Source organism: Pseudorca crassidens, chromosome 6, assembly GCF_039906515.1.
Source record: "Pseudorca crassidens isolate mPseCra1 chromosome 6, mPseCra1.hap1, whole genome shotgun sequence".
Lineage (NCBI taxonomy): Eukaryota > Metazoa > Chordata > Mammalia > Artiodactyla > Delphinidae > Pseudorca > Pseudorca crassidens.
In genome coordinates this window covers 35,672,724-35,744,812 of record NC_090301.1, presented here as the reverse complement: position 1 = coordinate 35,744,812, position 72,089 = coordinate 35,672,724, and the positions used below count along the sequence as shown (strand labels likewise).

General features: G+C 40.4%; 1 long non-coding RNA gene across 1 annotated transcript; it reads right to left on the bottom strand.

Moving 5' to 3' along the window:
• Positions 1 to 32,230: 32,230 nt before the first annotated feature.
• Positions 32,231 to 71,007, bottom strand: LOC137225803 (uncharacterized). Its single transcript, XR_010944031.1, has 7 exons — positions 70,867 to 71,007; positions 56,202 to 56,417; positions 55,069 to 55,515; positions 53,813 to 53,942; positions 52,007 to 52,097; positions 46,195 to 46,282; positions 32,231 to 32,433 (listed from the first exon to the last, which is right to left on the bottom strand). It is a non-coding gene; the product is annotated as an uncharacterized lncRNA (long non-coding RNA).
• Between the last annotated feature and the right edge of the window lie 1,082 nt (positions 71,008 to 72,089).

The window sequence follows — 72,089 nt, the reverse complement described above, 5'->3', positions numbered from 1 at the left end:
ATTATCAAAGCCACCAGACACTATATTTGCTTCCTAATTATAGACCCTGAGCTAACAGTTACTTTTCCTTCCCTATAATAACAACAACACTTTGTATTTATCTAGCGCCTTTCTTCCAACAAGCTCAAAATGCTTTGCAGACATTAACTCCTGAATCCCAGGCCTCCGGCAAGTGGCACCCGGGTGTTTCTTGGGATTGTGTACGTCTGGTGGATTGGTCATGGGGTAGTCGAACAGCTGGATTTCCATGAGCGCATTTTTCTTGACTTTATCAACTGTAAGAATACAGGCAATGTGCAGAAATGAACCTTTACTGGGCTGGTATGTGCTAGTCTCTACAATTTGTTTTTGAGGAAAACAAGGCACAGAGCAGCCAAGGACTTAGAGAGTGACCCTGAAGGAGCTGAACTCTTGCGCCTACAAGCCAACAACAAAAATGCTGTCTCCATTGTTTGCTTTTACTTGGTCAAGTCCTACTCTGGACTTGCAACAAACCCGGAGAATTCTTGGGTCTGATGAAGCTTCCATTTTGGACATTCTTCTTTCTACCTTTGCTTCCTTATTATCACTTGTAAACATCTTTAGACACTTGTTTACTAATTCCAATCTTGAGTTTAGCTGTAAGCATCTTGATCACATCGATGATCTTACCCTATCACAAGCAACCCCAGGGGTGCTTAGGGCCCCCAGAACCAAGAAACAAAACATAGGTTAGGGGTTGCCTTTCAAACAATTTAGTTGTAGACTGCAGATTTTTACCTTACACTGTTACTGAAAGTTTCCAAATGGATTTCCTCAGTGGGTTCCTTTAAAACTTAACTGAAAACATAGTATAGGATTGCAGAATCTTGGAGTTAGTTAGAAAAAACTTGGAGGTCTTCTAGAATTCCGTCTCCAATATTGCTGACATACCATCATTCAACTGTTCCTTGAACATTTCCAGTTTTCAAGAAACTCAGACAACAGCCCATTTATTTTTTTAATAATTCCCATTGATAGAAATGTCTTCATTATACAGGGCTGAAGTCATCTACCCTATAACTTCATCTCATTCAAGCTAGCTTTGCCCTTGAAAGAACCCAGCTTACATCAATCAGTCTTCCACACAACTCTGCAAAACTTTAAGAAAACAATAATGTTCCCTTTAAGCTTTTTCTCTGCTAGGTTAAACACTCCGTGTTTTTAGTAGTTCCTCACGTGAAATGTTTTCCAGATCCTTCGCCTCCCTAGGTGCCATCCTCTGAGCTTCACCCATCAGTAGTATCCTTGAAACCCAGTTGTGTTCTGACCAGTACAGATCACTACGGAACTCTGTCTTCTATTATATGGTCCTCTGTGCCTCTAGTAATGCAGCTTAGGGTTTCATCATATTTTGCTAGTCATAACATTCCCCTGGCCACTATTCATTTGGAATTCAACTAAACTCCTAGGTCTTTTTCATCTTAACTAAAAGTAATGCAGGCCTCTCTCATTCTGTTCTTGCAAAGTTGGATTTTGAACCATTGGTCCCCACTAAAACTAATTTGGTTAGTTTCATGTCTAGCATATTGAAATCTTTCTGGTTTTTATGTTGTCATGCTGGAACTGCTCTCTCCATGTTTGAATCCTGACTCATATGATAAATCTTTTTTTGGTGCTTTCAGTTGTTCACTAATACACAAAGATCCACTATGTAGCTGGTATTATTCTAGATGAGAGGAATACAAAAATAAATAAGATTACTTGTCCTCAAAGCATTCACTGTCTAGAGAGATCAGAGATGGGGAGAATGAGATGTCAAGTTGAGAGGTAGGTTGGAGTCAGCGAGATGGCCATCATTTACTAAGGAGATTGAACTTGGCCCTCTGGGCCCTAGGAAATTTTCAAGCAGGGGAATAACCTGATCAGATGTATGTGTTGGGAGAACACAGCAGCTAGGATGATGGGTTGAAGGAAAAACTACTGGAGCCAGAGAGGCCTGTTAGGATGTTATTGCAAATTTTCAGGTAAGAGTTAGTAAGAGTTGAAATACTGCAGGGGCAATGGGAGAGAACAGGAGGGGACAGAAATGAGACTTTTCAGGAGGTGGAATCAGTAAGATTATGAGACTGGTAAATAAAAAGAATAAGGAAGAGGAAGAGGTCAAGGGTACTCTCAGGAGTTCAGTTTCAGTACATGGTGTTATTTGCAGAGGTTAGAAAGCTTAAGACAAGCAGAAACTACTCGAAGGAGAAATGACTGTAATTGGAAGCTATAGGTTTGCAATTTTCTCCAGTATTTTTCCGTACCCTGGGATCATAAGGGAAGAAAAGAGAGGACTGAATTATTCCAAAGGTGGGATATTGGTAGGTTGGAAGTAACAGGAGAGCAAAGGACTGAGCTGCAGTGCATGTAAATGCCACCCCAATCACTGGGTCCAGTGGAGGAAGAAGCTGATATATTGTTGTGACAGGGAAGGGCTGGGCCACTGGAAGTGGGAAAGCAGTTGTGGTGGAAATTCAGGAATGGGAAAGGCCAGGGTTAGGAGATTGTTCTAGCCGTCTAGGTCACTGAAGAAAATGAAGTTCTCAGTAGTAAATTCCCCAAAACCTCCTCTTGGGGTTGACCTCAGTCCATTAATCGATGCCAGCTCTAACTGTACTTTACAATCAACAAAGGGACATTTCCTTGTCTTCTCCACAAGGCAATCATGTGTGGCTTTATCAGACACCTTACTGATGATGTTCACTACATTGAGAACATTTCACCCAATAACCCAATAAAAAAATGAAAAGTTCTGGGCTTCCCTGGTGGCGCAGTGGTTGAGAGTTCGCCTGCTGATGCAGGGGACGCGGGTTCATGCCCTGGTCTGGGAAGATCCCACATGCCGCGGAGCGGCTGGTCCCGTGAGCCATGGCCGCTGAGCCTGCGCATCCGGAGCCTGTGCTCCGCAACAGGAGAGGCCACAACAGTGAGAGGCCCGCACACCGCAAAAAAAAAAAAAAAAAGAAAGAAAAGTTCTTTATCATGAAGGTTCTTAGTTATACTATGTTAGCACCGAGCAATCACTCCATTCTTTTCTAAGTATTTGTCTCTTTGATTACCCACTCTTAAAACTTGGAAGCAATTAACAATCAAATTTACCATTCTACATTTTTCCCATTTCTGAAAATCAAGGACACGTTTTGCCAGCTACATTCTTTAAGCAATCTCTGCCCCTCTTTCTTCGTGATTTCTTAAAAATCCACAGGTGTTTATGAGATCACACCACAAAATGTTACTTAAAGTTCTGGGCTGTGCCTTGCCTGGGCCTTGTGTTGAAGACACACCAAAAATGATAAATTCTGTGCCAGGACACACCACCTCCTCTATTTTCTTAAGCAAGCTTGCTCTACTCTTTCTAGTTTGAGGAGATTATTTTCCTTAATAGACCAGATGATGTCAATACAGGAGTTGAGGAGTTCTGCTTCTTACACATCACTTTTTTACATTATAAACTTTCCTAGATTTTCCTTGTTTCTTTTCCTTTTGCAAACATAGCTTGTATGGCTTTTGTTTGGTTTTTTGTTGTTGTTGTTATTGTTATTGTTTTTGCAAGTCTCAGTTCCAGAAGGATTTTAGCTTTCCTGGATCTATTATTCTAATTCCTGCTACTCTATTGTGTATATATGTCATTGGGAAGTGTCTTAAGACAGGCTTTCTCAGAATCAGACCCTGAGACAAGAATGTATATGCAAGGGATTTCTTAATGAAGTAAACCCAGGCAAATCCAGTGAGGGAGGGAAGGAAGAAAGACAACAAAGGGAAAGAAACCAAGCAAGGATATAATTCAAGCAGAGGCCCAGCTTCAGCCTGACCTTGCAGTGTTTGTCCCCAGCTGAAGCAAGGGAACTGGGCTTTCATAATCCTGTGCCAGTCAGTCACTTGTTAGGGGGCTACAGGGCAGGGAGAGGGGTAGAAGGTGAGTGTGTGGGGGGTATAAACTGCTAGGTCCCTCTGGCTCTCTGCTTGGGAATATATGTGTGTGTGTGTGTGTGTGTGTGTGTGTGTGTGTGTGTGTGTGTGCACGCCTAGTAGTTCAAGGGCAATCTTCTGAAGATAGTTGCAGGTACCACCTGGTAGAAGCAAAGGCACACAGAAACTGAACAGGGAATCTGAGGGAATTTGTGTTCAATATTGACAGTGTTCGTATATTGTCAATGTATGCCAAGACTCGTATTACCGTGTTCAAGAGGTCAAATATTCTATTTTTATCTTTTTGATCCTTCTCTTTGAAATCTGAGGCCATCAAAGGCTTCTTTGTTCAATCAAGTTGGTTTCCAAGGTGTCTCTCTTTCCTGTGACAGGATCATCTGTATCTGTATTGTCACAATTCCACTTTTGGAACCCACTGGTTTCCTGAGTTGTCTTCTCCTGTACAGCCTGGAGTACCCCGCCCCCCTGAGCTGCTCACACCAGGTGTCATTCCTGAGTCCTCTCCTCTCTATCAGGACCCCAACCTTACACATTCACAGTTACTCAAAAGTTACCCATCCCTGTCCTGCCTCCCTCCAAACTATGTCTCATATCCATCTACCTCCTTCCATTCTTACTGCCTGTGTAAGTTATGATCACCTCCTGCTTATATTCTCCCCTAATCTTTCTAATTGTTCTCTAGACTTTCACATCTGTGCCCTGTAATCTATTTTCTGCATGGTACCTGGAATGATCTTCTTAAAACACCAGGCAGGCTATGTCACCCTATGCTTAAAGATTCCAAGGCACTTACCATGAAAGTCCACTCCCCCCTGTGGTTTCCAAGCTGCTGCCTGATACTCCAGCCTCATCCTGAGCCTCTTGCCCCCTTGCTCACTGCACTTCTGCCACAGATTACCATACTTCTGTCCCTCCTCCTGACCTCAGTGATTTTCTCCATGGCGTTTCTCAGTCTGCAGTGTTCTCCCTTCCACTCATCACTTGGCTACTTCCTGTGGATCCTTCAGCTCTCAGTGCCTTTTCCTGACCTAGGTAAAGTCAGTCCCCCATGCTGTTACTCTCTCTCACAATACGCCCAGCACAATGGGAAGACAAGCTATGGCAAGGCTGCTATTTTCCTAGATGGTATTTATCACAGTTTATAATTAAATATTCATTTATGTCTTACTTCCTTAGTATCTGTCTCTCCTGTTAGACTATAAGATTCATTCCTGTGATAAGCCATAATGTCCTGTGATAAACCATAATGGAAAAGAGTATTAAAAGAAAGAATGTCTGTATGTATAGAACTGAGTCACTTTGCTGCACAGCAGAGATTGGCACAGCATTGTAAATCACCTATACTTCAATAAAAGAATAAAATATAAAACAATTTCATAAGGGAAGGAATGCATCTATTTTATTCCTTGATGTATAGTCAATAACAGTTGTTGAATAATGAGTAAACTCTTATTTGTAAAAATAGTTTTGAAATCTATCATCCTATACTGAGGATACAGACTTGAGTTGCAAAAAGCAGCTTCTGTTTACAAAACAGCCATCAGAATGTGAAGAAAAGCTATGATAAGGTGACAATTAGACCCTCATGGTGAGCTGGACCCAGATCTTTTCATTTGTGAACTTCTCAAAGAAGTTCTTGGGACTTAAAAGCCCCCCAAAAGAGCAATAGCATAGAATAGGTGCATTATGGGCTGAATTGTTGAATTCATGTGTTGAAGTCCTAACCTCCAGCACCTCAGAATATGACTGCATTTGGAGACAGGGTCTTCACAGAGGTAATTAAGTAAAAATGAGAGCATTAGGGTGGGTCCTAATCCAATATGATGTCCTTATAAGAAAAGGAGATTAGGACACAGACACATGTGAAGGGAAGACCATGTGAACACACAGGGAGAAGACGGCCATCTGCAAGCCAAGGAGAGAGGCCTCAAAAGACACCAAGCCTGCTGATATGTTGATCTCAAACTTCTAGCCTCCAAAACTGAGAAAATATGTTTCTGTTGTTTAAGCCACCCAATCTCTGGTACTTTGTTAGAGCATCCCTAACTAACTGAGGCACTTGAGGAAGTCATATCTAAGATGAAAAAAGCATTTTTCCTGACGTAGCTGAGGGCCCGATAAGTATGGGTTCACGCTACACCAGAGCTAACTGTAAGTTCCAGGATTTGCTCCCTTCTTGGGGGGTGAGGTGGAGCCATAGCCCAAAGGACTCCCTCCTACCTACACCACAGGAAACGTGCAGGTGGATCTGAGGCCTCACTGCAGGTCCACTGAAGAGCAGCTCTTACCACCCCACAGGGTCACTTCAATAACTAAGACAATGTGACAATCATAGAGTTCTAATTTGGGAGGTAAAAAGTGTGTTTCACCTCCCCACTCACACTTCAGCCTCTTCTCACTATGCCCACTAAAATAAGTTAATTTCTGAGCACTAATCACTATAGGGAATCACCACTTACAGTGAATTAGAGATTCACTATAGGAGTCTCCAATTATTCCACTTATAGGTAATCTCCAGTTTTCACTCATCTGAGTATGTCTGCAACCAACAAGAGAGTGGATATGTCCACCACACTGACCCCAAAGATTTTCCAGATCTGGGATCCTCAGAGACTTTTAGTTTAAAATCTGACTTGTTTGTCTATTACTTTGCAGTATTGCCCCTAAAGATGCATTGCATTAACACATTTTCTGCCTTTTAAGTGCTATAACTCCTAGGAGGTGGGGTGTGTGTGTGTGTGTGTGTGTGTGTGTGTGTGTGTGTATCTATATCTGGTCAAACTCTTAGTTTGTCATTTTAGGATAAAAATTCTCTTCTAATCTTTTCAACATACCTATATGATTAAGTGAGCTTAATATTTCATAGATTTTTGACTCAAGTTTAAGAAAATCTTTGTAAGTATTTCTTTAGCTCAGACTTTTACACCAGCATATTCTAATCATTCACTAAAATGGTAGCAAAGTTTTAAGGGAAAGCCGTTGGGTATAAAAAAGAGAAGTGGGAGGAAATTGAGCAAAAAAAAATATAGAATGTATAGTGGGTGAAAATCGACTTAAAAAGAGAAAGTTGGATCATAGTGAACATTGAGTTTGGTAGAATATTAGAGAACCCCGTTTATTCAAGAGCTTGGGGGGAGGAGCTTCAAGATGGCGGAAGAGTAAGACACGGAGATCACCTTCCTCCCCACAAATACATCAGAAATACATCTACATGTGGAACAACTCCTACAGAACACCTACTGAACGCTGGCAGAAGACCTCAGACTTCCCAAAAGGCAAGAAACACCCCACGTACCTGGGTAGGGAAAAGAAAAAAGAATAGGGACAGGACCTGCACCAGTGGGAGGGAGCTGTGAAGAAGGAAAGGTTTCCACACACTAGTAAGTCCCTTAGTGGGAGGAGACTGCGGGTGGTGGAGTGGGGGAGCTTCAGAGCCACAGAGGAGAGCGCAGCAACAGGGGTGCGGAGGGCAAAGTGGAGAGATTCCCAGAGGATCAGGCCGAACAGCACTCACCAGCTCGAAAGGCTTGTCTGCTCACCCGCCGGGGTGGGCGGGGCTGGGAGCTGAGGCTCGGGCTTCGGTCGGATCCCAGGGAGAGGACTGGGGTTGGCGGCGTGAACACAGCCTGAAGAGGGCTAGTGCGTCACGGCTAGCCGGGAGGGAGTCCGGGGAAAAGTCTGGAGCTGCCGAAGAGGCAAGAGACTTTTTCTTGCCTCTTATTGTTTCCTGGTGCGTGAGGAGAGGGGATTAAGAGCGCTGCTTAAAGGAGCTCCAGAGACGGGCGCGAGCCACGGCTATCAGCGCGGACCCCAGAGACGGGCATGAGACGCTAAGGCTGCTGCTGCCGCCACCAAGAAGCCTGTGTGCGAGCACAGGTCACTATCCACACCTCCCCTCCCGAGAGCCTGTGCAGCCCACCACTGCCAGGGTCCCAGGATCCAAGGACAACTTCCCCACGAGAACACACGCCTCAGGCTGGTGCAACGTCACACCGGCCTCTGCCGCTGCAGGCTCGCCCCGCACTCCGTGCCCCTCCCTCCCCCCGGCCTGAGTGAGCCAGAGCCCCCGAATCAGCTGCTCCTTTAACCCCGTCCTGTCTGAGCGAAAAACAGACGCCTTCAGGCGACCTACACGCAGAGGCGGGGCCAAATCCAAAGCTGAGCTCCGGGAGCTGTGAAAGAAGAGAAAGGGAAATCTCTCACAGCAGCCTCAGGAGCAGCGGATTAAATCTCCACAACCAACTTGATGTACCCGGCATCGCTGGAATACCCGAAGAGACAACGAATCATCCCAAATTGAGGAGGTGGACATTGGGAGCAATGATATATATATTTTTTTCCCTTTTTCTCTTTTTGTGAGTGTGTATGTGTATGCTTCTGTGTGTGATTTTGATTTTGTCTGTATAGCTTTGCTTTTGCCATTTGTCCTAAGATTCTGTCTGTCCGTGTTTTTCTCTTTTTTAGTATAGTTTTTAGCACTTGTTACCATTGGTGGATTTGTTTTTTGGTTTGGTTGCTCTCTTCTTTCTTTCTCTTTTTTATTACTTAAAATATTTTTAATATTTTAATATTTTAATTTTATAACTTTTTTATTTTAATAACTTTTTATTTGATTTTATTTTTTATTTTTATTTTAATAACTTTTTTATTTTAATAACTTTTTATTTGATTTGATTTTATCTTAATTTTATTTTAATAACTTTTTTATTTTAATAACTTTTTATTTGATTTGATTTTATCTTCTTCTTTCTTTCTTTCTTTTTTTTCCTCCCTTTTATTCTGAGCCGTGTGGATGACAGGCTCTTGGTGCTGCAGCCAGGCATCAGGGATGTGCCTCTAAGGTGGGAGAGCCAAGTTCAGGACATTGGTCCACAAGAGACCTCCCAGCTCCAATGTAATATCAAATGGCAAAAATCTCCCAGAGATCTCCATCTCAACATCAAGACCCAGCTCCACTCAATGACCAGTAAGCTACAGTGCTGGACACCCTATGCCAAACAACTAGCAAGACAGGATCACAACCCCATCCATTAGCACAGAGGCTGCCTAAAGTCATAAGGCCACAGACACTCCAAAACACACCACCACACATGGACCTGCCCACCAGAAAGACAAGATGCAGCCTCATCCACCTGAACACAGGCACTAGTCCCCTCCACCAGGAAGCCTACACAACCCACCAAACCAACCTTAGCCACTGGGGGCAGACACCAAAAACAACAGGAACTACGAAACTACAGCCTGCGAAAGGAGACCCCAAACACAGTAAGTTAAGCAAAATGAGAAGACAGAGAAACAAACAGCACATGAAGGAGCAAGGTAAAAACCCACCAGACCAGTGTTTCCCTGGTGGCGCAGTGATTAAGAGTCTGCCTGCCGATGCAGGGGACACGGGTTCGTGCTCCGGTCTGGGAAGATCCCAAATGCCACGGAGCGGCTAGGCCTGTGAGCCATGGCCGCTGAGCCTGCACGTCTGGAGCCTGTGCTCTGCAATGGGAGAGGCCGCAACAGTGAGAGGCCCGTGCACTGCAAAAAAAAAAAACAAAACAAAAAACCACCAGACCTAACAAATGAAGAGGAAATAGGCAGTCTACCTGAAAAAGAATTCAGAATAATGATAGTAAAGATGATCCAAAATCTTGGAAATAGAATGGATAAAATACAAAAAACGTTTACCAAGGACCTAGAAGAACTAAAGAGAAAAAAAACAGTGATGAACAACACAATAAGTGAAATTTAAAATTCTCTAGAAGGGATCAATAGCAGAATAAATGAGGCAGAAGAACGGATAAGTGACCTGGAAGATAAAGTACTGGTAATAAGTACTGCAGAGCAGAATAAAGAAAAAAAAATGAAAAGAATTGAGGAAAACTCAGAGACCTCTGGGACAACATTAAACACACCAACATTCAAATTATAGGGGTCCCAGAAGAAGAAAAGAAAAAGAAAGGGACTGAGAAAATATTTGAAGAGATGAGAGTTGAAAACTTCCCTAATATGGGTAAGGAAAGAGTCAATTAAGTCCAGGAAGTGCAGAGAGTCCCATACAGGATAAATCCAATGAGAAACATGCCAAGACATATATTAATCAAACTATCAAAAAATTAATACAAGGAAAAAATATTAAAAGCAGCAAGGGAAAAACAACAAATAATATACAAGGGAATAACAATAAGGTTAACAGCTGATCTTTCAGCAGAAACTCTGCAAGCCAGAAGGGAGTGGTAGGACATATTTAAAGTGATGAAGGGGAAAAACCTACAACCAAGATTACTCTGCCCAGCAAGGATCTCATTCAGATTCGAAGGAGAAATTAAAACCTTTACAGACAAGCAAAAGCTAAGAGAGTTCAGCACCACCAAACCAGCTCTATAACAAATGCTAAAGGAATTTCTCTAGGCAGGAAACACAAGAGAAGGAAAAGACCTACAATAACAAACCCAAAACAATTAAGAAAATGGTAATGGGAACATACATATCAATAATTACCTTAAATGTAAATGGATTAAATGCTCCAACCAAAAGACATAGACTGGCTGAATGGATACAAAAACAAGACCCGTATATATGCTGTCTACAAGAGACCCACTTCAGACCTAGGGACACATACAGACTGAAAGTGAGGGGATAGAAAAAGATATTCCAGGCAAATGGACATCAAAAGAAAGCTGGACTAGCAGTTCTCCTATCAGACAAAACAGACTTTAAAACAAAGACTATACGAGAGACAAAGAAGGTCACTACATAATGATCAAGGGATCAAACCAAGAAGAAGATATAACTATTGTAAATATTTATGCACCCAACATAGGAGCACCTCAATACATAAGGCAAATATTAACATCCATAAAAGGTGAAATCGACAGTAACACAACCATAGGAGGGGACTTTAACACCCCACTTTCACCAATGGATAGATCATCCAAAATGAAAATAAATAAAGAAACAGAAGCTTTAAATGATACATTAAACAAGATGGACTTAATTGATATTTATAGGACATTCCATCCAAAAACAACAGAATACACTTTCTTCTCAAGTGCTTATGGAACATTCTCCAGGATACATCATGTCTTGGGTCACAAACCATGCCTTCGTAAACTTAAGAAAATTGAAATCGTATCAAGTATCTTTTCTGACCACAACGTTATGAGACTAGATATCAATTACAGGAAAAAAACTGTAAAAAACACAAACACATGGAGGCTAAACAATACACTACTTAATAACCAACCAAGAAGTCACTGAAGAAATCAAAGAGGAAATAAAAAAGTACCTAGAAACAAATGACAATGAAAACATGATGACCCAAAACCTATGAGATGCAGCAATAGCAGTTCTAAGAGGGAAGTTTATAGCAATACAATCCTACCTCAAGAAACAAGAAACATCTCAAATAAACAACCGAACCTTACACCTAAAGCAATTAGAGAAAGAAGAACAAAAAAACCCCAAAGTTAAAAGAAGGAAAGAAATCAGAAAATTCAGATCAGAAATAAATGAAGGAAATGATAGCAAAGATCAATAAAACTAAGAGCTGGTTCTTTGAGAAGATAAACAAAATTGATAAACCATTAGCCAGACTCATCAAGAAAAAAAGGGAGAAGACTCAAATCAATAGAATTAGAAATGAAAAAGGAGAAGTAACAACTGACACTGCAGAAATACAGAGGATCATAAGAGATTACTACAAGCAACGATATGCCAATAAAATGGACAACCTGGAAGAAATGGACAAATACTTAGAAATGTACAGCCTACCTAGTTAGAACCAGGAAGAAATAGAAAATATGAACAGACCAATCACAAGCACTGAAATTGAAACTGTGATTAAAAATCTTCCAACAAACAAAAGCCCAGGACCAGATGGCTTCACAGGCGAATTCTATCAAACATGTAGAGAAGAGCTAACATGTATCCTTCCCAAACTCTTCCAAAATATAGCAGAGGGAGGAACACTCCCAAACTCATTCTATGAGGCCACCATCACTCTGATACCAAAACAAGACAAAGATGTCACAAAGAAAGAAAACTACAGACCAATATCACTGATAAACATAGATGCAAAAATCCTCAACAAAATACTAGCAAACAGAATCCAACAGCACATTAAAAGGATCATACACCATGATCAAGTGGGGTTTATTCCAGGAATGCAAGGATTCTTCAATATACGCAAATCAATCAACGTGATACACCATATTAACAAATTGAAGGACAAAAACAATATGATCATCTCAATAGATGCAGAGAAAGCTTTTGACAAAATTCAACACCCATTTATGATCACCCTGCAGAAAGTAGGCATAGAGGGAACTTTCCTCAACATTATAAAGGCCATATATGACAAACGCACAGCCAACACCGTCCTCAATGGTGAAAAATTGAAACCATTTCCACTAAGATCAGGAACAAGACAAGGTTGCCCACTCTCACCACTCTTATTCAACATAGTTTTGGAAGTTTTAGCTACAGCAATCAGAGAAGAAAAAGATATAAAATGAATCCAAATCAGAAAAGAAGGAAAGCTGTCACTGTTTGCAGATGACATGATACTATACATAGAGGATCCAAAAGATGCTACCAGAAAACTACTAGAGCTAATCAGTGAATTTTGTAAAGTAGCGGGATACAAAATTAATGCACAGAAATCTGTTGCATTCCTATACACTAATGATGAAAAATCTGAAAGTGAAATTAAGAAAACACTCCCATTTACCATTGCAACAAAAAGAATAAAATATCTAGGAATAAACCAATCTAAGGAGACAAAAGACCTGTATGCAGAAAACTATAAGACACTGATGAAAGAAATTAAAGATGATATAAACAAATGGAGAGATATACCATGTTCTTGGATTAGAAGAATCAACATTGTGAAAATGACTATACTACCCAAAGCAATCTACAGATTCAATGCAATCCCTATCAAACTACCACTGACATTTTTCACAGAACTAGAACAAAAAATTTCACAATTTGTATGGAAACACAAAAGACCCCGAATAGCCAAAGCAATCTTGAGAAAGAAAAACGGAGCTGGAGGAATCAGGCTCCCTCACTTCAGACTATACTACAAAGCTACAGTAATCAAGACAATATAGTACTGGCACGAAAACAGAAATATAGATCAATAGAACAGGATAGAAAGCCCAGAGATAAACCCACGCACATATGGTCACCCTATCTTTGATAAAGGAGGCAAGAATATACAGTGGAGAAAAGACAGCCTCTTCAATAAGTAGTGCTGGGAAAACTGGACAGGTACATGTAAAAGTATGAAATTAGAACACTCCCTAACACCAGACACAAAAATAAACTCAAAATGGATTAAAGATCTAAATGTAAGGCCAGACACTATCAGATTCTTACAGGAAAACATAGGCAGAACACTCTATGACATAAATCACAGCAAGATCCTTTTCGACCCACCTCCTAGAGAAATGGAAATAAAAACAAAAATAAACAAATGGGACCTAATGAAACTTAAAAGCTTTTGCACAGCAAAGGAAACCATAAATAAGACCAAAAGACAACCCTCAGAATGCAAGAAAATATTTGCAAATGAAGCAATTGACAGAGGATTAATCTCCAAAATTTACAAGCAGCTCATGCAGCTCAATAACAAAAAAACAAACAACCCAATCCAAAAATGGGCAGAAGACCTAAATAGACATTTCTACAAAGAATATATACAGATTGCCAACAAACACATGAAGGAATGCTCAACATCAGTAGCCATTAGAGAAATGCAAATCAAATCTACAATGAGATATCATCTCACACTGGTCAGAATGGCCATCATCATCACAAAATCTAGAAACAATAAATGCTGGAGAGGGTGTGGAGAAAAGAGAACCCTCTTGCACTGTTAGTGGGAATGTAAACTGATACAGCCACTATGGAGAACAGTATGGAGGTTCCTTAAAAAACTAAAAATAGAACTACCATATGACCCAGCAATCCCACTACTGGGCATATACCCTGAGAAAACCATAATTCAAAAAGAGTCATGTACCAAAATGTTCACTGCAGTTCTATTTACAATAGCCAGGACATGGAAGCAACCTAAGTGTCCATCAACAGATGAATGGATAAAGAAGATGTGGCGTATATATACAATGGAATATTACTCAGCCATGTAAAGAAACAAAATTGAGTTATTTGTAGTGAGGTGGATGGACCTAGAGTCTGTCATACAGAGTGAAGTAAGTCAGAAAGAGAAAAACAAATACCGTATGCTAACACATATATATGGAATCTAAAAAAAAAAAAATTATCATGAAGAACCTGGGGCAAGACACGAATAAAGACACAGACCTACTAGAGAGTGGACTTGAGGACACGGGGAGGGGGAAGGGTAAGTTGGGACAAAGTGAAAGAGTGGCATGGACATAGAAACACTACCAAATGTAAAATAGATAGCTAGTGGGAAGCAGTCGCATAGCACAGGGAGATCAGCTTGGTGCTTTGTGACCAGCTAGAAGGGTGGGATAGGGAGGGTGGGAGGGAGGGAGATGTAAGACAGAAGAGATATGGGGATATATATATATATATATATATGTATAATTCATTCACTTTGTTGTAAAGCAGTAAGTAACACAACATTGTAAAGCAATTATACTCCAATAAAAATGTAAAAAAAAATGTTAAAAAAAATTGGTATTAAAATGAGTTGTTACACTCACTACCCTTTTTGCGTGTTTTAGAAACATGTATATTCTCAAATGCTTAGAGAATTTGGAACAACAGTGAAAACACATTTTTATACCTAATCCTATTATTTAAAATCTAGGTTTCTGTAATAAAACCTGTTTTGCACTTATAACATATTAAAAGTTGTGTCTTGAAACCTGGTCCCTGTGCACGCACAGCAGCCGTTATGAGTGACCTGGTGCAGCCGGCTGCATTGGTAGATAGAATAGAAAGACTCCTATTTTGCTTGCTTCCAAGCTTTCCAGGTCTTCACAAACATCAATTTTCCCGTGTCCTGTGCTGAAACCAAAAATGCTGCTGGTAGAGATGAATCCCCAAGGAGACGGACTCTGAGATTTATGTTCCGTGGGGACAGCCCTCAGGAACAAGAGCAGGAAGGAGGCAGGACCGGGCAGTGGGAGAAGGTAAAGTGTGATGAAGTTTCAACAGCAGACTCAGGTGACCCTGCAGGGATCTCCTGATGAGCAGAGCTCTTCAAAACTGTCCTGCACTGAGACTAAGGGGCAGATGTCTATACCCCAACACTAACCAGTCACTGGATACAGACCGGTCCCCTCCCATGGAAGGGACACAGCCCTGGAAGAGGCCACAGCTCCCTTCATGTGAGAGCAAGCCTGGGAGAACTCAGCTGAAGCCATCCCCAGCACTAATGTAAGCAGCTGGGAGAATAAGAGGCCTCCTGAAGGGGAGGGGTTTGGCAGTGCACAACACCCACTGCATGCACCCCCGAGCCACTCGGATGCACTTACTTCACACTTACTTCGTATGTAAGTACACACCACCTGGAAACAGCTCCTCTGTGATTCTGGTTTGTCTCTCTTCCTGGGAAAACTGACAGTGGGAGGGTTACTGCATGAAATACAACCACCTCGCCACTGCAACTGGTCCTGAGGCTGCAACTGACACTCGTCTCATCTCCCTATCCTACTACATGTTCTAGATTCTCTTCACCCCTAGCATCTCTGCCAGTCTAAGTGGCTTACATGATAAAGTGACCCAGACACTCTTTCCTGAGTGGATCTGAGCTCCTGGACCCTATGCCCTTCTCTGGCTATGGCTGTTGCACGTGACCATTTATAGTCAAAATTGGGGAACTGAGTATCAAGAGATGAGATGACTCAATGGATCACCTGGGTCCCATATGAATTCTTCCCTATTGTGTAGCAGCTTCTCCATTTCTACTGATGATTAAATTATACCTGTCAGACAGTGACTTCCTTCTTTGCCTTTGACATATGTAGCCTAAAGTGGCCAGGTAGCAGCTGTAACTTAGAGGTTAAAGGAACTCTAGCTGTAAATCCCATTGGAGGAATTTCCCTTCTGGGAACCAGGGTCTCTGGATCCCCAAAGCCTGGAATTACAGAGATGAGAATGACCAATGTTGGTCCATGTTGCCTGTGTCCTACAGCCCCTTCAGTGCCTAGTCTCTTTCCACCCTTAGCAGGTCCAGCATAGCCTTGATCAGGTTATGTTATGGTGTGCTCCTAATTATTGGTTAGCAGACAAGAGTGGAGTTGGGAGTAAAACCTAAGGGTTTTCTTACAAGGCAGAGGACTCTGCACCATGTTCAAACAAGAGGGAGTGCTTTAGTAGGAAAGAGTGGGCTTTTTTTTTTTTTTTTTTGCATTGTGCCAAGGTTCCAGGGCATAAAAGTTCTTTAGTGCACACACCCAGCTATTCCCATCCCAGGTCACAGGGTCCATCCCTTCCCAGCCAGGGCTCTGACCGTGGCATAGCTGACTTGCTGTAGGGCTGACAATTCAAAGTTCTCTGGTGCTCAGCTACCCTTGTAATTAAAGTCTGGGGACTGATCCTCAGCATTTTCTGCTCTCTGGCTGCAGGAGATGATTGTTCTTCCATGTGCTTCTGAGAAAGCCCTCTGAACTTACAGTTTGCCTGAAATTGGTGATTAATCACCCTAACCTTTTCATTATCTTTCTCCATTGTATTGAGTACACTCCACAAGAGCAACCTAATTCCACTGTCTTTATAATTACTTCTTCTCCTGAATCTCTGAGATGTTGCACCTGCCAGTTGGCAGATGACCTAGTTGATAAATCCCATTTTAGAGATGACTTTCTGGGACTGGCACCAAGGTCTTAAGTTGAGTTCCCAAGGAAGCAGACTCTGTGATGGAGATTCGCATGCAGGGATTCCACTGGATGTATTCTTAGGAACAATATGTACGGGGGAGAGAGAGAATAGGATCCAGCAGAGGGAAAAATTGAACTGCAATGAAGTTGCAACAGAGGCCCCAGCTGATACCCTGGGCGATCTCTGGTCTGGAATGGCCTTTCAGAGTTGTTTGAACTGAGGTGAGGGAGAGGGGCCTTTGTTGCTCCTTTATTGACCATGTTGTTTTTGGATATGGGCAGTCCTTGGAGTGGAAACGTAGACTTGTGTGAGGCAGCTCCCTTCAACAAAGGGCAATTCCTGGGGCATGACTTACTGTGAGCCATTGGCAGGCAATAGTCCTAATAGCTGGCAGAATAAAAACCTCAGTCCTGCAGGTGAGGGTGGGGAGAGAAACCTGGGACGTAACTTGCCACTATATGTACCAGTGCAGTTCTGAAATTTTAATAAGATCATGAATGTAGAAGGGCTTTAAATTTGTCAACACTTTATAAATCCAGGTTATTTTCACTACTTCACAATTTTGACACGGGTTGGCCCCAGCACAGGATCAACTGCCATGGTCAGTAGGACAAGATCTCTTTAAGTCAGACTGTTCCATGTTTTAGTCAAGTCATTGGCCTTCCAACAGTCTGTCATCTTATTCCAAGACTACAAATTCTTGGTAGATTTTAGACAAATCTCTCCAGTATCCTGTAAAAATGAGGGGTTCACATTTGACTTCATTTTTTCCATTCAAGATTTTTTCTTTGGTGAGCAGTTTAGAATATGTGAAGGGTTAAATACTAGTATCATGGCAAAGTTGAAACAGAACCATAAGTTTAATATTATTTTAAAGTTAAAATGATTTAACATGACACCAAGCTTGAGTTAACATTCTACATGGTTGTGGAGATATTAGGGTTTAAACAGATGTCAGCAATTTTTTTACAAAACGGAAATTGAGTTCTACAGATGGTGGAGACTGAGGAGTTCAAAGTGTTGTATAAAAAATGTACACTCAAGTAAAAAGTAATCATCTTTATATTTCAAGTTTGAAGACACCCTTTTGGTGATGAGGATAATTTTCAAGCCGATCAGACAGAAATCTATTTACCTTTCTCTTCCATATCATACTTTTTTTTCTCTGCTACAATTTCTGATTATGGAAGGTATTTGTGCAGTAATATAGGACTTCTCTTTTTCCAATTCCCACCCCTATTCTACCTCATTTTTCTATTAGCATAATATTGTTCAGCTTGCCTTATCATATTTTCCATAGCAACAGGCCACGGTGTCATAAAAATCATCTTCTTCCAGATTTTTATTATTTTCCATATGTGGTTGGACTTCTTTTAGAAAGTTGTAATTTTCATGCATTTATTTGATGAAGATGCTCTTACCAGTTGAGGAAAGGTTTTAAGGTTATAAGAAAATATTCAGGTATGTGAGTTTTGTCCATCATCACCAGTTCTTTTAGTTGTATAATTTGTGCTCAAAAGTGCAAAATTTTCCGTAAATGATGAAACAAAATTCATATTTTTAAATGAGAGAATGTAAAAATACATTATCTACAAAATTATCACTTCCTGTTTTCACCCAAACAGCCAGATTTTTTTCAAATGTACAATCAATTTTTTGTACTTGAAACCCTGACTGCCAGAGTAGTTAGAGAAAATGCATTGCAAAATTTCATTCAAACAGGGAGGAGAATTGTGGACTGGAAAGAGGATGAGGGACCTTCTGCAATGCATTTTGGACAATAGGTGGGATACAGGAGCCCTCCATTCAGATATAGGTTGGTTTCTAGCCTTGATGCCTAAGACCTCAGGGAAAAGGGTGTTCCAGTGACAAACTGCAGACCCTGGAGAATATCTGCCCTAGTTCCAACAAGACGAGTACTGAAGAATATCTACTCTACTTCTAAGAAGAGGAATTTGGGATCTGAAAGATCCATACATAAAGACTGCCACTGACTTCCGAATCTTCTTACCCTCAGATACTACAGTTCTCATTTACAGTTGCCCACTGCTATGCCCAGTATCCTCTTTTGAGTAGGTTCCAGAAGGACTTTCAGAGTCATGGAGGAGTTGAGGTCATCTTTGGTGAATCCCAGGGGGAACCCATCTCACTCTACCAGTGTCTATCTGGAGAGTTCTATCACCTTGAGTCTTCTCTCTCCGGCTTGGTGCTGTCTCACTGCCTCTAGAGAATACTGTTGGCTGCTTCCTATCAGTGATCTTCCCTCAACCATGGAAAACAAGTAGCCTTGCTTCCCTCCTCCCATCTTCTTTTGAAAATCACCAGACGTGAATCCTATTCTTCAAAAAGTGAGGACTAGACTCTTTATTGCTAACTGTTCTCCTTTACCATTGTCATCCCAACAATGACACCAGCCACCTTTTATTTACCTCACTCCAGTATCTCTATACCTTATGGTGACCCTACAAAGTTGAGTTTTATCTCAACTTTCTGATGAGAAAAATGAGACTCAGAAAGATTAAATAACTTGCCCAATGCCACAGAGCTAATAAATGGCAGCACTTAGACTAGATTTTACACGTCTCCCAGCACTACACTGTTCCCCTCATAGCATACTGTCTTCCGAAATAAAGAGGTGATTCTTACCTGTTACAGAGATGGCTGTCATGAAAGGCTGTGAACAAGGTGGCAGGCATTCATCCCAACCACGTTTCTAACATAACCGTAATGTGGCCACATCAGGCCAGGTAGAAAAAGAGGACAGAGTGACTGCAGACCAGTGAAATCAGAGATTTCCAAGGAGCTGTGGGGAGAGTAGAATTTCTCAAATAATATCACTGCTACTAATGTCCCCCAAACCTAGGGCTGTGATTTACCAGACCAATAAGTAAGTTTACCCAAGAACAGACCAGAGTTCTCCTGTCTGTCCTGGATGAGTCTCTGGATGGTGGTCAGTCACTTTGGCCTGAAAGATGAAGTGAGATTCCAGAACCTATCAATGTTGCAGCACTATTAATCCTCTTAACAATAGGATTAAAAGATAATAGATCACTAAAATGTCTGGACTTCCCATTTAGATGCCGTTAGGACAGAATTAGCTATTAGGATCTATTATTTTTTTCAATCCTATTGTTACTAGGATCAGCAGTGCCTGAACATTGAGAGGTTCTGAAACCTTATTCCACTCAGGTCACTAAGCGGCAGATATCTGTTCTATATATGAATATCTTACTGCTGCTTTAGCCTTTATATTAAACCTATTTTGAAAGCATAGCCCAAAGCCATTCGTGCCATTGTCTTCTTTCTCTTTGCTCTTTCTTTGAGTTATGAACTGAGCACATCAATAGCTGCTCTGAAAGCTTTGATGTTTCTTTGGCAATGACTTCAGTCCTGCTGCATTTACCACAGAACTGCAGTGACTGTCTTATGTGGAGAAGCATATTTGTGGTTGATAAAATGCTAGTTCAATGGGGGAAAAAGTGAATTGATTATATTGAGCATTTTTATAACTGTCACTTTTCTACAAGACAAAGAGAATAATTTTGGTTTCTTCATCTATTCCACATATACACTGATTTTTAATTACAATCAAACATTATTAAAGGAAATCCAAGTGAAACCAGGGGGAAAATTATAACTATGGTTTAGTACATAGGATTCCATTTGGTCTGGGGTGGAGGGAGTCGGCGGGCACTTCCAAGCTTTTCGATTTGTACAATATTTGATTATATATACAATTAGTAAAAAGGTATTCTAGGGCTTCCCTGGTGGCGCAGTGGTTGAGAGTTTGCCTGCTGATGCAGAGAACACGGGTTCGTGCCCCGGTCTGGGAAGATCCCACATGCCGCGGAGCGGCTGGGCCCGTGAGCCATGGCCGCTGGGCCTGCGCGTCCGGAGCCTGTGCTCCGCAACGGGAGAGGCCACAACAGTGAGAGGCCCGCGTAACGCAAAAAAAAAAAAAAGTATTCTACTCAGTATAATTACCTGGAGAATAATACATGGTATGTAAGGTACTGCAACCCCCTTCTATAGTTGGAATTCTGAGAAGTGAGAATCCCACTGCCCTCTATCTGAAAGCATGGTTTAAGTCTATCATAGCCTATTTTCTTACCCCAAAGATTTTTCTAGGGGAATAAGTTTGCATTTGTAACTCACCATCCTTCTTCCAAGAGAGGCAGCACGATAGTGGTTATGTTCAGGGACTCAGAGACAAACAAAACTTGTTTCAAATCGAGGCTTAATCACTTAGGAGCCTTATTAGCCTATGTGGCTAGTTGTTTAATCTATCTCAATTTCCACACCTGTGAAATGGGCACCATGTAAAACGAGGATCCTCATTACGTAAAATGAAGATCAAATGCCATACTGAGTACCAAGTTATTGGCACACAGTAAACAGCAAAAGTTAGTTGACATTATTACCAGGGTCATGAAAGTCCTTAGTGGAACTGTGGGGACAGGTCACACATGTTTGAGGAGGCTCATCTGCCACGTGAGAAGCAGTGTAATGGATGTTAGAAAAATCCTTAAAGATGTGGAGTCTGCTTCTGGAAACGGTTTCTGCTTCTTCTGAATGACCAAGATGGTTCCAGACCCTCCAAGTCCTGGCAGGACAAATTGAGGCCATGTTCCTTTGACTGACTGTATAAATGATCACTTTCACTTTTACATTATCATTCTTTCTTTCGGGATGATATATCCTTCTGGGGACTCCTCTAGTGATAATAGCAGCTGCTTTCAAGAAATACCTTTGAAAAATGGAATAATCTTATGAGGTCGGAGGTGGTTGGGGAAGAAGGGGAGACCTGCTTGAGAATGGGATTTGCAGTTGGTCCAGAGCTCTGATATTGCTTCTCTATTAATGAGCTTGTAATTTGATTACTTCATCTAGACCACTGTTTCTAGATGGTTGGTCCTCTGAATCACCTGTGGCAGGGTGCTTGTCAAACATGCTGTTGCCTGAGCCCCACCCCAGACTTTCAGGGTCGAAATCTCTGGGGCTGGAGATAGGCAGTCTGCACACGCAAGTGTGAGAACTTCCAATACAGGCTACAGCAGAAAATATTAATGTCACTACTGACATTATTTCAGCTCCAAGCACTTCTCACTTGGTTTTTAGCAGGGAGAAAGAGATGATTAATACTTACGATTATGTATTCATTCCTGGGCTCCAAGACTTCCACTTTCACTTTTCTGTAAAATGGGAGTTAATAAGAGCTACCAAACTCTTTTTAATGTAAGAATGAATAAATGTTTAGTAAGTGTTTGGGGCTGTCTGCGAAAAGGTAGTATAAATATGCCAAGCATTATTATAGGAGAAATATGTAGATGGGTTTGACTTATATATGCCCCAAATTCCCATTTGCCATAATTTAAGAAAATAGGTACCGAAATGGTGCCAGTGGATCTTATAGCTAAGTTACTGTTTTGGCTCTGTAAAGGATGGGCATGCTTAACCCAAGGGAGCTATAAAGCATCAGCTGAGTATTGATGGAGTTTGGAGTCAAATAGAAGCCTGTTCTGCTGTGAAAACATGCACATGTGTGGAATTGCATTGCTATAATCAGGACACAACCAAATTCACAGATGTGCCCAATTTTCTGTTTCCTCTATATTTTACCAGTTTCACGGCACAGTGACAAATGAGGAAAGCACTAAACTGATTTTGTATAGCATCTCATGGAAGCCGCTCACAAATCTCACTGCGGGGAATGAACCTCACAAATGTTAATAGTTAAGCACTACATCTGTCTAATCCATCTCTGGGATACACTAAGGTCTCTGTTACTTTGCATATAGCAAATTGAAGAAACCCCATTTATTCTAAGTCAAGTTTCCAAAAAAAAAAAAAGATTTCCTTAAAAAAAAAATCCCTTCTCTCCCCAAAGATTTTTCTTCTATTTTTCCCATTTTCAAGTGCACACGGTGGATAGTTAGAAAATGGAATCAGAAAAGAATATCTGACTGAGGCGATCTGAAATGAGGAAAGAGCAGCCTGTTACACTTACCTTTCCCACTATATATGTTTCTCACCATTTTTAGCTCCTAAAATACCAGGAGGCTCTTAAAACTTTAAAACTCCTCTACCAACATCCAAAAAAAGGAAGGTAGGATTTTCATAGTTTGGAAAAGAGAGAAAACACATTGTAGTGGACAATCGTTTTCTCCCATCATTAGCATTCACCCCTCTTTTTTTCCTTTGTGGGAAGTCACCTGGCTGCATTAAGTGCCGTCTTAATGTTTTGGCAATTAAGACGTCCCCTCTTCCCAAGCCAACGAGTAAGTGCCTGACTCAAAGTGGACCAATCAGACACGCTCTCCCGAGTTTTGACTCCTCAGCCCAGCACAGCAAGGACAGGGGAGTGCTCACTGCTAGTGGCAGTGCCTTGCCAAGACTGTCCGTTAGTTCCTGCTGCCCAGATCCCCAGGGCTGCCCTGAGTCCTGAACTGTTCTCCATATGAATTTTCAGTCTTACCTTTGCTTCTTTAGCTCCTCCATATCTTTCCCACAAATTCCTCTTTTTCTTAACCTAGGCAAGGTTCTTTACTGTTGCTTACAATCAGAGGTGTCAATTAAAATCTTTATCAGCTGGCTTACCTGTGGGAGAAGGCAAAAAAGGAATGCATGCTGGTCAAGGTGCCCACCAGGGGGTTCCTAACAAAAAGCTTTTACTGAAGATATTAGATCTCACTGTTCTGCTCATTTTAGGAATAGTGGCATTTTCACCTGAGCTAAGCTTTACCTATAGTCATGCGATAGATATAAAAGATAACAATGTTAGTAAGAGAGGGGGAATACTGTATGCTAACACATATATATGGAATCTAAGAAAAAAAAATGTCATGAAGAACCTAGGGGTAAGACGGGAATGAAGACACAGACCTACTAGGCAATGGACTTGAGGATATGGGGAGGGGGAAGTGTAAGCTGTGACAAAGCGAGAGAGAGGCATGGGCATATATACACTACCAAACGTAAAATACATAGTTAGTGGGAAGCAGCCGCATAGCACAGGGAGATCAGCTCGGTGCTTTGTGACCGCCTGGAGGGGTGGGATAGGGAGGGTGGGAGGGAGATGCAAGAGGGAGGAGATATGGAGGTATACGTATATGTATAGCTGATTCACTTTGTTATAAAGCAGAAACTAACACACCATTGTAAAGCAATTATACTCTAATAAAGATGTAAAAAAAAAAAGAAAGAAAAAGAAAAGGCTCAATGGTTACAAAGCACATCTGAGAAGATTTCTCCATGTGTGTTCCCCCTCTGTCTTGAATGCCGGCTCCATCGGGGCACCTGACACACAGTTCTGTATGTGTGTCACCCCCGCAATAAAGGGGAAACACTTTGAGAGGAGAAACTGCTTCTTATTCACTCCTGTAACTTCAATGACCGGCAAAGTATTGGTAAATGATAGAGGCCTAGGACATTTTTATTGAAGAAACGAAAGAAGAAATGTTCATACATGGTACCCAGTGTAAGGTTTTGCACATAAATAGCATTTATTGAATTTAAACTCCTGGAAACAAACATTGGTGGTACTGGCAGTTTTACACCACCCACTTTGGATATTGTGTGTTTGTATGTGTTTTGAGATATTAATGATAAAATATTAATTCTAAGTGAGGATATTTTCCTCCTTTAATACTGGCTCTTGCTAGTACGTAACACAGTATAGATGTTCAATAAACATTTGCTAAATGAATAAATGAGTGATCATGAATGAGTCAGTGAGTGAATCATGACAAAGAAAGTGTCACCATCATTCTTCTTTATAGGACAGAAATACTGAGACTTATTTTCTTAATGAAGTGTGGCACTCAGAGTCGTTGAAAAGTTTATCGGCACCATGATAAATGTTTGAGAAAATCTTTTCCCCTAATAGAAAAGAAAACTATCTCTGCTATTAAGATGTTAGAAGTAGTGATACAGAGAAGGGTAAAAGCCCATAATATTAGGTACAGAATAAAATGTTGCCCATGAAGTTAAAGAATTTTCCCCTGATTTTTTGAGTGAGATAATGTTCTGGAAAAGAGCACTTGTAAATTGATTAAATGTTTCATTTGGCTTTTATATTGAGACATCAGCAAAAACACTGATTGGCAGACGTAACTTTCACCAGAAGACATCCAAGGCTATAAAAATAGTTGAAAGCAGAAATTTTTGTTTTTAAAAAAGAAAATCAATATCCAGAAACTATTGCTGGATCATCACACCTTCAGAGCCCATTCAATTAAAATAGATGTGAGCCGTGGAGAATCCTCACCATGAACAATCTCATTTTGTTCCATATATGCTACTCACTAGGGCTGCAAAGGAAACTCAGACAAGAAGGACTGAAAGAAACGTGCTTTCTGGTTACCCTGAGATACCTCAAAATGTCTTTAATCATAAGACTCAAACATTCCAGGTTTTACTGGCTTTGAATTGGTGTAGCATCAGCAGACCCTACGATAGCATATTTGTGAGTATGATCAGGGAGGATTTTTAGTGACAAGGACTTTTCAAAACATTGGCCTTAGGTTTGATGGGGAAGAGCATATCTTCCTCCACTTAGGGTGCACACGAAATGGGTAATGAATGGACATCCGCTCTCTCTGGGGCCAGCGGCTATTGCCAGGCTGTTTCATACATTGAATATTAAAGGCATAATACCTGGCCTATGAGATTTCCAAGGACTTAAAAAACAGTTTAAAAGCTGAAATTTCAAAAAAGAAAAAAAAACATTCAAAAACGCAAAAGGGGCAAACTGAAGTCAATAAACACTAAATTAAATGACTCCAAAATGTAATACTGTGTCAAATTCATTTAGTGTTAAATTGAAAATTCGTGAAATTTCTATTACACTTGAAAGCAATCTGTGGGCTAGATTTTGTCATTTTGCAAGTGATCAAGAAATCATAGTCAACTGTGGGACTTCCCTGGCAGTCCAGTGGTTAAGACTCTGAGCTTCCACTGCAGGGGGTGCAGGTTTGATCCTGGTCTGGGAACTAAGATCCTTCATGCAGCGAAGTGCGGACAAAAAAATAAAAGAAAAGAAAAGAAATCGTAGTCAATTATAAATTAAGTGTTATCCACAGTCAAATAGATTTAAACATAAGAATATGAGCATCAATTTTGTAAAATGTATAAAAATTATGTAATATGGGATGTGGGTGCATTTCCATATATTTGATATCATGTAGAAGAGAGATTTCCAGGACCTATGGAGGTGGCTCAAACCCACAGTTTATCACTAGTGGTGAAAAAGAACCCGAACCTGCAGCACCTTCTTTCCTTCTCGCACTTCTCTTCCAAGGTCAGCCCACGGAGCAGGAGGCAGGGTGTAAGAGCGCTGGATTTGGAGTCAGACAGCCAGGTTCAAGTTCTAGATGGGGATACCTCCTTTGTTATGTGACCTCGGGGCTGAGGCTCATCACAACAGATGGGCTCCGTCCCCAGAAAAGCAATAAAATGGGACAATATATTAGGTTGTATTGGATGAAACATCCATTTGTAGGGCAAAACAGTTTCCTGTGTTTAGGCCTAATACATGAAAGCATTTTGCAAAGTGTAAATGATCACAGGGATTAAGATTCCGAGGGAAGTAGAAAGTACAGAAAACGGAGGGAGAGAGATCTTGGTGAACGCCTGAATCTACCTGAATAGCAGGGCGAGGGTTAAAGAACCACAGCACTGTGGCTTCTAAGTTTCTTACACCCAGAGGCAATTCTTTGATCCTTGGTCGGCACCCTCTGTGTCAACAGTGTGTCCCCTGCCCCAACACGCCCCCCAAACAGTTATTACTCAGAGGTCTGTGTAGGACCTTCACGTATCCCCAAAGAAAAGAGATAATGCTTTAACCTCTTGTTCCCCCTGCCCCCAACCTCCCCACCACCCTCCATCCTTCAAAGCAAAGGGAAAGAACGGGGTGTGTTTGGCGGGGTCAGCAATATATTCTCCCAGGAATTTCCAGTCCTATAAGCTTGCATTTACTTTGTGGGGCTAACAGATTCAGATTTTCCAATAACCTATAAAATTATTTTCACATCCATTTCTGGTAAAACTCCATAACCACTGGCTAGATGATGACTATATGTATGCAGTATACATACTGCCTTGAACAGACTTTCTTCTTTTAGGGCTGCAGCTTGTAGAAACACTGTCTTCTTAGCTTGATTTTATTCGTGAAAGAGAAGAGACATAGCTGGGAGCTACCAGGCAGAATCCTGAATGAGGAAGAGGCTCCTTCACTCATGGTGAGGATGGTGAGTCCCTTATCTTGTTAGATTCACTTCGTAATTAATTTAAAATAACGATGAAAAGTAAAGAATTGGTAATTTTTAGATAAAAGGCCAGAGGAAGTTTTTCAGTCAGCTGTTTTGCCAGAAGAGGAAGTCTTGAGGGTAAAGCTCCCCCTGCTACACTTTCCTTCCCCACTCCCAAGCCTCTTTCCACTTACAGCTTTTTGGGGGGGGGGGGGTTAGAGAACTTTCTGGAAGGTTCTAGACATTCTTAGAATCGCCTGACTCCACACTTGGGTTATGGGAGAGGGAAAAGAGAACTGAAAAGGAAAAAAGGGGGGTGGGGAGGAGGAAGGGGAACGAGCTCTCCAGTCTCCTAACACCCACTTGGTTGTGGCTCCTGGCGGCTAAGGGTCCCCGGTGAGTAGTTCCTGAGGCAAGACTGTGACCACCCTGCTACAGATTAATTCTTTCCTTTTAGAAAGTTGGGCTTCGGTACACTTAATGAGGGAGAAATAGGATGTGATTTTTTTTTCTTTTCTTGCAGAATCACTCCAGTGTGATCTGCAGAGTGATTAGCGTAGCTCAGCCTCAGTTGGGATATTATGGCTTAAATTATTCCTATTAGTTTCCAGCTGACCTTGGAACACAAACATTACATCTGATTTCAATGAAATTTTAGACTTTGTTGTTCTCAGTCAACTAATGAAACAGTTGAACCTTCCCATGACTTGTGGTAATTAGAATAAAGGGTAAGTATTATTACGAATAATGCAAACCGATTTACAAGATGGCAAAGTGATATTCTGGAAGTTGTAGACGAAGACACTAAAAATGTGGACTGAACGCAGACTAAAAATGCAGTGCCATGCAGAAGGTTGATGCGTTCCTGCCAAAATACAACCCCACCTGGCAGCATTACTTTTGTACAGTGAGTTTTGGCCCAGCTGACTGGTTACAAGAAACATTATGTTAACAGGAAAAGCCACTTTAAAAGTCTGTTTGATGCTTAAAGCTCTCCAGTACACTCTAAACGTTTAAACCGATACTCCAAACTGATTAAAGCATTTATGGAAAATAAAAGTGTTTTGCCACCGGGGGAAAAGATGAGGGATCTTGGTTGTTGTTGCTTGTTTGGTTGGTTTTACTGAGGTGTAGAACAGAAACCCCAAATTTGACAGATTTCCCAGTTCTAATTTACTTTTAAAAGTTTAAGAGTTTATGCCATCCCAAACAATTTACCCAAACTCAATGGATTTTCAAATCAAGTATAATGACCCTCCTGTGCTAGGAGAGGGATGGTGTCCTCTTCCTGGTTATATTCTTGGTGTTGAATATAGTGCTTGGCACACAGCAGATGCTTAATAAAGGAATAAAGAAAAGTAATCACCTAAAATGTGGGGACTCAGCCTCATCACTCACTTAGGAGCACGCCGGCGTCATGTAAGTAGACTTTTCACAGATGTTTCAGACATGCTGTTTCTGATGAGAGTGTCACGTTTCAACTTCCTGCCCCCTACACCCCATATGCCCAGTGAAGTCCTCTTCACCCTTCAAATCCCTTTCTCTGAAGAATCCCAGACCGGTGATGCCCAAGACTTGAAGCCAGCCAGTCTGGGTTTGATTTCTGGCTCTGCCACTCACAAAAGACCTTGAAAGTGACTTGACTATTTTTTGCCTCAGTTTCTCCATATGTAAAGTGGGGTTTTGTGAGGATTAACGTGCATCACATCATGATTATTCAGCAAATGTCAGCTCTTAGTGCCTTGGGTTACTTGCCACACTGTATTGCAATTATCTGTTTACTTATGTATTGCCTTCACTCGATTACAGCTCATCCAGTGTAGGATTTCTGTCTTTCTATCTTTGTGCTCACCGAGTTTACAAAGCACAGGCTCTAAACTTGGTAAGTAAGCAATAAATGTTTGCAGATTTGAATAAACTAAACTCAACCCATTCCCTGGGAGGGCGGTGAGGCCAAATTCTCTCTTATTCTTTAGGGAAATCCTTTCAGATGGAGAAGATCATTTGGATTAGAAACCTGTAAATTCCACTTCCTGTGACTCACCTTGCTGGGAATGAAGTAGAGACACCTAATCGTCACCAAGAATCTTGAATAACAACAACATTTCACTTTGGCCAAGTTTCCCTTCAGGGACATACAAATTAACTTCTGTGATTTTGCCTTTAAGAAATGTGTTCCTTTCCTTGTTATTATTTTGAGCAAATTCACATCATTCTTACTGCATTTCAATTTCTGAATGAAAGTCACCTCCTTCCCAGCTTGCACAGCTAGGGTTGGGGGAGAGGAGAGGTTTCGGGTATACCACTTTCTTCCAAAACTATCATTGATTAGAAGAATCTGTTTTTTCCCCAACTTTTAACCACATTAAAAAATTTTGTACAAAGCTTTTCCCCAGTTTCTGTTCAGAGTGATGTCATTCCCCAAGAACCTAAGTATTCAAAGGAATATCATAATAAAAAAATGCACTTTCAGGCCACAAAATACAGCACAAAACTGAAGCTATTTTGTTGTTTCCAGAAAAATAATTGCTTATATACTGAACACTTGGTGTTAAGCTCTAGTATTAGGTTAAAAAATGCAGAGGTATTTATAGAAAAATATCAAAGAAATACAAATAAAGCTGTTACTTGCACAGGACAAAAATTGTGACAGTGTAAGTAAATGACTAAGGGTTCAACAAACCCTGGGTTGGAGAATGTTCCTGACATTTCTCAACTCTTCTGTGAGAAACAGAGGCATGTCACACCCTGGAGCAAGGATTTCCACACCAGTCTCTCCTCTGTACTCCTTCCAGCATCATCCTAGGGAAACACAGTGGTCACACCACAAATTGTCCATCACCATGGCTGTCTTTATGCAATAAGAAATCGAGAGATGGGTCCCTAGCACAGGATTAGATTAGCCTTTCTCTCTCTGCTGTAGCAGGGGACCTTCAGTCTCTTAACAGCCTCATGCAATAGTGTCTTCTCTCGGCTGAGAGGATCCAAGGTCCTAGTTGATGGTTGGTTGCTGTTGTTGTTGTTGTTGTTTTTCCTATTATGGAAATGAACCATTGAGTTGCCCTCATTAAAAGCAGTTTGTCATTTAACCATCAGGGAATTACAGACGAAAGGTGTCTCTTAGGTCCTTGGGTCCAGTGCCTGGTAACGCGGGATCCTCCCACTTCCTGCACTGTTGTTTCCAGCTCTCTGTCCCCTCCAGTTTCCGTATCCTGAAGACTTCCCTCTAAAGCACTGCTATACCAATGGACAGCATCACTTGTAAAAAAGGTGCTATTGACCATCTAAATAATCATTCTCATAGGTAGTTACGAATCTTGATGCCCTGTGGTGAAATATGCCTTTTGCGGCCCCCCACGCTTACTCAGCACAAACAATCATGAGTGTGTACTTCACACCAGCCCCTGAGGCCAGGCTAGGGGATAGGACACTGACGAGGACCCAGCTCCTGAGTGGCTAGGCCTCTACACAATGAGCTTTTTTTTTTTTTTTTAATTTATTTATTTTTGGCTGCGTTGGGTCTTTTTTGCTGCGCGGGCTTTCTCTAGTTGCGGCGAGCAGGGGCTACTCTTCATTGCGGTGCGCGGGCTTCTCATTGTCGTGGCTTCTCTTTTTTTGTTTTTTTTTTTTTTTTGCGGTACGCGGGCCTCTCACTGCTGTGGCCTCTCCCATTGTGGAGCACAGGCTCCGGAAGCCCAGGCTCAGCGGCCATGGCTCACGGGCCCAGCCGCTCAGCGGCATGTGGGATCCTCCTGGACCAGGGCACGAACCCGTGTCCCCTGCATCGGCAGGCGGACTCTCAACCACTGTGCCACCAGGGAAGCCCTGTCGTGGCTTCTCTTGTTGCAGAGCACGGGCTTTAGGCGTGCAGGCTTCAGTAGCTGTGGCACGTGGGCTCAGTAGTTGTGGCTTGTGGGCTCTAGAGCACAGGCTCAGCAGTTGTGGCACACGGGCTTAGTTGCTCCGAGGCATGTGGGATCTTCCCGAACCAGGGATCGAACCCGTGTCCCCTGCGTTGGCAGGCGGATTCTTAACCACTGTGCCACCAGGGAAGCCCCAATGAGCTATTTTTACGTGGTCTTCTCTTGCCAACTTCCTACTGTTCTTGAATTCTTCTCAGGTCCAGCCCTAGACCTCGTTGGGAAATAGGGGCCAACTGTGTGCAGGGAATCTGTTTCCTCTCCCAGCTCCTCCTCGGGCATCCAGTGCCCCACACAAGCTCCCTGCAGACCACCACACAGGGTAGTCTCCAGCCTACCCCCAGCCCTGCCCTTGACTGACTGAGAGCAATTATTTCCAGGTGACAATACATTTAATTTGCATTTGAGCTTTCCCTCTGCTTGTGAATAGAAACATTTTATGTTCTATTAGAGAAAAGAGGCTTTTCCAAAAGTGCAAAATCATAGTCCACATTTTATCCACACAAAAGTCTAACCTGAGGGGGCAGAATGGAAAAATTATGTGATTAGGGTCAGACCCAATTCTGACGCCAACTCCTTGGATGACCCTGGGCAAGAAACTTAATCTTTGCAAGGCTTCCCTGGCTCATCTTATGAAGCAGGGCTGCTATTCCTTGGCCATCCCACTTGGGTTGATATAACATTTAAACTCCCATTGAGGGGTTCCAATGAGATGACATTTCTGAAAGTGCTTCATGACTGCCACGTGCTATGCAAAGTCAGTAACTCCATTGCATAGTGGCGTCTGGATCAGAGGGCACCTTATCCTTGCAGAACCCCACTCTGCTATGTACCTATCAGGTGGCCCTTTGTCCTTTGCATTCACTCACATGGCGAGGCCCTGGAGAACCCCTATAAACTTTAGGAGCAAAAGCAGAGTCCACTCACCTCCTCCCTAGTCAAAAGCATGGACTGCCTTGCTCCATCCACGTGCCCATTCTGGTGCTCAGGCTGCAAGTGTCAGCTTCACCAGGTCCTGGTAAGAAGTAAGACCACTCTTCTGCTGGGGTTCTGACACTGGGTCTGTGGTTCCAGAGCTCCAGGACAGGTTTTAGGGGCTTGATAAACCTCTTGAAGTGGCTCGCAAAATTATATACATGTTTTTTGGAGAAAATATCCATAACTCTCATCAGATTTTCAGAAGGGCCCTTGGGCCAAAAATGTCCCAAAATCCACTGCCCTAAGATAGCGTTTTAAAATTATTGCAGTGACATGGATCAGGTTGCCTCATAGCTAGGTAGGAGAAGCATGGATAGAATTAAAGTCTTATGTATTATTTTTAGTTGATAGGTTGCCACTTTATGAAAAAGATTCTCAGATCCTTCATTTGGGGGGAACCCCATGAAGGGGTTCCAATGAGACGTTAATGAAAATGCTCCGCGAATTGCCAAGCACTACACAAAGTTTTATCATACTTACCCTGCCTTCGACTTTTCTCACCCTTATCGCTACATCCTCCATTGTTCCACCATTTATATTCTTTTCTATAATCAGAATAACATATTTTGTGCTTGTGCATAGAATGACTAGAAAAATTGAAAATCAATATATAACATATATTATGGTGATGCACATAATCATATATAATTTTTAATATATACATACACATATAAGCATAATATATACATAAACATATAAATAGAATATATGCATAACATAAATATAATATATATGTACATATATAAACATATATACCCTTTTATAATTTTTGTAGCTTTCTTAACTTTTTTCTCTGTTTCTTGATTTCCATTTTTTTTCTACTGTCCATATTAATATTAATGTTTTGTACTACTAGAATGTATTCTCTAGTGTCATCTGATCCTGAATAAGGCAAGGCTTTTATTTGTGTGATACTGTGATTTATAAGAAATATATATATTTGGTCATTCAGATGACCAAAACATTTCTCATATATATTTGGTCTTCATCCACCGTTCCTGACTCACAGCTCCCAAAACCCTTGGAATTTTATCCCACCCCAGGGTGGGGGCTGGTTGCCAGGAGAACCAACCAAGTGATTAGAAGGTTGGAACTTTCCGTTCCACCCCCTGATTTCCTGGGAGGGGAGAGGACTTGAGGTTGAATCAATTGCCATTGGTCATGATTTAGTCAATCATGACTATGTACTAAAGCCTTCATAAAAACCCAAAGGACAGCTCTTTGGCCCTTTGTCAGAGAGCTTCCATGTGCTACCATCCAGGCCCTGCACCCCACAAAGACAGAAGCTCCTTTCTTTAGGACCTTACCCTATGCATCTCTTCATCTGGCTGTTGATTCACATTCTTTAATATCCTTTTATAATAAGTTGGTAATCTACCGAGTAAACGGGTTTCCCTGAGTTCTGTGAGCCATTCTAGCAAATTAATCGGACCTGAGGAGGGGATCATGGGAACTCTGATTTACAGTCAGTCAGCCAGACGTACCGGTAACCTGGACTTGCGGTTGGTATCCTGAGTTGGAGGGGGTCATTGGCACCTCCAGTCTGTAGTTCGTTGGTCAACCTGGGCTTGTGACTGGCACCTGAAGCGGAGGGAAGTCTTGTGGGACTGAACCCTTTACCTGTGGAATCTGATTCTGTCTCCAGGTAGATAGTATTAGAATTGAGCTGAATTCTTGGACACCCACTGCTGGCCTCAGAGAATTGTTTGCTGCTGTGGGGAAGCCTCCACACACACAGGTTAGAATTGGGTCCAAGAACCCTTTGCAATTTATTTGTTTTTGACCAAAACAATCCCTCAGGAGAGAGGGAGGGAGTTGTCCAATATTTGAGCCCTGACAGTTCTTCCATATCACAGAACGCTTTCTCAAATATTTTGCTGAACGCTATAGTTTAAGCAACTGATCTACTTTTATGTACATGGTACACGTAGTTTCAAGAGTATAAAGAAGGTTTTCAGCAAGAGTGAATGAGTAATATATTTTCTAAGTTCCTACATGTCCTCACATTGCATTAAGAGTTTGGTTGTGGGAATAGAATGCTAGACAATTATTCCTTTTTTTCTTATAATTTAGAAGGCATGGCTTCATTGTCATCTAGCACACAGTGCTGATGGTGGAGATCCGGTTGTTTGTCTCTCACTCCTTTGTAGGTCACAGAGTAGTCATGGGTCCCACCCACCGAGTATTTCCGGTGTTTGTCCTGTGGTAAGGTTGCCCTTCTTGGCCTCCTTGAATTTGAATGGGATCATGTGACTAATTCTGGCCACTGAGTTGTGAGTGGAGAGATGTGTGTCAGTCCCAAGCCAGAGCATTTATTCTGAGAACCTCTGGAACTCGCCCTCCCCCTGACCCCTGGCCATGGCAAATGACAGTGTTCATGTAGAGGAACCATCAGCCTAGGTCCCAGAGTGAAGATGGTGATGACCCAGGAGCACAGCCTCTTCATATCTGTTGTATATTCCGGAGATGTTCAATGTCTCTTGTGCTTCTTTCCCAGCTCCCCAAACCCTCACGACAAAGCTCTGGGCACAAATCACATGCTTATTCGGGAGTACAATATTCTGGCTTTAGCTTAAGGACAAAAGTTTTCATTGCCAGCCACTTGACGGCGGGAGTGGGATAGGGATGCTCTTTAAAGGAATAACCTGGCAACTGGCCCACGCTGCCCTTTGAATTTAGTGATTTTGAACTTGGTGATTTCTGGGATTCCTGAGGATGTCCCTTGCTTACTTCTGGTATCCTGGGCTGTGGTTTCCTCTGCTCTTTCTCTGTCTGTTCTGATCACATATGTTTTCAGTATTCTAGGAATTCTTCAACATTTTTGACTGACAGATGGTTCCCAGCATTGTTCTGCTTTTATTAAAAAACAAAACAAAACAAAACAAAAACCTTGTACTGTCATTTCAAAGGGATCTTTGGAGGAAAGGGGAAGTAGATGTCTGTGCTCAGTCTGCCATTTATAATTGGAAGGTAAATGTCCACTTTTTTAAACAAGGCTTTTTCTTAAGAAAAAAGTCACACTGACTCTGAGTTGCGTAAGTAAAAGGGCAATATATGAGAACCTTAAGAATATAAGCCATCTCCTTCTGGGACCTTAATAAACAATTGTACTTAAATTTTAGAAGCACAACTTAGAAGGACATGGAAAGGTTAAAGAGGCCTGAAAGGATGTAATAAAGATAATTCAAGGCTTGGGTAATAGGGTATTAGAGGAGAAGTAAATGGAATTAGGACGACTTATTTTACCCAAATAAAATTTCAGTGTCCTAATATAGCAATGCATAAAGTGCTAATGCACAGATCAAATTTTCTGTACCTCTACTAAGGCCAAAGTAAGTAGAAACTGACTTTAACAACACAAAAAGAGCTTTAGGTGAAAAATACAAAAAGAGCTTTCTCCATGTAGCAGGAGCAGTGGAAGACCTAAGGAAGGTACAAGAACCAGTTCTCCAATCCTTAGAAAACATTTGTGAGCTTTGGTTCATTTTGCAGATCTGTCTGAAGATAGGAGCCTGCGTTAGACTCTGTCCCTATGGCACCATGGTTGTCTGTGAGACGAAATTGTGGTGAGTCTTTGGCATATGGAAATAGATCATGGGACTGTCGATAAAAGCTGTAAGCAAGCATGTCTTTCATCATCCTTGTGACATGACGTAATTCATGAGAAGCTCGAAATAGTATTGTGTTGTGTTGGAGTATTTTTGCCAACTGTTAAAAAGCTCATATTTAACTTTTCCATTATGAACTTGAGCCTTCTTTGGAAGTTGTCTTTTTCCCATAAAGTCCTCCCAGATAATGTTTTCCCAGCAACATTTGACCGGACAGCCTGACACATACCCTTGCTAGTTATAAACCCAAAGCTGCTTATTGTCCTTTATTTAATTATCTCTAGTGGTACAGTTTTTTTTCCCCTTATTCATTATTTTGATAGACTTGCCAACACAGAAAAGCAGAAGAAAAAAATGGTTTTTAGTAAGGACTATTTACTTTGGCCAGATAAGATTTCAGATTGTCCTAATATAGTAAGGTTTCAAGTGCATGAAGTGCTAATGTGCAGATTAGATTTTCTGTATCTCCACTATGGCCAAAATAAGTAGAAACTGACTTTGCAGGAAAAGAAAAAAAGATGGAGGTAAAAAAATCAAAAAGACTTTCTGAATGTTAGGGTTTTTAACTTTGGCAATGAAATATCCAAGAAAGAGACAGAAACTAGTTCTTCAATTCTTAAAAAAGTTGTGAGGGATGGTCTAGTCATAAAACCTGTCAGTATTTCAATGATAGAGATTGTTTTCAAATTTCTATGTGTTAGGGAGTCCTGGTTCTGTCTTTGTAACCCTGGGAATGTCATGAGGGTCTTGCAAATTAGAAGTAAGTCCCAGAGTTAACTCGCTGATTTAGAGGGGTTCAAAGTTTGCTTGGGAGGTTGCAGATTTGCCTTCTTTGGCTAGGTATAGGAGAGCACTTCAGATTTATCTAAGTGCCCACAACTTGGGTTTATCCAGAGGCATAGAAACCAAAAGGTCACAAGACTTCATTCATTCACTCATTCATTTATTCTCCTATTCAGTTAAGCATTAATCAAATGGATAACACTGAGTTGGAGTTGAGAGCAAAAGAATGCAAGATACAGATATTCACAGTTGTCACAAGGGCACAGTAGTGACACCAAGATACCAGAAGACAAAAAGAACAAAGGTCATTTAATGCCAGGAAAAGACATGAGAGTTTCACTATCTTAAGACAGCCACTGACTGCCAGTGAAACCAGTTGATAAAGTAAGGATCCTTTGGGGTCCTTCAAAAAGCTCTCTTTGCCATTTTCAAGAAGATTTAACCGCTAGCCCCATGCCACTGTTCTGGAGTCTGGCTCTAGGACTGTCAGACCACTAGGTGCAAGTAACTGAGAAGCAATTTAGCACCTTGCCAAACAGGGTCTGCTGTGTGGGTCACCAGTATCAGCCTGCTTTAGGGGCTTGTTGGAAATGCAGAATCTTGGGCCTTTTCCCAAACCTACTGAGTCAGGTAGTTTAACAAGATCCTCAGGAGATTCACTTGCACAAGGCAGTTTGAGAGGCATTGCACCAATACATTTCTAAATACCTACAGGGAAAATGAGTGAACTTAAGATAAATTACCTGGGGTCAGTTCCCTAGCTGACCTCCACTCCCTCCCCAGCAGGACTAGCCTCTCAAGTCTGCTGGATGTTCCTTGTACTTGAGGAGTGTACGATCTTTTTTTTTTTCTTTTTTTCTTAAATAGCCCTTTCTTCTCCAGGATGAACTGTTCTCATCCCTTGATCATTCAGAAAATATTCACCAAGTTCCTACTAAGTGTCAGGCCCTGTGATGGGTCCTGGGTGAACAAGAGTGGGCACGAAAAGCACAGTCTTTGCTCTCAGAGATGAGCTTCTATTTTAGTCGCAAAGACAGACATTAAAGAAGTAGATGGCTAGGCAGTGAGATTTAGCAATTACTATAATCTCTATTTTTCAGATGAAGAAACTGAGACTTGGCCTAAGTAAATTGTTCCAGGTCATACATATCTCTGTGGGGTAGATGGACAGATATTTTATTGTACAATCTTGTGAAGGAGAAAAGACCTGCCAAAAATAACGCAGTGACGAGGTTACTGATTAAGAAACAAACATATGATTAAGTGTTAACATGAGACACATAGAAAATAGCACACTGGAAGTTCAAAGGAAAGTATGAGCTTATAGGTATAAGCTGACACAGGTGAGAAAGTTCTTTCTGAATAATTGGAATCAATTCAGGCTCTAAAGCAGTGGTTCTAACGTGAGCATGCGCCAGAATCATCTGGAGGGATGGTTGATCCCTCCTCTGGAGTTTTTATTCAGTAAATCTAGGGTGGGTCCTGATAATTTGCATTTATGACAAGTTCTTCCTCCCACTTCTACCTGCTGTACTGCTGCTGCCAGTCCCGGGACCATTCTGAGAACCTCTGTTTTAAAGCGGTAGTTTTCAAATAGGGGTAGGGGAAGTTAACACTGTCCCCCAGGGGGACATTTGGCAGTGTCTGCAAACAGTTTTAGTTGTTAAACTGGGTGCTGCCTCTGGTATCCAGTCAGCAGAGGCCAGGGATTCTGCCAAACATCCCTCAATGCAGAGGACTGCCTCCACAACAAAGAATTATCTGACTCCAAATGCCAGTGGTGCTGAGATTGAGAAATCTTGCTCTACAGCTCCCCCCTGGCTGTCCATTAGAAACACCTGGGAAGACTTTAAATACCCTGATGCCCAGGCTGTACCCCAGATCCATGAAATCAAAATCTCTGGGATGGGGACGTAGGTGACAGGATTTTTAAAGCTCTTCGGCTGATTTTAATGTACAGCCAAGGAGGAAGAGAACTCTTCCTAAGGATGGGAAATATGTCAACAGTCGAAAAGTGCGTTGGTTAATATGTTTGCTCCCAGATTTATTTTCCATTTTTCTTTATCTTATGCAGGTTCCCAGGAAGCTGTCCAGGAGCGATGTTACCCAGGCCCCCTCGCCCTCTGGCTCCTGGGTATTCAGCCAACAAGGGGTACCACCTGGACATTGGAGGTGGGAAGAGACAGCTAGTGGGTTATTTGTTTTCCCCCTTCCCTCCGTGTGTTGTCACAGTTCTGACAGTAGTTCTGTTCTGCTATGGTCTCACTCTTTTGGGGTGGCTGCCTTTCCATGCCTTTCTCAACCTGGTTCTGGCCACCCCTCATCCTCCCTTGTCCCTTCAGGCCTGGGGTAGCCAAGCTTGCTGACATTGCCAGTTAATGCCGGGGTGCTTCAATATTCATTATCGGTTCCCTCAACTCTGCACACATCTCTGTAGATAATCCCTTCATTAAAAATTCCCTTCAAAATTCCAGGTGAGTATGCTGTTTCCTGCCAGACAGGGCCGGCTTCACAAGCACACAGCCCAGGCAGTCACGTCTGACCCCGCGCTCAGGAAGCCCCCATACCTGGCTTCATGCACTGCTGCATTCTGTCTTGGAATTCCTAATACTTTCTTTTTTCTTTTTTTTTTTTTTGGCGGTACGCAGGCCTCTCACTGTTGTGGCCTCTCCCATTGCGGAGCACAGGCTCCGGACGCGCAGGCTCAGCGGCCATGGCTCACGGGCCCAGCTGCTCCGCGGCAATGTGGGATCTTCCCGGACCGGGGCACGAACCCGTGTCCCTTGCATCGGCAGGCGGACTCTCAACCACTGTGCCACCAGGGAAGCCCCCTAATACTTTTGAAGAAGAGGGAAGAAGAGGCTCTGCATTTTCTTTTTCCTACTGGGCCTGATGAATTATATATTGATCCTGCTGCCAAGACTCTGGCTGATATACAGTTATTCTTGAGAGGAAGGAAATGACATGAGCAAGACCTGGAGTTAAAAGGGCACTTGCTGTATTTGGGGAACAATAAGATGTGGCCATTTCCAACTTGGCAGGAAAGGATAATCCATCATCACATCTAGAGCAGTCTCCTGGTGATCTGGAAAAAGTCGATGGACTGAGTCTACCGCAAGATAGCATCTCCTGCTGTAGCATGTGCCCAGTGGGTCTGAGCTTAGGTTGTGGTGAGACCCGTTTAAGAGTAACTGATCTGATGATGGACACTTAGGTTGCTTCCATGTCCTGGTTATTGTAAATAGAGCTGCAATGAACATTCTGGTACATGACTCCTTTAGAATTATGGTTTTCTCAGGGTATATGCCCAGTAGTGGGATTGCTGGGTCGTATGGTAGTTCTATTTTTAGTTTTTTAAGGAACCTCCATACTGTTCTCCATAGTGGCTGTATCAATTTACATTCCCACAAACAGTGCAAGAGGGTTCCCTTTTCTCCACACACACCCTTTCCAGCATTTGTTGTTTGCAGATTTTCTGATGATAGCCATTCTGACCGGTGTGAGATGTCCATCATCGGCTGAATGGATAAAGAAGATGTGGCACATATATACAATGGAATATTACTCAGCCATAAAAAGAAACGAAATTGAGCTATTTGTGGTGAGGTGGATGGACCTAGAGTCTGTCATACAGAGTGAAGTAAGTCAGAAAGAGAAAAACAAATACCGTATGCTAACACATATATATGGAATCTAAGAAAAAAAAAGGTCATGAAGAACCTAGGGGTAAGACGGGAATAAAGACACAGACCTACTAGAGAACGGACTTGAGGATATGGGGAGGGGGAAGGGTAAGCTGTGACAAAGTGAGAGAGTGGCATGGACATATATACACTACCAAACGTAAAATAGATAGCTAGTGGGAAGCAGCCACATAGCACAGGGAGATCAGCTCGGTGCTTTGTGACCACCTAGAGGGGTGGGATAGGGAGGGTGGGAGGGAGGGAGATGCAAGAGGGAAGAGATATGGGAACATATGTATATGTATAACTGATTCACTTTGTTATAAAGCAGAAACTAACACACCATTGTAAAGCAATTACACTCCAATAAAGATGTTTAAAAAAAAAAGAGTAACTGATCTTCCACACTCCAGTTCTTGATATGCCTAGAACCTCTTCTCACAGTCACACTCTAGATATGAATGTGTGCACTTTCCAAGAAAAAATATGTCACATGCATTTAGCTCATTTTATTTTCACAATATGCCATTTAGCACAGTAGTTCTGGAGTAACATAAATTTTAACAGACATTTTTAATTGAAATATACATAGAGAAAAGTACTTAAATCATAAAGCTGTGGCTCAATTAATTTTCACAAAGTGAACACATCTGGTTCTCTGATAAAGAAAGAGCATTATCAGCTGTCCTGAAAGCCCCCTGTGCCAATCTCCTCTCCAAAGGTAACAATTGGCACCACAGGGAAGTGTTGCCTACTTTATGGAAAAAGAATCATACAGTATGAGTTACTTTGGGTTTTGCTTCTGTTACTCAATATTGTTATGTTGACTTACATTGCATGCATCAGTGGTTTCTTCATTCTCTTTGCTGCACAGTAATCCACCGTAAAAATATTTCAGTGTATTCACCCATTCTAGTATTTATGGACATTTGGGTTCTCAGGTTTTTGTATTATGAATAATGTTGCCATGAACCTTCTTGTCATGTCTTTTGGTGCACATGCATGCATTTCTTCGGAGTATGTATTTAGGAGTGCAGTTGCTATATTGATATGAGATCTTTCAGCTTTGGTAGACATTGCCAAACAACTTTCCAAAGTGGTTGTATTAGTTTATGTTGCTACCACCACCAGATGAAACTTCTAGTTGTTTCACATCTTCAGCAAAACTCAATGTCATCTTTTTTCATTTTAATCATTCTGATGGGTTCATAGTGATTTCTCATTGTGACTTTAATCTTATCGTGAATTTGCATTCATTCCCCTGATAACTAATATGGTCAAGCACCTTTTCATATATTAATTGTCCATTTGAGTATCTTCTTTTGTGCAATGCCTGTTGAAGTTCACACCTATTTTATTAGGTTGATAACTTTTTCCACTTGATTCGTTTTTATATTCTGCATGCAAGTTTTTTGTTGTTTTTATGAATGCAAAAAACATCTTGCCCCCATCTGTGGCCTTTCTCACTCTTTTCATGGTATCTCTTGACAAAAGGAATTCTTAATTTTAGTGTAGTTCAATTTAGGATCTTTTCCTTTATGGTTAGTGCTTTTTTGTATCCTATTTCAGAAACCTTTGTCCCAAATCCATGAAGATGTCTTCTAGTCTCCTACATTGCCTTCTAGAAGATTTATTGTTTTACCTTTCACATTTAGATGAATAACCAAAACATTTAATTTTGTGAATGGTGAAACGTCGATGTCTAGGTTTATTTCTTTCCACATGAATAAACAAATGAGCTATGATCTTTTATTTAAAAAACCATCCTTTTCCTATTGTTCTCTAGTGCCACTTTTATAAATCCAGTGTCCAAACATGACTGGTTTTAGTATTATGGTAATTTGGGGCTCATAGATAAGTTGTATAGAATTACTATTAGTTATTTCTTAAATGTTTGGTAGAATGCACTAATATTCTGGACCTGAAGTTTGGAGATACCCCCCGCCCGCCTTTAGGAAGTTTTCTAACTACACTTTTGATTTATTTAATAGATATAGTATTCTTCAGGTATCTCTGTCTTCTTGAGTGAGCTCTGATAATTTGTGCCTTTCAGGAATTTGTCTATTTCATGTAATTTGTACTTATTGGCAACTCTTAGTTTTGTTAATCTTTTCTATTGTTTTCCTATTGTCTATTTTATTTATGTGTATTCTAATCTTTATTATTTCCTTCCTTCTACTAAGTTTGGGCTTAGTTCTTCTTTTTCTGGTTCCTTGAGGTGTGATGTTAGGTTGTCTGTTTGAGATCTCTCTTTTTTCTTGAGGTATGCATTTATTGCTAAAAACTTCCCCCCTAGAGGGAAGTTTGTTGCATCCTATAATTTTGGAATGTTGTTTCCATTTTCGTTTGTCTCAAGATATTTTTTTAATTTCCTTTATGATCTCTTCTTTGATCCATTGGTTGTTAAGGAGAGCGTTGTTTAATTTCCATGTTTTTGTGAATTTTCCAGCTTTCCTCTTGTTATAGTTTCTAGTTTCATACCATTGTGGTTGGAAAAAAATACTCAGTATAATTTCTATCTTTTGAGTTTGTTGAGACTTGTTTTGTGATCTAACATACAATCTATCCTACAAAATATTTCATGTGCCCTTGAGAAGAACATGTTCTCAGCTGTTGTTGGATGGTCAACAGTGTTGTTCAAATGTGCTATTTCCTTATTGAGTCTCTGTCTGGATGGTCTATCCATTGTTGAGAGTGGAGAATTAAAGTCCTCAATGATTATTATATTGCCATTTATTTCCCCTTTTAGTTCTGTTAGTATTTGCTTTATGTATTTAGGTGCTCCAATGTCAGATGCATAAATGTTTGCAATTGTTGTATCTTCTTAATGAATATACCTCTTTAACATTGTTTAATAACCATCTTTTTCTCTTTGATCATTTTTAACTTAAAGACTATTTTGTCTGATACAAGTACTATAGTTACCCTGCTCTCTTTTGGCTAATATTTGCTTAAAATAGTTTTTTTCATCCCTTCACTCTCAGTCTACCTGTGTCCTTAAAGCTAAAGTGAGTCTCTTGTAAGCAGCATAGAGATGGGTTTTGTTTTTTTCTCCATTCAGCCATTTTACGTCTTTTGATTGGAGAATTTAATCCATTTAATCCAAGTAATTATTGACAAGTAAGGACTTACTATTGCCATTTTGTTAATTGTTTTCTGATTGTTTTGTAGACTCTCTGTTTCTTGCTTCCTCTCTTATTCCCTTCCTTTGTGATTTGATGACTTTTTGTGGTGGCATGCTTTGACTCCTTTACTTTTGTGGTTTTTTTTTTTTTTTTTTTTTCGCGGTACGCGGGCCTCTCACTGTTGTGGCCGCTTCCGCCGCGGAGCACAGGCTCCGGACGCGCAGGGCCAGCGGCCATGGCCCACAGGCCCAGCTGCTCCGCGGCATGCGGGATCCTCCCGGACTGGGGCACGAACCTGCGTCCCCTGCATCGGCAGGCAGACTCCCAACCACTGCACTACCAGGGAAGCCCTACTTTTGTGTATTTACTACAGTTATTTCCTTTGTGGTTACAATAAGGTTTACATAAAATATCGTATATTTATAACATCTTATTTTAAGCTGATAACAACTGGCCCCTGGTAACTACTATTCTACTTTCTGTCTCAATAAATTTGACTACTCTGGGTATCTCAAATAAGTGGAATCATACAGTATTTGTTCTTTTGTGTCTGGTTTATCTCACCAGCATGTCTTCAAGGTTTATCCATGTTGTTGCATGTGTCAGAATTTAATTCCTTTTAAAGGCTGAATAATATTCTAGTGCACGTGTATATCGTATTTTGTTTATCCTTTCATCTGTCCATGAAAGACATTTGGGTTGTTTCTACCTTTTAGCTATTGTGAATGATGCTACTACACACATTGGTGTAAAAATATCTGTTCACGTCCCCGCTTTCGATTATTTTGTGTATATACCTAGAAGTGGAATTGCTGGATCATATCGTAATTCTATATTTTTTTCTGAAAAATCAAACATACTATTTTCCACAGAAGATGCACCATTTTACATTCCCACAAGCAATGCACAAAGTTTCCAATTTCTCCACATTCTAGCCAACACTTGTTGGTCTGGGGTTGTTCGTTTGTTTGTTTATTATAATAGCCATCCTAATCGGTGTGAAGTGGTGTCTCACTTTGGTTTTGATTTGCATTTCCCTAATGATTAGTGATGTTGAGCATGTTTTCACATCCTAATTGGTCATTTATATTTCTTCTTTGGAGAAACGTCTATTCAAGTCCTTTGCCTATTTTTGAATTGAGTTGTTTACTTTTTTTGTTGTCGAGAGGAAATTTATTTTTTACAAGATATACAGATAAATATTGATGGGATATAATATTTCCTGATACAATATTGCCCCAAAAGTTTTTGAAATAATTAGCAGTATATATGTATCACAAAGAACTTTTATCTAGAATATATAAAGAACTCCTACGACTCAAAAAGAAGACAAACAGCCCAATTTGAAAGGGTAACACATTTAAACAGACACTTCACAAAAGAATATATACAAATGGTCTATATGCACATGAAAAGATGCTCAACGTCACTAGTCATCAGGGAAATGCAAATTAAAATCACAAGATACGGTTACACACCACTAGAATGGCAATATTAAAAAATCATAATAATACTGAAAGTTAGTGAGGATGTGAAGCAACTAGAACTCATATACACTTTTAACGGGAGTATAAAATGGTGCAACTAATTTGGAAAAACATTTTGGCAGTTCCTTAAAAAGTAGAACATATATTTATCATACATCCCATCAGTTTCACACCTAGGTAGTTACCCAAGAGAAATGAAACATATGTCCATACACAGATCTGTGCATAAATGTTCATAGCAGCTTTAATCATAATAGCCAAAAGGTAGAAACAACCGAAATGCACATGGACAAATTGTGGTATAGTCATAAAGTGGAACATATTCAGCAGTAAAGGGAGCAAACTACATGTTGCTAATACAGGCAACATGAATGAATCTCAAAAATATGATGCTGTGCGAAAGAAGTCAGACACAGAAGAGTACATATTATATAATTGAATTTATATCAAATTCTAGAACAGGCAAAACTAATCTATTATGGTATAAAGTCAATCTGCGGTTGCCAAGGACCTTTAAGGGAGGGAATGGACTGCAAAGAGAAACAAAGGAAATTTGGGGGGTGATATGAATATTCTACATCTTGACTAGAGATGGTGGTTCCACAGATGTATATATTTGTCAAAACTCATCTAAATGTATATTTAAATTGGTACATGTCATGATACGTAAACGATACCTCAATAAAGTTTTTTACAATGTAATTTCTCTTAGTAACTAAGAAACTATGACAATAATCTAAGTTTTCAAACCACCATGATATACTGAGGTCTGACCTAAGTATGACAAATTAACACCTTACAGTGAGGAAGGCGTTTTAGTACCTAGCTTCCTTTATTCATAAACTGAAATAATTTCCCACAATACCATTAGCAAAATAATTACATTTGCTCTTTCCCTTTCAGATTTTCTGAATATGCCACTACATTTCAAACAAAAGGACTGAAGAATAGAATAATATAAATTTTACATGTTTGGGTTACCAGACATCAAAATTTATCTTATAACATTACTTATAATATTCCCTAAGTAAATGGAATAAAGAATTTCAAAATTACTTCCTTTATATTTCAAATATACTCTGTTATGTTGAATGGGCCTTTAAACATAAAACCAAGCAAATGGGAAGTTCCAAGGATGTCATTCTGTATCTGCTACTGAGTTGATATACAAAATTGCCTACAACATTTTTCATTTCAAAGCTAATGAAATTGTATACATTCTATTTGCAGTTTTGCATGGGTAAAATATATAAGCCCAATGAGGACTTTTTTTAATTATAAAGAATTCATGGAAAAATAATTATTAAAAATAAACATTCAGTACTATAGAAGAAAAAGGACAACCCAACAATAAAAATGTATTCCTGTTTTCTAAAGATTAGCCTCAAAAGATAAGGAAGATATTGTTACCATCTTATGAAAATAAATCTTATCATTGCCTTGGACATATCCTGAGTAGAATGTTGTATCTGATGGTATCAACTTCTAGGGTCTGAGATTTTAACACCAAGAAAATGTTCTTGTTTCCTTGTATTTTCATGACAAAATAACATTCTTGCTAAATGGATTAGATTAAAAGAAGGGGGTGGGGAGAAGTAAGGAGAGGGAGAAAAACCTTACCCAGAATGTCAGGTTTCAGGAGCGTCCAAGTGACCTGAATCTGTACATTTATCTGCCAAGGTGTGACTTCCACAGTGTCTGCAGAGAGCTGTAAAGTAATTACACAAATTGCACTGAGTCATTTTACTGAGATAAATTCAACCCCTAAATCTAAGAAGGACTGCCAATTTGATCAGAAATCTGTGATTTTTAAGATTTTTTTATTTTTCTCTTCTTCAAGTTATACTATGTGATCTGTTGACAAACCAACTCTTCTATCCATCCGGAGGAATGTTATCTCTAAGTCTTTTGAATTATCTGGTTTTGAATTATATATAATCAGGAAACTCTGGGCTTGTCTTCCCTCAAAGCTCTTCCACTGCAATAGCATGATTTACTGGAAAGTTATTTACCATATTCCACATCTTCAAAGACCAGATCCCCTTTATTTCTCTACCACAAAGTGCTCCTTAGAAATTTTCATTACAGCAATATGAATTAATGCCAGTTGTTACCCCAGGAGAGATCAAACTGAAACCTCTACAGAAGTCCAATTAACAGGAATCTCACAGGAAGCAATAGATACTGTGATGTGCTCTTCAGTGACTAATGGACTATGCTCTCTGTTAAAAAAGGGAAAAAAAGGTAGCAAAATTGAGCAAGCCCCCAGGGCATAAAACAAACTGCAAAAATAAATACAAGGAGAGTAAATAACAAACTTTAAAATATATGATCAATAAGGGTAGGTGAATATGGCAGCATTTTGAGATAAAACTGCATTTTCAACTATTTTTAAAATGTTTCCCATTTGGTAGAACCCCAAATGGGCTTTGCCAAGCACTTTTTCTTCTTCATTTTTAAGTACATATGTATTTCAAGGAAAATTTAATCCATATGTTCCTCTCTCATTTACACAATTTATCAAAATGTTGCTTTGAATGAGCCATTTAATGTCTAAGAAAACTGAAGAACACTGCTTTTTTTCCCCTAACAAGTTTCTAGGGTTTTTTTCTTCCTGAATTAGATATGTGTTTGGGGCTACATAGAAAGCTAATTGAAAAATATTCAATTCTGTTTTAAAATTCAGAATCAAACAAAGTCTGATAAAATTCAAAATAGAAAAGCAACATTCCCCTACAGTACTAGATTTTCAAGTTTCTAAAGCCTTTTATTCACATGATTCCTATCAATCAAAGAATGTCAGAATTAAAAGATACCTTAGAAATGTTGTTTTTTCTCTCACTTTAAAAACTAGGAAACTGAGTCCCAGAGAAGTTGAAGAATCTGCCAAAATCACAAAACTAATTAGTGGCAGAGCCAAGACATGTGTCTTCCCATTAGTGACTTCTTTGGTTTTTCTGGTTTTAATTAGGATTTTATTTATAACATATAGAAGTGTCGGCATAATACTAGATTATAAAAAACAGTGAAGTTTATTTCTGCATGAAATGTGCCTGCCTGCTTCCAACAGACCAACCCCTGGGCAACAGCTAGGCGAGGAATCAAAAGTTCAATTGCCAGTATTGCCATAGTAAATTGTATCTATCCTTTACCATCCCCACAAGGGTAAGTGATAGACCTGTTTAAAATAAAGTCCAGGTACACTCTCAACTCTTACCAGTAAGATGCTACAGGAACACAAGCTGATTATGCTTTAACTCATAAGGATATTGCTTTGTCTCCTTATTCTCCTATTCCTTCATCCTCCTCCCCCAAGGGGATCAATCATTCTGGACTACACAGAAATCTGGTGATGGGCATACCATGAAGTCTGGAGGGTCTCAGTGGAGACATCAGTCCATGAGATAGGATTAGGGTACTTTTTTTTCTTTTTTTTACTCATAGAAGTCTCTTTATTGATAGCTCTTTTGGATGTAAACCCACTTCCCATATCATATTACATCCAGGTCAGTTCTACAAGCTTTTTTTTTTTTTTTTTTTTTTTTTTTTTAACCCCAGTTTCTTTAGACAAGGAAAAAGCACAGATGAATAAAAAACTGTGATCCCCAGGGAAATGAGAGAAGAGAACAGAAGATCATTGGGTCTTCCAGCTGTCATGTCAGGAGGCAGTCATAAGCTACAGACCACAAATCACAATCAAAGAACTTTGTAAGATTCTGTAACCTTGTAACTTACCAGTGTTCATGTTGTGTTACTCTCTGTTTGTTTTGTAGCAGTCATTCCCAGCAAAACTCTATTTGTTTTAATGTGATGAGAGGGGGCATATAATATCTGTGTGTATTTTGGGAGTAACAAAGAAAAACTGGGAGACCTTTTTCTTTAATTAATTTAATTAATTAGGTTTTGGCTGCGTTGGTTCTTTGTTGACGCGCGCGGGCTTTCTCTAGTTGCAGCGAACGGGGACTACTCTTCATTGAGGTGCTCGGGCTTCTCATTGTGGTGGCTTCTCTTGTTGCGGAGCACAGGCTCTAGGCGCACGGGCTTCAGTAGTTGTGGCTCACAGGCTCTAGAGCGCAGGCTCAGTGGTTGTGGCACACGGGCTTAGTTGCTCTGCGGCATGTGGGATCTTCCCAGACCAGGGCTCAAACCCATGTCCCCTGCATTGGCAGGCAGATTCTTAACCACTGTGCCACCAGGGAAGTCCCTGAGAGACCTTTTATGGAGGGAGAAAGTAAAATAATATAGTACAGAACAGCTCAACCACTTACTAATTGTTTAACCTTGGGAACATTACTTAACCTCTCTCTTTTTTTTTTTTTTTTTTTTGGCAGTACGCGGGCCTCTCACTGTTGTGGCCTCTCCCGTTGCGGAGCACAGGCTCCGGACGCGCAGGCTCAGCGGCCATGGCTCACGGGCCCAGCCGCTCCGCGGCATGTGGGATCTTCCCGGACTGGGGCACGAACCCATGTCCCCTGCATCAGCAGGCGGACTCTCAACCACTGCGCCACCAGGGAAGCCCTACTTAACCTCTCTTTGTCTCAGTTTCCTGATCTATAAAATGGAAATAATAACAGGACCTACTTCATAAGGATTAGTGAAATAATACATGTAAAGCACTTAGGACAGTGTCTGCATATAACAAGACCTCAATAAAAATAATTGTGGTTGCACTATCATTTTTTTACACTGAACTAGGAAAACAGGCTGAATTCCTAGGACTTGGGACAAACAGAAAAAGAAAACACAGGAAGATTATTTAGGGCTGATAAGGAGCTCAGAGTCTAAGCAATCCAAAAGCTGTTATAGATGACTGAACGGGGATGCTAAACCCAACTATATACTGAAAATGAAAAACAAGGACTCAACTGGTATCACTATAACAAGCGCTCATATCATTGGTACAGGGGACATTTGAAAGATCGTAACCCTACCTTCTTATATATTGACCTTCCAGCTGTCAAAAACAACAGTGTATTCAAAGATTGGACAGCCATTGGAACCCAATGCAAAATATTTACTAGTCTCCCAGATCTATTGGTTTGAGAAATGGTTACTTTGGCAATGACCTTAGGCATAATAGCTTTGGGGCTTAATTGAGTTAGATTTCTGAGTTGCTTTTTCTTGGTGAAGTTTTTCTTTTTGATTGAATGTAATTTGATTGGTTATATCAGATGGCAAACAGATTGGAAAGCACACTGGCTTGAGAAGTGGGGTGATGTGATTGCAGTCTTGGTTTTGCCTTAAGTGTCATTCTGAAGACAACATTCTTTTAATAGGGGGTTGTTGTCTAGGTAAAAACGGGGTTGGATTTGGTGATCATAAATGTCCCTACCACCCTAATATTTTGTGAACCCATAGTGGTATAATTATAAAATAGTGAGATTGATTTTCCTGGCCAAGATTACCCTATCATCAGAACTGATTTATATAGCACCTTTCTTTGAAAGTTCTAGGCATTCCGTTCAGAACAACTGAGAAAATAGAGAGGGATGTGGTGAATACAATATGCTTTTGAGTCGGATCTGGGTTCAAATTTGGACTCTTTCACTCTATCAGTGGCTCAATATTGAGCAAATTAATTTCTGCGTCTCACTTTGCTCAGTCATGAAATATGGCTCACGTTACCTATTTCATAGGGTTGTCAAAAGATTAAATGAGAAAACATAAGTCATATGACTGCCTCCTAATAGGTGTTCAATAGAAGGGACATATTATTATAGTAGCAGGAAAGGAAATAATGGATACAAGCATCTGAAAGAAGATCTTGCAGCTAAGGGAGTGTCAGATGGTGTAATAATGCTCCCCAAACCCAAAAGATTGTTGTCATGTTTTATCATGTGCTACAATATTATCAGTGGAGACCCCAGAGGAAGCAATGTGAGAAGGTTTGTTGAATGAATTAATGAAGTCGTTCCCCTCAGCCAGGATTCTTGGCCTTTGCTGAATACTTTCACAGTTTGTAAGAGAATTATATCACCACTTGCCCATTGAATTCATAGTACCAGACATTTTGGGCCTAACTGACATAAATATATACTATATAGACGAGTAAGTGAAATGTTTCATATTTAAATGATAACAAATATTATTTGATAAAAAAATATTATTATTTAAGTTAGCTCCTGATTGATAGGTCTGAAATGGCTAAAAAAAATTAATTTTTCATAAATGGGAGGGGGTACATGAGAATACGACCGAAGAGGCTAATTCTAGGCTATGCAGAACAATAGTGAACAAATGTCCTCTAATCAAAAGGGCTTTAGAGGGCTTCCCTGGTGGTGCAGTGGTTAAGAATCCACCTGGCAATGCAGGGGACACGGGTTTGAGCCCTGGTCCGGGAAGATCCCACATGCCGTGGAGCAACTAAGCCCATGCGCCACAACTACTGAGCCTGCGCTCTAGAGCCCGTGCGCCACAACAACTGAAGCACTCGCGCCTAGAGCCGGTGCTCGGCAACAAGAGAAGCCACCACCATGAGAAGCCTGCATACTGTAACGAAGAGTAGCCCCCGCTCTCCACAACTAGAGAAAGCCCACGCGCGGCAATGAAGATCCAATGCAGCCAAAAATAAGTAAATTAATTTAAAAAAACACAAAAACTATTTTTTTAAAAGGGGGGGCTTTAGAGATGGAACTTCCCCCCTTTGATAGAAGGAAATATTAACGATGCAACCTGGGTAGTATCTTCAGGCTTGGCCAAGGGCTATGGTGAAAGCAAGGATACACTTGGCCTGAAGAAATGGGGTTTGGCTGCTGAGATCTACCTTCAGAGTTAAGAGGCAAGGCAGGACCACTGCAGTCAAACTTTCGGTTGACAAAGTCAGGAACCAAGAGACCAGGGATTACTCTGTCAGCTCTGAGACTTCCCCATGGTTAATACTTTTGTTGCCCTAGTCAGTTTCTCATGATGATTACCAATAAAATCTCTAAAATAATCTTTAAAAATAATGTGCATTCTGGAGTAGTGATGGGAAATCGCTTTGCATTCTGCAGCCAGACTTGAATGTAGGGAAAAAATATCACAAAGGATGGAGGGAAGCAACTGCGGAAGAATAGGAAGCTGGCTGAGTCCCAGAGGCCTCTGCAAGGAAGAAAGGAGAAGATCTGGGCCAGAGCAGGGATTCTGGGAATCCCAGATACAGTGTAGGATCAAGCAAAGAGACCGCTGTCTCTCAGTTTCGAACAATTCAATTTTTTTGTTTTTTTTCTCCAAGCTTATGATCTACTTCAAAATCTGTATTATAGTAGGTAATAATTATTTCTTATAACTTTTTTACAGTGCTTTCTGAAAGAATTTATTTTCTGGGTTTGGGAAATGCTGAAAAGTCCAGCTCCCTTAGAAATAAATTCAACCTGATTATGTAACCAAACTTCCTGAATGGCCAATATAGAAATTTATCTCCAAGTCAAGAATGAACAGAGCATTGTCTTACCAAATGTCATCATTTCCTGCCTTTGAGAAGGAACTAGAAAGACTTGTGTCGAACCAATTCAGAGTATTTTAGGTAGGTCTTCAGCTGAAACCTGGGAATCAAAGCAGAAGAGAAGAAAAAGTGGTGTGAGGGGGAAGCTAATTTTCAAAGGTCTCCCTGTGCCCCATGGCCACTCCCTTCTCTTCTAGGACCTTTCCGCCTCTCTTCATTTCAGTTTTGAGTTAGGAATACTGGAACTGATCACTTTTCAGCCTCAATAAGTCCTTGCTAATTATTTTAACATTTCACGTTCAGGAAACCCAAACCCAGTGTTTGTTAAGTGCTCCTTGCCTTGATTTGTATGCCCTCTTAGATTTCAAGGGAAGTTGGGTCCATGTGTTTCTGATTCGTTTTTACTTAACTCATCAAGACATTGTTTCATGAAGGCCATTTGATGTCCAAAGATTCTGTTGAACCTTTTGTTCGTTAAACCATAAAGCCAGTGAAGTCATATGTGGCATATGACAAAAGAACAGAATTAGGAGACCCAGGAACTAAAGAGTCTACCTTTGTCCCTGCTGTGGTTTCATACAATGATGAATCGCTTTTCTAGATATCTGTGTAATCTGGGTAGAGATAACAGTGTTTTATGCAAGGTTTAGAGAATTTTATAATAAAATAGAATTCTGGAGAGACTTTGTTAAGAGAAAGATATGTTACAAACCAATATCAAAATAGCTCTAGAGTTGAAAGAATAAGGTTTTGCCTGGTTCTGAGGCTGTTATACTAGTTTTTCTGGCCAAGTACCACAACTCAGAATTAAAATTTCAAATGGTGACTAGACAACACATAATGTTTCCACCGCAAAGCATAACCCTTACATGGATTTATACACTGGGAGAGTACTATATTTCCTACTGGTTTCCTTTTTGAGCTAACAATCACACTCCAAATCTGATTAACAGTTTGCATAAAGATAAGGGGTAGATGTTTGTCATGGAGAGAACTTTCTGTTTTTGACTCCAAGGCAGAGATTCTCCTAATATTTTATTTTGGAGCACGGAATACTGAAGTCCAAATTCCTCTAAATGAAGTGGCAACAAATTTAGCAGGTATCAACAATGTAAAACAATCTTTTTATTTATTAGTTCTAGCTTTCCACTAAGTTCATTACCCTGCAGTCACTTGCTGTTCTCTGGGTTATCACCCTGATAGTTTGTCACACCTCCAGAGGGCATAATAGGATACAAAAATCAGTTCTGACTGGGGTCAACAGCAGAAATCAAGGGAGTTCTAATCAAAATGACGAGGAAGGTGAGAAAACATGTTCAGGCAAGCTAACAGCATCTGCCTCTCTGGCTTTTTGCATCAGTAAGGCATCTAGAAGAGAAGAGAATGGCCATGGGCTGATGGAGACCTTTGAAAATTAGCTTTTTTACACGAACCATTTGTTTCCCAAGCTCACACACTTTGTATTTATTTATTTATTTACTTATTTATTTTTACTTGATCACTTGATCTCCAAGGTATGACCTGGTGTCAGGCAAAGGGCCCAGTCAAATATGCATAATCACCACCCAGAACAGACTGAGACACACAGGCAGAGAGTCAGTAGACATGTAGCCCCTTTTCTCAGCATCCCATGAAGAGGGGTGGTTGGACTGCGTACAGCCAGATACACCATGGATGTGCTGCAGGAGTGAGACCCAGCCCCTTTTCTGTTCTTTTCCTGCGGTTCTCGTGAAAGCAGCTTGTGATAAAGAGGGGTGGGGCAGGAGGGCAAAACAACCTACATGTTGTTACCAGGGGCTCAGGGGAAGTACATACCAGTCCTGGGTATACCAGCTTCCTGGCACCAATATCCCTTGGAAACTTTATAGCAAGTTGAGACCAGTCACTGACTCTCCTACTGGGGCGATAGATGGTAACCGATCCCAGCTGACTCCTGCCAGCCAATCTAGAGAGATTCAAAGGACAAGCCTTTTGTCTCTCCACAGTTGGCAAGTTGTTGAGATCCATTTAGGAAAGTACCTACTACTTGCCCAGGGAGTGTGATAAGGAAATCAGGAAAGACACAGCGTCTGTATTTAATCCACGGCAAAAACAAAAACAAACAAAAAACAAACTTAAGGGCCAGCCTTCTAAGAGTTCACGGCCTAGCGAATGATGTCTGAAAACAAATAATGACCACACAGTATAGAAAATGATCTTGTAGAGGTATAAGCACCAGTAGCAATGTCACAAATGAGGTAGTGATCAACTCTGGTGGCAGGAGGAAGGGTTCTTGGGAAACTTCCCAGGAATATATGCTCATGAAGGCAGCAGTCTATGGGTACAGGTTGAGGGAAGGGCATTCCAGGCAGAGGGAAACACAAGGTAATTATGCAGGAACCCTAATTATAACCAAGCCAAAGAAAGTTTGAAAGAAATAAATAGACACCCCCTTGCTGCCCCATTTTACGTATTCTGGAAGAGTCAAATCATAAGAAGCTAAAGTCTAACAAGTGTATAGCAGTTTCCCCAAATTCCACAAACAACTAAGCAATGCCAGGTCCATTTCAAAAGTGAAAATTCCGTTAGAACCCTCTGAAGTCAGAAGCTGCCCTTTAGATGTCTGCTGTCCCCATCTCCCAGCTGGTCAATGTCCTTTTCCAGTTGGTCACTGAGTTGGGGCAATATTAGCTAAACTGCCCTGGCTAGTTGGCTTTTCTGTCTCTTTCGGCCAGGAGTTATTTCTGTCCCACAAAGAGTACCCAACAAACCAAGCACCTTACATATATTAAAAGGAATGTAGAACTCATTTCTGGTCAGGCCAAAGAACACAGCTCCTGTAACAAAACTAAAAGCTCTGAAAATAAGAGATTCCTTCTTTTTAAGATTTATTGTATTTGTTTATAATTGTTCCTGCTTCAGAATCTCAGGGGCTTAATACTGGTGGGTCACAGTGTCCTCTCCCAGATCCATACCCTCCAATATTCCAGTTCACAGAAAAGGGGACATACTATCTCCTTTAAAGGCTTACATGGCTTTGCCCTAAAAAATATACATTGTCTGTATCAGGGATGCCAGGGCATGTTAATCACCTGCTAATCGACTTCCATTGTCACTTGGTAGCCCCTTTCCCTCTCTCTCTTTCTCCCCAGGCAGGAAGTGAACAAAGTGACATTCTTGGTAGCTCTGAAGGGCTTCGAGTTCTTTTTTCTTGTCTGCGTTGGGTCTTCATTGCTGTGCGTGGGCTTTCTCTAGTTGCGGCGAGCAGGGGCTACTCTTCGTTGCGGTGTGCATGCTTCTCGTGGTGGCTTCTCTTGTTGTGGAGCACGGGCTCTAGGCACACGGGCTTCAGTAGTTGTGGCACACGGGCTTAGTTGCTCCATGGCATGTGGGTACTCCCCGGACCAGGAATCGAACCCATGTCTCCTGCATTGGCAGGCAGATTCTTAATCACTGCACCACCAGGGAAGTCCCGGCTTCAAGTTCTGAACTTCTATATTTGTAACTCTCAAGCTGGTGTGACAGGGCCCTTGCTTTAGCTATTCAGGGATAAATATGAGAAATGGGAATAAAATTTAGAAGCACATAAATTTATTACATGCAAATCTTAGCATGTTTTGAAAAGCATGAGGCACTTAAATGGGTGAATCTGGCTGAGATGATAATTTAGCTAGAGGGTATATTTGTTACCCACTGTGTAGAGCAAATCCCCCCAAAACTTACTGGTGTAAAATAATAATAACCACTTATTATCTTTCGTGCTTCTGTGACTCAGGAATTTGGGAGTGGCTCAGTTGGGCAGCTTTGGGTCTCATAAGGTTACAGGTAAATGGTGTCGGGGACTGGGGTGATTTTGAAGGCTTTTTCATTCATATGCCTGGTACCCCAGCTGGGAAGACTCAAACAGCTGGTGGCTACAGCAAATGGGGCTCCTCCAAGTGGTCTTTCTTCCTGTTCTCTGCATCATGGCAGCTTGAGGGTATCTGGACTTCTAACATGGCTGCTCAGGCCCCCAAAGGCGCATCTTCCAAGATACAGAGTCAGCAGAAACTGTATCATTTCTCCCAGCCTAGCCACAGAAGTATCATAGGATTGCTTCCTCCTCATCCTATTTGGTAGACTAGAGTCATTAATTAATGACTTGGCTGGCCCAAGTTTAAGAAAAAGGCAATTTAGTCTCCACCTTATTTATTTATTTATTTTTTGCGGTACGCGGGCCTCTCACCATTGTGGCCTCTCCTGTTGCGGAGCACGGGCTCCGGACGCGCAGGCTCAGCGGCCATGGCTCACGGGCCCAGCCGCTCCGCGGCATGTGGGATCTTCCCGGACCGGGACACGAAGCCGTGTCCCCTGCCTCGGCAGGCGGACTCTCAACCACTGTGCCACCAGGGAAGCCCAGTCTCCACCTTTTTACTGCAGAAGTGTCCAAGAATTTGCAGATCTGTTTTAAAACAATCACAAAGGAAGTCAGGGAGAGAGGAGTGTCAACTGAAAGTAAAAGATAAATAGCAAGGTATAAAAGCAAATCATCATAATTTCCATGGACGTTTCTTTAAAATTTGTCATGAATCAAATTCAGACCTCTAAAAACTTCTCAATATTATTTTTACCTTTTATCTAGTTTCTAATTTTTTGTTCCACAATTCTGGTTTTCCTTAACGACATCATTTTTCTTTTTAATTTATTTGATCAAATTTTGTTTTGCATCTACTATATGCTAAGCATGTGTTAAACAATACAGAAGGAAATTGATAGAGTCTATGCTTTCAAGGAGTTCACAGTCAAAATTACAATTCCCTGCGACGACTGCACCATTAGAAGCATAAACAAGGCATAGAGATGAAATAGATATGGGAAAGAAAAATAACTTGATAAAATCATACTATGTATTTTCATTCTGCTTCACAGACTTGCAAAATGAGACTTTCAATTGCACCTGTTTTTAATGTGCCATAAGCTATATTGTTAATACTAATTTGGAAAGTCTTCCCTAAAGTAGTTCTTTAGTGTTAAAGTCAGACAAAGATTTCCTGGGGTTATAACACAAAGACCTAAGCATAGGATCCTCATCTAGGGATAAATTATTGAGATGTCATTTGGTCCACCCCCCATGCATCCAAGTAAATCTCAGCCCAACCCAAATCTATGGCAACCTATCCTACTGTTGTCAAGATAGTGCTAATAAGAAGAGCTCTTACGTTGCATATGGTGAAAGATATTACTACACTGCAGGAGGTCCTGATGCACCACCAGGTATGAAAACTCTAAGAGGAAGCATGTGCAGAAAGAGGAAAGGCAGAGGACAGCACTTTGGGAAGGCTGCATCCAGAGGCTGGAAGAAGGAAGAAAGTCCCTGAAGAGACAAAGAACTGGTGATGAAAGAGTCACAAAAGTAGAGAGGAAAACAGAATCAGCACAGTACAATGTCCTGACAGCCCCAAAGGGGAGAGTTTTCATATGCAGAGGGGAGACACCCCTATGAATGAACTACAAAGGTCAAAGGGCATGAAGGCTGGGATTGGTGCTGCCCAAGTCACAGGGCAGTACCAGGAGGTCACTGGTGATCTTCACATCCCAGATTCAGTCAAGTGGTGGACAAGCAGCTCACATCGCCCGGATTACCCAGCACACGGTCACTGGCCAAGCGGCCCTGTGGCACTACCGGGATTGCATGCAAATCCTCAGCGCAGTTCAACAACTATGCATTTGAACAGCTACTGTGTCTCTGGCAACTTTAAATGGCTCCACACTCCCCACCAAAGAGATTTAACTCCTTAGCCCAGTATTCATTGCTTCAAATATTATTTAACCTGGTTCATCAACTACTAGGTTCTCATATGCACACTTTGATTATGCTAGAAAAATCTCATGCCTAAATTTTTATTTCTTTCTTGCCACGAGGCAAGAAGTCCAAAGAGGCTAATTCAAAGATTCACTCTTGGTAAGGATGTGTTTTAGGAACAGAGACTGTTTAGATAAAAATTTTATGCAGAATTCAGGAAAAAAATCATCTGGTTAAAGAACATCAGATGAGAGGGCGAGGAGCTGATTGCCCAGAAGAGGTCTTAATTGCCTTAAAGTTTATCAGAAAATTGCTTAAGCACTTGTCAGGAATGCTCATTTCTTTCCAGAAGAAAGCTGGTTGTGAACTGTCTCACATACAAAAACCATTTTATTTCAGACCGAGTTTGGGACAATTTTCCCCCCCATCTATTTACCCTTCCTTATGAACATTTCACGCTTTCTCAACATGTGCCTGTGTGATCACGTCTTGTTGCTTCAGGCCAAGATCAAATGTTCTCTCCTCCTAATAATGTTTTCCTTCCATCCTAAACTCCAGTTCTTTTATTGTACCTCTCTTACTTTTTATTGTTGCTTGTATTCATATCTCCTACTTTAACTATAAGAAATTGTATCTTTTCCTCTGCATATAGTCATTAATATTCAATGAAGGTGGAATAATAAGTGTATATAACTAAATTCATAGTGTATGCAATCTTCAATATACTGTACTTCAAGGAAATATTTCACGGTCTCAATTAACTATTGTACTAGATTAGATTCAGTGGTGGATAATTGAAAACCCCAAACAAGAGTGCTTTAAACAAGATACAAGTTAATTTCTCCCTCTATAATGGCAATCTGGAGGTCAGCAGTCCAGAGCTGGCATAGTGAGTCCATGATCCTTCTATCTTTTGCTCTATCCTCATCTGTGTGTGGCTTCTTCCTCATGGTTCAAGATGGATGCTTGACTTTAGCCACCACATCCTTATTGCTGCCAGCAGGAAGGGGAGAATGGCATGCCTCTTCTCTGTAAGGACACATCTCAGAAGTTGCACACAAAATTGTCAGAATGGTTAATGCACTGATAAGCCAAAGCACATCTTGATTACATCCCGTGAGTTATGACTTAGTTACATGTGGCACTGGTAGTAAGGGAAACAGGAACGTACACAATTTAAAAGCCATAGGTTCCACTACTAAGAAAGAAGAAAGAACAAATATTGAGGGAGATCTAGAAGTCTCTCCTTCTATAGCCTATCCTAGTGTTTACCAAACCTCACTGGTCCGATTTTAATTTAAGTTATTTTTCCATACTCTAGCATATTTATTTCTCTTGTGTTCTCAGTAAATACTAAGGGACTCCATTTTTTTAATAATAATAACCTTAAATTTGCCTTTGATTTATTTTATTTTATTTTTATTTTTTTGGCTGCACCACGTAGTGTGCGTGATCTTAGTTCCCCCACCAGGCATCAAACCCGTGGCCCCTGCAGTGGAAGCACAAAGTCTTAGCCACTGGAATGCCAGGGAATTCCTGAGACTCCATTTTTAATGTAGAAAAATATAAGTTCCAAGCTCTGGGAGAATAGGTATTACATTATATAAATGTGTATTATATGTATGTATGTATATATATACATATAATAAAAAGTTGGGGACCACTTTTATGTAAAACACCATGTTTCCCAACTTTTTTGATCATGCACTGCAATCAAAAAATTTTAGGGACTTCCCTGGTGGTGCAGTGGTTAAGAATCCGCCTGCTAATGCAGCGGACACGGGTTCAAGCCCTGGTCCGGGAAGATCCCACATGCCGTGGAGCAACTAAGCCCGTGAGCCACAACTGCTGAGCCCACATGCCACAACTACTAAAGCCCTCGTGCCTAGAGCCCATGCCCTGCAACAAGAGAAGCCACTGCAATGAGAAGCCTGCACACCACAGGAAGAGTAGCCCCTGCTCGCCACAACTAGAGAAAGCCTGTGCAAAGCAACAAAGACCCAACACAGCCAAAAATAAATAAACAAATAAATAAAAATTTAAGAAAAAAAATTTTTAACCCCTGTGATATATTTACATGTACCTATTAATATATTTTTATAAATGTATTACTATATTGTATATATTATAAAAATCCATAAAAATAAAAATTGAAGAGATTAAAACATGAATATAAATTAAAGTTCTAATATTTTCTTCCTTCACTGCAATGGACTTTCTGAGGCATCTGTTATCATCTAACAGATGTTAAATATCTTAACTTATGCTCTTTAGCTATCACACACATCATCATTTCAATTGAGAATTCAACCAAAACCTAACAGAGAAGGCTAGGACAAAATGCTAACAATATAAGTTGTTATATTGTTATGTTCCACATGGAAAAGAAATAACAATTGTTGAAACTCCCACATTTTGGGTCTGACAAACAAATTAAGCGTCTCGACAAAATGTCTGCATTGAAAAACCCATTCGGGCTTTTTCACAACATAGTTGAATTTGTTAAAGAGTTCAATGTCTTCTTGTTTATAAAGTTTTAATTTTACTACTATTGGGTTACTCAGATGGAATAAACAAGGAACACTGCTGTTCTGCTCATTGTGGTCATGAATTACAGGGCCCTGGAGAAGCATGGTGAGGTACTTTGGAGTCTTGATTTCAATGCGCTTTGTGTGTACTATGTATGCTCTTATACAGTCTGTATGTAGACCTTAAAGCTTTTCAAATGAAGCTATAGCTGAAGTTGCCGGACCAGTCATGTTGCGTTACCCTAAGGGCAAAACCCAAAATTGACAGCTCTCACTTTGTGCTACAGAACAAAACTGAGCAATCAGGACCTAGCAAACCCCTGCTACAAAGCTACGCACCGATGTCAATTACTGAGCCTAATTATCTTGACAAAGTATACTATTCATTTAAATCTTTCATTTTCTGGAACCATAAAAGCAGTAGGGACTGCAGGAGAAAGTGATCATGCCATCTTGGAATTGCTAATATATAAGATGTAGATTTTTGATCAGTTAGGCATGTACCCAATGCTTTAGGAATTAAAAAAAGTTTGTAAAGCAGCTTAGACAAAGTTCAAATATGGTTTTATAAAGAGAGACTCAGAAAGAGAACATGGCATAAGAGAGATGGGGGTTCTAAAATGAAATCCTGACCACATTATGATGAATAAATGTGGAGATAAAGACGTCAGTAAGGCTGCCCAGAAACCCTCTGATGAGTTTAGATTTTGAAAGAATACATATATAAATGCAAGGAAGGTCATATAACCAAGGACACAAATTGTGAAATGTATAAGAAAATTGTCAGAATCGTTAATGTGCTGATAAGCCAAAGCTTACAAAAGTGACAAAGGCAATAAAACCTATCATTTCAACTCTGTTCAGATCACAGATGTGAACAAGAAAGTAAAATGTACAATACTGGAAATGACGGTATAATGTTAGTAGATGAGAGAAGTATTTCAATGAAGGAAAATTATCTTCAAAACTTAGGAAGTCCAGCATGGATTAAAAGGGTACACAGATTTCCAAAAAGAATGATCTGCTTAAATGAATCCTACATTCCATCTCCAGAGGACTTGCACCCCAGGATTCTAAGGGAATTGTAGGCATGATTGTGGGGTGACTTGGGGTCATCATTGAATCAAGGAGACCCTGAAGTATGTCAGGAGACTGAAACAACTAAGCCTTTGGGTTTTCAGAAGGTGGACAATATGGGGTTTGGGAGCAGATTCTAGAAACAGTAAATAAGTAGACATACTGTTGTTATCTTGCAAAATTCCAGAAAGGACTATTAAGTGGGTAGTCTGTTGTCCTTACAAAACAAAACGCTGATCTGATCAGTAGGATCTAGTGTTTACTCATAATGAGAATCCACTCCAAGTGGGTTTCATTCTCTTTTTAGTAAGGTAAATAGACAAGCAGGTAATAGGCACATACCATCAACATGGCAGAGAGGAACTCCTATAAGAGAGTCTCTTTAAATACCAACGTGAGAAACAATCTTTAAAGGTATGCCACAGTGGACCTTTTTCTATTAAAAAAATTTCTTTTCTAAATATATAAGCAATTTTTTAAAGCATGTGGACACACAGTATATCTTCGACTTCAAGATGCAATTCATTGTGAGATAATGCATCAATTTAAAAACAACTTTGGGGCTGAGAAAGGGATTGTATTAAATGTATAATTCACCCTAATAAGAAGCACTAAAATATGAAAAATGTGCTTTAGAACCGAGGAAATACACACACACACAATTTACAGGATTGAAATCATACATTTTACTTACTTGGCATTTGATTATAATCTTTCACTCCGTGACATGAAAAACTCTACAAACATAGTGAACTGGTCACACATTATAACTTATTTAATTATTACTCTATTATACTGAAATTTTAAATTATTTTTTAATAAAAAATTTTGCGATTTACTGTGAAGAAGTTTATCTGAGTTTTTATTTCCCTAGAGTACATTTCTAGAAGTGGAATTATTGAGTAAAAAGATGTTTTAAAGATTCTTGATACATAGCACTGAAGAAGGCACTCAGAAGGCTTGCACCAATCTGCATTACCACCAGCAGTGGTTTGAGAAAAAGCCCATCTTACCCTCATTCAAGATGATCTTTCCTTTTCAAATTCTTTGTTGATTTGGTAGGCAAAAACAAGCAAGAAAATAAACAAATCTCAAATTTTCTTTTTGTTTGGTTTGAATTTCACTGACTACAGTGACATTAAATGTTCTTCCATATAAATATTACTATTTGTGTTTCTTCGGTGAATTCTGTTCTTGCCTTTTATACATTTTTCTAATGGAAATTTATTACTTTCCTTGACAATTATTATGTGGTCTTTATATGTCAAAGATATAACCATTTTCTGCTCTGTTGTCATGTTTTATGTTTTTTATTAAAATTTTGTGTCATTTTGTTTTAAATCTACCTATTCTTTTATTCATCTTTTTCTTAAAGTTCTTTTCTTTTTCTAAAGCTTATCCTAAGGAATGCATGCTTTTTCATTGGAACATTTAAAAAATTTATTTCAATTGTTGTATCTGATATTTGACCTTTCCTCTAGTGATTTGTTTATTCCTTTTGTTTTGGGGTAATGTTTTGCTGTTTATTTTGTGTGTGCCTGGTTTTGCTCTATAATTGTTGTTTTGATTCCTTTTATCTTCCATAGTGATTCAGAACATGGACATCCTATTTTTTTAATTTTATTTGTGGTTGCTGCTAAGTTTTTCAAACCATATGTGAACCTATATTTCACAAAATTTCAAATTCACGAATGAAACAAAACCTTTGATTCTCATTATGTGATATTAGGAATTTGGCATGTTTTTACTCTCCCTAGCCTTTCCCCCATACACTGCTGGCCTTTACTGATAACAATCTTGGATTTATATCTCGAGCATTACTACTAAACTATTAGCATTTCGTTTTATAACTTTAAAATAATTTTTAATATTTCCTTTCAAAAGAATTATTTTATTTTTGCATTCAATTTTGTATGAATGTAACAGTAGTTATCTTTATTTAAATGTATGTTTATTTGGTTTCATTGCTTTCACTCACCAGCAGTTATTTTGTATTAGAACTTTAATATTTCTGGGTACTTGATATTTTATGTGATTCTCAGACAGCTAGATTTTGAAAGGCCAGAACTATAGGTGGGCCAGATGAAAGTTAACAATAAAGATGGAAAAGTAAGGATGGAGAAGTCCTTGTTTGGCAATAATTGTAAAGAAAAAGACCATGAGATTTGAGTTGCTATAATCTCAATATGGGCAAATCATGCAACGTGATGGTTTAAAAAGCTAATGAAAATATGACTGTCAGGCTGATAATGTGAGTCATAGGAAAAAATGGGAGTAATTCCACTTTACTAGGTACTAGGCAGACAGTCTGGCAGGAATACTCAGTTCAGTTCTGAGCCATCTGAACATTGAAAATCTAGGAAGTCACCAGAGGGGCAGCTAAGAGAGAGAAGAGTCTGAAAAATCATGTCATGTAAAGATTGATTGAGGGAACTGGAGCTTTAACCAGGAAAAATGAGGTTTAGGAGCTATGTGGTATTCATGTGCTTCTATGAGGGATAATAAAGACCCAGTGCTCCTGGAGGCAGATGCAGGTGAAGTTTCCAAGGAGAAGATGTTGACCCAATAGGAAGAAAATCCTAAAAGTCAGAGCTGTCCAAAACTGGCATGTGCTGCCTCAGACATGACCGTGCTTCCCATCCCCTCAGAGAGTGGATGACATCTGTTAAAGATGGTACAGGACCTAAATGATATTGGCAAAGAAATGGTTAATTAGAAACGTACTTGGGTTGAATACATTCCCGTGTGATTTCCCAGTTTTCTCCTCCTTGCTACACAACTGCCCCCTTTACTCCCAATACCTCTGCCAAAGAGAACTTTGCTTTCACCTACTCATTCTCTCCCCTCCTTCATCTTTAAGGAGAGTTCTGCTTTTGTGTGGCAAGTCCCTGGGCTTATACAGAGATATGAGGTCTGGAGAAGTGGAAGGAAAGTGAGAAACACTCTTGCTTGCTAGCTCAGTTTCTAGAATCACTTGGTTGATGAGAATATAGGAAAAGTGTGATTAATATTTTTAAAAGGATTGTTTCATACTCTAGAAAATTAGAGACGTGGAATGCTGTGGGAAAAGAGAAAAAAGTCAAGCTTTCTCTCTGAATGTTTGCAGGGTCTGGAGTATGAGAAGCTCTGAATATCTGCATGCTGTGGGGAAGCAGGAGAGAAGAGAAACGGGGATATGAACAAGTTTAGAAGTTGACACAGCTACTGTCCTGAAATAAAGAAGTCTGTTCTCTAGCTTGGACAAGAGTCTCATGGAACAAACAGAAGTTGAGGAGAAGCTAGAAGTTTCTGGATCCCATTTACATGGGAAAAGTCACAAGACTCCTAGTGATGAAGAACCGGAATTTTAAGTCGGATCCCTTTTCCCACTTTAAAAATTATACAAATGTTTATATATACTGGCACTAGATTTACTCATGTGGTAAAATGTGTAGGGTTGTCAGTCCACAGTGTAGATTCACTCATTCTCTAGTAATCTTTCTTTGCGTTAAGTCTAACCATGAACTCCTCGTGTGCGCGCGTGTGTGTGTGTGTGTATTTCTTCCCTATTACAAGCAAAATTTTGTTGCTCAAAGAGGGCAAAAAGGGGAAAGCAACAACCCTCTCAAATGCTGTTGTTGGGCATTGTGATGGTTAATTTTATATGTCAACTTGGCTGGGACATTGTGCCCAGATATATGGTCAAACATTATTCTGAACGTTTCTGTGAGGGCGTTTTTGATGATATTAAAATTTAAATTGGTGGACTCTTGAGTAAAGCAGATTGCCGTCCATAATGTGGGCAGGCTTCTTCCAATCAGTTGAAGGCCTGACTAGAACAATAGACAGCTCTCCCAAGAAAGAGGGAATTCTGTCAGTTGACAGCCTTCAGACTTCCTTGGTCTCCAGCTGGGCCACCCTGCCAATTTTAGATTTGTCAGCCTCCATAATCACATGAGCCAATTTAAAATAAATCTCTTTTCATATAGATACACATTCTATTGGTTCTGTTTCTCTGGAGAACCTTTACTAGTGCAGGTGCACTACACATTGTGAGTATAAAAAGACACTCTGAATTTGAAAGGAGATCAGAGTACATGAACCTAAGACTCTGGTCCCATTCTAAGACTTTACATGCTTCTACCAGGCTTTAGAGTCCATATAGAAGTATACTGTATTCTCAACATACACAGTGTTCGTATGGACAGGGTCATAACTCACCAAAACTTTCAAAATATTTTAATCAATTTACAAATTTTTCAATTAGACAAAAATATGCACGAAGGGGTTATTCAATTGAGCAATGATAATCAGGACATATATATTATGAGTATTAGCAAAACATGTGAATAAGTTCTTCAGTGAAAGAAAAAACCTGGTGCATATAATAGATTTCTCATAGTTCTGTGCAGAACTTTCACTAAGAGGACACCCACCTAAAATGGATTATTCCTCATGAAATGTTACAGTGAGAATTCTTCTGTAGGAAGCATTTTGTGGATTCTTTCCAGAACATAGAGAAGATAATCTGTCTTCCAGGAATTCATTTTCAAGATGGATTATTCAATGAATGGCATCATTTGGGTACCCCATTCTGCAGTTGTCAGGAGGGGACACAATCTTTCAAAGACTGAAGTCCCTTTCATCTCTCCTCACACTGTACAACTCCACTTAAGTCTGAAGTTTTGCATCCAAAACTAAATGAGCTTTTAAGACTGAGATCTGATTCATCATAATCTTTACCATGAAGAAAGATCTTTCATTTTCCTCCAAGTTAAAACAGCAATAGAGTGCCATTCCATGCAAAGCACAATGACATCATATAGATTAGGAATAATACATTTAAATTGAATTTGTATTTGGATGATATTGCCAAAATAAAGAGCAGAGGAGAACAAATGACTGTGATGAGCCATAATACACCATAAATGGGCTTTGGCTTACTGCTTACACATGAAAGACAGTCTATAAACATTAGAGTCCTTTCTAGCTATTCAAATAGCGAGAAAGTTATTCCAATCCAGTATATCACTCAGAGGTATATTAAAATTTAAATTTCTTACAGCCTTAATAGGCTTGTGTTTTGACACTGCCAGTGATCATCTCAGCTGATGAAGACTTCCATATAACTGGCAAGTTGGTTACGTGGCCTGAAAGATCCTAGCCAAATCTAGTCTTGAGCTTTCTTCCAGGAGTCTGTGATTGGCGGGTGGGAGCCTGGGGCAACGCATTCACATTCTTGACAGTATTTCCTTTTGATCCTAAATGTATTTTTGCATTCACAGACACATAGGATAATACCTGGCTGAGGCATTAAGACCTTTAACCCCTGTGGAAATCATAATCCTCCATCTTTTGTCCTAGAGCTCAAATTGTCTACAACAGTTTGCTCAACCAGCAAAGTCATGATGTTTGAAAACCAGGAGGACTGGGAAATGTTCAGTTTGTGCATCTGACGATCTGCTATCTGTTCTCTCGCGTAAGTGCCCAAAGGGCAAGGTCTCTGCCCACTTCAATTGATGGTACAATCCATAATATAGAGCTAGTGGCCTATGGGTGCTTAATAAACCCTATCAGGTAATTAGAGTGATGATGGGTAATTGTCTCTGATGTCGTTACCACTTGCTGAAGAATTAAACTACATTTATACTTTCAGTAATTATCTCCCATGCCAAATTGTTCCCATATGGACCCAAAATTGCAATTTTAGGCTGGATTCACACGATAGCAGTGATTACTTAATTATTCTACTGTGAGCAGGGCCCAGTTCTCAAAAGAAACAACTTTCATAACTCATTAGACAAATCTTCTTTCTGCTGTAGGTATTATTACCCAATGCTTGAGGATGGAGGTGGGAGTGGGATGCAGATATTTTTACTGAAGACAGACAGCAGCGTTATAACTAGCCCCACTTTCCGTAGCTATGGCACTTAAAGGTCCACATCCTTTTAATAAAGCAGTTATGGGCTTCCATGGTGGTGCAGTGGTTAAGAATCCGCCTGCCAATGCAGGGGACACGGGTTCGAACCCTGGTCTGGGAAGATCCCACATGCCACAGAGCAACTAAGCCCATGCACCACAACGACTGAGCCTGCGCTCTAGAGCCCGCGAGCCACAACTACTGAAGCCCGCGTGCCACAACTACTGAAGCCCACGTGCCTAGAGCCCATGCTCTGCAACAAGAGAAACCACCGCTATGAGAAGCCCGCGCACCGCAACAAAAATTAGCCCCCGCTAGCTGCAACTAGAGAAAGCCCGCGCGCAGCGACGAAGACCCAACACAACCAAAATTAAATTAATTAAATAAATAAATTAAAAAAAAAATAAAGCAGTTGTATCGCTACCTCACCTCAAGTATGTAACCTCAAATAAGGGATACACACACCCATGCATTACATCAATAGCAGTTTTGAATGAACTCTGTGCAAGCAACTTTTCCCGTTGCGGAGCACAGGCTCTGGACGCGCAGGCTCAGAGGCCATGGCTCACGGGCCCAGCCGCTCCGCGGCATGTGGGATCTTCCCGGACTGGGGCACGAACCCGTGTCCCCTGCATCGGCAGGCGGACTCTCAACCACTGCGCCACCAGGGAAGCCCTGTGCAACTTCAAAGAAAGAATCTGAAGGTATTGATTGGGATAAGGCATATATTGCCACCAACTCAGGCATGCTCAGCAGACCAGCCCTACTTTCCTCTCTTCAGTTAATACCAGCAATTTCCAAATCCTCTTGATCAACTACTTCCAATGTTAAATAGGAACATTTCTATTGAGTTTCAGATTAGATGTCAATTTAGTTGGCAGGGGGAGGGAGGAGTTGCAGGGAGGGCAGTTTTTATACATACTATGGTATAAGTTGCTTAGAATCTTTAAGGAATGTTTCACTTTTAAGCATGAGGATACATAACAATTTTTTGGTAAAAATTATTAATTCAGTAAAGAACAACTTTTGAGAAAATGTATATACTTTTTGAAAGTGTCAAGAAGACAGGTGGCATACCTAGGAATAGATTTAAACTGCAAACAACGGCTATACTTAAGCTTCTTTGCGTACAAAGTTTCCTGTTGTTTTCTTTTTTTCCATTGAGTCTGTAATCTTTTATGATGATCATTTTGTTAAAATGTACTGCATGCTGATTTGTATTTCTTCTGTGGAGTTGGTGCTTCCTCCATGCTAATGTTACTTTCCCTTTCTCTAGACTGATCTTGATTTGATTGAAATGATGTGCAGTCAAATGGTAGCCTAAAGATGTAAAACCTTTTATTCCAGAATATGATGTAATCAGCTTCAGTAAGCTCCAGTGGGAACGCTAATACAAGGAGAAACACCAACCTAGAGGTCTGTAAGCAGAGGAAATATTCACCCAACATTGACCACCATTTTTGTGTCTTTGGCAAGAATATGACTCAGGTGACAGGAGTTTGGAAATGGAGCCTCAGATGGGGAAAATGCCTTTATCCAGATACTGTACTCCCTCAAGAGTCCTATATGACCCCCCCCCACACACACATGCATGATCTTTTCATCTTTACTTCAGATAAAAGTATTCTATACATTCTAATCTAGTTCATTTAACTGTACATGTTTTTCTGAGCCAGGAGTCTCCCAGAATTTACAGGTAGCTCCATTCTTACTGTGTGGTTGACTGGGGTTAGAGGCTTGGTATAAATACAATGTGCTTATGCATACATACGTAAGGGGGGAAATTAAAGCAGATCTCTAAGTAATCCAGACAGGTTGCAATCAATTCACATGATTCACTTAATAAATGTTTTTAAAATACTATGTTTCTAATCCAATGTTGCAGGAATACAGGACCCAATTTCTGTACCCAAGAGCTTTCAATAAACTGGGTGCAGAATAAAACCACACAAACGCAAACGTGACAACAAAACAACTTATATTAAAATACAGTGTAGAAGAAGTTCAGAGAAAGGAAAGCTAGCACATGAACAGTCAAACCAATCGAAGTAATCACAGGCTCTCTTTGACCTGATGTGTTCATGGAAAGCTCTAGGCTCCTATTCTCTTTATATATGAGAGAGATCTGACTGAAGTCTTAGTTTTGGAGCATGAATAGTTATGGAGAATAAATTCCACATTTTACTTAGTGGACCACTGGGAAAATTTCAGTTAATAACTGAAACCTAGTGTGGAGTAGGCCAGAATAGCTGGGGAGGTATCCCAAACTTCCTGCAAATCCCAAAGGCAGGCGGTGGTGGGCTATCTCCACTGCTCATCAGGAGTGTGAACAGATATATGATCATGCTGGTAAAAACCAATTGGTTTTCTAAAAGGAAACTCCTGGTAGTCAAATTTATTTTTCTTTGTCATGCGCCATGAATAAAATGATACTCACACCACTGCATAGTTTAAATTATTTCCTGGAGTGCAGTGGGCTTTGGAACTCAGTGATCCCAATTTTAAACTAACTCTTGGGGGGCAAAAGGAGTTGGCACTGCACAGTGAAGTATTTCATCACCTACACTCCCTTACCCCCTGCCCCCCCAAATTCTTTATATTTTAGGTACAAAAATTCCATTACTTTAGCTTGAGATCGAGTTTCCTCATGCCATAGGTTCAGTCAACACACTCCAAATGAAAGAATCCAAACAGACACTTGATAAGCTATCTATCATGTATCAAGTTCATGCCAGTTGATTAGAAGAATATATTCTGAAATGATTGACAGTTCTTTGACAATACCAATTTATTACCTGTCAAGCTGCAAGGTATGCTTTTGATATACAGAAGTGAAATAATATGGAAATAAAGCTAACTCTAAGTTAAAACAGGAGTTATGCTACTCCAAATGGATCCCAGATGACTATGAAAAACATATTTGTCTGGATAATAACAATTATATAAGTGATACATGGTTATTACATTGATGACAAACTTCAATGCAGTATACTATGTAAGTGCTCCTACACTATTAAAATAACAATACTGAACGCAATAACTTGAATGGAACTGGAATTTGGAATTATCAATTTAGACAGCAATATATGGCAAAAGTTTGGTCATTAGTATTAAGGACATGACTTATTTCCTATAAGTCAGTGGGCTTACCTCTGGGCTTCAGACCCATACATTAGAGGAAATGTGTTATAATTGGTTCACTTTGGGTTAAATGATTGATATTTTTAACATATGAAACCTGTTATTTTGTAGCTGAAGTTTACCCTGTTTTCCCATAGCTTCACAAACTTTCCATTTTAAATTATAGAACTTCCATGCTAATTATAAACTTTTATCTTTAAAAGTGGTTCTGCCTTTTAATCATTTTCTGTAGTTGAATTTTTTTTTTCTAAAACCTTATAGAAGATGGCACTGTTCTTAATTTTGACCAAGGAAGATTTTACTTATCTAGCAGAAGCTCAAGGTTTTATTAGTACTCCAAGAAGTTTTGGTCAAAGGCACAACTTAACGCAAGGCCAAATGTTTAAACAAGAATTTATACTTAAAACATACAAATGTTTATCTACGTTAGCAAAGGAAATAAAAGTTCTTATTTTTTCCTTACCTGTGGAATATATTGAGTGCTATTTCTCCCTTTTCAAAATTAGCCACAGCCAGGTTGGCTCAGGTGGTAAAGCTAGAGTCCGCTCCTGGGCAAGCTGGTTAGGACGATTCTCTTCTCTATAGTCATTGTCTGTGCTGTAACCTTGGAACTCTGTGCCCTGGAGGTGGAAGGTGGAGCGGTAAGTGCAAATGCATCTCAAGAGGTCCCTAAACTGCTAAATATATGTGGCCCAGGGATGGTCATTCAGTAGCCTTAACCTCAAGTGATAAAGAAACCCAGGAATGGGAGGGGCCGTGGGAGGTGCCTTAACTCTGGTCATTAAAGTACCAGTAAGTGTAAATAATAATAACAATAAGAACTATGATTTATTTAGTGTTCCTTCAGACCAGGCATGGTGCTATGTACTTCCTTTTCTGCATGATATAAGTGTTTTCATCTACATTTTACAGAGGCTCAAAGAGTTTATATAACTTACGCAATAATTAGTGATGGAGCTATGATTCGAAACAGGCATAGCTCATCCCAAAGCCCACGCTTATAATCCAGATGTTTTCAAACCTTGATCTCTACAACATGAGAGTCACCTGAGAAGTTTCTTAAGAGCCTATTTCCTGGCTCCAGGAGTCAAAGAATTTGATTCTGTGAACCCGGGAGCAGCCTGAGAATCTGGTGCCTTTTTTTTTTTTTAACATTTCCCCCAAGTGATGCTGACCCTGACCCAGATTTAGAAACCATCGCTCCAACCAGTGCTTCCTAGTCCTGTTCACATCGAGTTGCATAGATAACGATACTATGTGCATGGTTCACAGGGAAGTAGACAAAGCTGCTCCCGGGCAGAAGTGATGGGTCTGGAGCCTCCAGCCAGCCCTGGTCTTACTCAAGCCTGAGGGGTCAAAACCCCAGCATACAGGTAAGCCAGTCCCAGAACATTAGTGGGATTGGTATTGCCTCAGTTAGAACTCCCCGATCTGATATCCTAAGCTGGACTGTGAGAGCCCTACATGCTCAGTGTTTTGATACTGTTACATAGAGAAACACTCGTATGAGACACTGAAAGGACCGAACTTCTGAAATGGCTTCACACAGTTTCTGAATCCCCAGCGGGCTCCTGTACTAAGAGGTATCTTACTCATTGGTCACAATACTGGCCAAGAAGCAAATTACCTTTTGGGCAGAACATAAGGAGCTCAGGCTTAGAAGTGGAAGGTTGGAGAGGAGAAGAA